The following is a 72,089-nucleotide window of genomic DNA, read 5'->3' on the forward strand; positions in this document are numbered from 1 at the left end:
CCCCTGTCTTAGTCATCTAGTGGTGCTATAACAGAAATACAAGTGGATGGCTTTAACAAAGAGAAATTTATCTTCTCACAGTCCAGTAGGCTAGAAGTCCAAATTCAGGGTGCCAGCTCCAGAGGAAGGCTTTCTTTCTCTGTTGGCTCAAAAAGAAGGTCCTTGTGATGCATCATTATTCCCTTGGTCTGGGAGCATCTCAGCACAGGAACCTCAGGTCCAAAGGACGCGCTTTGCTCCTGGTGCTGCTTTCTTGGTGGTATGAGGTTCCCAACTCCTTGCTTGCTTCCCTTTCCTTTTTATCTCTTGAGAGATAAAAGGTGGTGCAGGCCACACCCCAGGGAAACTCCCTTTACATTGGATCCAGGATGTGACCTGGGCAAGGGTGGTGTTACAATCCTACCCTAATCCTTTTAAACATAAAATTACAATCACAAAATGGAGGACAACCATATGATGCTGGAAATCATGGCCCAGCCAAATTGATACATACATTTTTGGGGGACATAATTCAATCCAAGACAACCCCTTTATTTTAGATAAAATTGGAAAGGAGAAACTGCTTGAATGTGCAGCCACATTCAGGTTTCCCAATACTGTCTTCCAAATCTAGACCTTGGGAAGACCTACCTGGGGGAGACCTGAGGTATGCAGATCAGACACCCACCACGTGCCTCTGTCCACATTAGTAGGAAACATCAGAACTCCAGCGCAGCCATTAAAAACCAGGCTTAGGCCCAAGGCCATGTATGCTTACCATATGGAAGGAAGACCAAGACAGAAAATGCTACGCTGTAGATGGGAAGATCCAAAAGCAGAAACCAGAAGGGACTTAACCATGAACATTTATAAACTTCTTTCCAAGTTCACAAGTCAGAAAAGTCACTCTTCTCCAAATACAGAGGAGTGGGTGAGTGAGTGGTAGAGAAAGATCAGAAGTATACCTTCTAAAACTTCCCCTCTGGAAAGCGTAGTGGAACCCTACCCTACCACATTCCTCACACAGCTAGTTGTGGAAATTTAAGGAGTGGAAATTGGTGCCCTTCCAATATTTTTCAACTTTGTCAGCCAGAGCATAGCTACATCCTTGGATAGAGCCAGAACAGGAGTTGAAGGTTAGCATTATTTCATTCAGGACAATCTTACTCCCACTTTCATGAGGTGTTTCCCCCATGACCCTGCCCCATTGGAAGACCTGAGGACAATGGAATCTTTCTCCACATCAAGCTCTGAAATAGATTGAAACAATATAATAATTAAACGGCAAGGCCAAGTTCTACCCAGCACTACAAATTCATTTCCCATCCAAAATTTTGCCCAGTAAATTATTCTATGTTGCTGTTGTTGTTAAGTGCTATAGAGTTGGTTCCGACCCATATCGACCCTACATACAACAGAAAAAACACAGCCTAACCCTGTGCCATCCTCACAATCATTGTTATGCTTGAGCCCATTGTTGCAGCCACTGTGCCAATCCATCCTGTTGACAGTCTTCCTCTTTTTCACTGACCCTCTAATCTATGAACATGATGTCCTTCTCCAGGGACTGGTCTGTCCCGGTAGCATTTCCAAAATACATGAGACAAAGTCTCACCATCCTTGCCTCTAAGGAGCATTCTGGCTGTACTTCTTCCAAAATAGATTTGTTCATTCTTCTGGCAGTCCATGTATAGTCAATATTCTTTGCTAACACCATAATTCAAAGGCATCAATTCTTCCTTGGTCTTCCTTATTCATCATCTAGCTTTCAGTGCATGTTGTTGTTCTTCTTAGGTGCCATTGAGTTGGTTCCGACTCATAACAACCCTACGCACAACAGAACAAAACACTGCCCAGTCCTGCGCCATCCTTACAATCGTTGTTATGCTTGAGCTCATTGTTGCAGCCACTGTGTCAATTCACCTCCTTGAGGGTCTTCTTCTTTTCCGCTGACCCTGTACTCTGCCAAGCATGATGTCCTTCTCCAGGGACCGATCCCTCCTGACAACATGTCCAACGTAGGTAAGACGCAGTCTCGCCATCCTTGCTTCTAAGGAGCATTCTGGCTGTACTTCTTCCAAGACAGATTTGTTTGTTTTTTTTTTTTTGGCAGTCCATGGTCTATTCAATATTCTTCACCAACACCACGATTCAAAGGTGTCATTTCTTCTTTGCTCTTCCTTATTCATCATCCAGCTTCCGAGTGCATATGAGGTTATTGAAAACACCATGGCTTGGGTCAGGCACACCTTAGTCTTCAAGATAACATCTTTCCTTTTCAACACTATGATGCAGATTTGCCCAATGCAATGTGTTTTTTGATTTCTTGACTGCTGCTTCCACAGGTGTTGATTGTGAATCTCAGTAAAATGAAATCCAGGCGTATAGTCGCTGTTTATGTTGTTGAAAAAAAAGGATTTGCAGTTAAGAAGCCATTGGTCTTGTGAAATTCTGTCATGGGATCTCTGGTGTCATTTCTGGAACCAAGGTCATATTTTCCAACTACTGATCCTTCTTCTTTGTTTCTAACTTTTGCATTCTGATTGCCAATAATTATCAATGCATCTTGATTGCATGTTTGATCAGTTTCAGACTGCAAAAGTCAGTAAAGATCTTCAGTTTCTTAATCTTTGGCCTTAGTAGTTGGTGAATAAGCTTGAGTAACAGTCGTATTAATTTTTTGTTTTTTGTTAGTGTATGGATATTATCCTATCACTGACAGTGTTGTACTTCAGGGCAGGTCTTGAAATGTTCTTTTTGATGATGATCGTGATGCCATTCCTCTTCAATTTTAATTTCCAGCCTAGTAGACCATATGATTGTCTACTATGTGGCCAATACCAGTCCATTTTAGCTCACTAATGTCTAGGATATCAGTGCTTTTGCTTTCTATTTCATTTTTGACAATTCCCAATTTTCTTAGATTCACATTTTGTACATTCCAAGTTCTGGATTATTAATGGATTTTTGCAGATCTTCTCATTTGGAGTTGTACCAAACAGCAAATGAAGGTCCCGAAAGCTTGACTCCATCCACACCATTAAAGCTGACTCTACTTTGAGGAAGCAGCTCTTCCCCAGTCATATTCTGATTGCCTTCCAACCTGAGGGGCTCCTCTTCCAGCACTATGTCAGATAATGTTCTGCTGCTATTCACAAAGTTTTCACTGGCTAATTTTTTTCTGAAGTAGACCACCAGGTCCTTCTTCCTAATCTGTCTTAGTCTGGAAGTTCATCTGGAACCTGTCCATCATGGGTAACCCTGCTGGTATTTGAATACTGGTGGCAAAGCTTCCATCATCACAGCAACACAAAACTCCCACAGTATAATAAACTGATAGACACTTGTGGGAATTATCCTATAGGACTAACCAAAGTTATAAAAAGTTATCAAATGCCTTCATAAAGATACTAAAAACAATACAACATCAACAGTCTGAAACAGTTCCAGATGTAATCTTAAACTGAAAATTAAATATTTACATCCCTAGAGAAAAACTAAAGTTAGTGTCCAATGATATTACCTCCAAAATTCTAAAATTATGGTCCTAATTTTATTCTTTCCAATTTCTCATTTTGCTGCATCTCCACCAGACATCTCTCTCTCTCTCAATATCTCTCTTTCTCTGCCTTCCTCTGATGTATTCCTCAAAAAGCTGTATGTCCTGAGATGGAGGTGATTCCTTTAGGAACTGCAATACAATTCAACACAAAGAATTAGTTCAATACAAAGTCTCTTCCGTGCACTTTTCTTTCCGATGCCTAAATAGTCAACAGCACAACCAAGACTATCACAGCAATACTCCCATGTCTTAGTAACCTAGTGCCGCTCTAACACAAATACCACAAATGGGTGGCTTTAAATAACAGAAGCTTTTTTTTTCTCATAGTTGAGGAGCCTAGAAGTCCAAATCAGTCTCAGCTATGTCAGTTCCTTCCTCCTAAGTAGCTCTGGGCATCCGTTGGTTCCTTGGCTTCTCGATGATCCTTATATGGTGTCTGTTTTCTCCCTGTGCATGTGTATCTCTGTGCCTAAATTTTTCTTTTTATAACTCAGAAGTGATTAGATTTAGAACTCACCTTACTAGTATATGATCTAATTAATTTATCAAAGAAATCCTATATCCACCTAAGATTAAATCCACAGGTATAAGGATTAGGATTCTAACACATATTTTGGGGAGGCACAATTTAATCCATAACATCCCACATCAACAAAATTTAAGAACAAGCCAATCCTCAGCCCCAAGAACAAAGTTATACAACCCTAATGCAGCACTGGGTAAAATCAAGACTCAACAATATCCAAGTGAAGGAGAAGAGATAGTGGTAAGATAGTAAAATGGCAAGTGGGTAAGTTCTAGTTTTCATGTTAGCCAGCAAATCTACACCTGACATTTGTAGGTCATGGGAAAAAAGTACAAACGGAGGTGGTTATGCCACTATCTGGACAACCAAAAGGTATAAATCAAGCTAAACCAAACCAAACCCATTGCCGTTGAGTTAATTCTGACTCATAGCAACCCTACAGGACAGGGTAGAACTGCCCACAGGGTTTCCAAGGAGCACCTGGTGGATTCGAGCTGCCAGCCTTTTTGGTTAGCAGCCGTAGCTCTTAACCACTATGCTACCAGGGTTTCCAAATCAAGCTAACAAACTGTAATATAATATATGATCTAGCCTCTTATCTAGACAAAAATATAAACGGGAAGTTAAGTTAGAATATAGAATTGTTGGACACTTCGGAGTTATTTTTCTAATGGCATTTTAATTGCAATTAGACCCTGGGGTTGATGACTAAGGTGCACCTGACCTAACCCATGGTTTTTTCCATCACCTCATATGCATGTGAAAGTTAGACAATAAAAAAGGAAGACCAATGAAGAATTTAAGCATTCAAATTATACTGTTGGCAAAAAAATTGAATATGCCATGGACTACCACAAGGACAAACAAATCTGTCCTGAAGGAAGTACAGCAAGAATGCTCCTTTAGAAGGGATGATGCGGAGACTTTGCCTAGCTTACTTTGGACATATCATCTGGAGGGAACAATTCCTGGAGAAGGACATCAAGCTTGGTAGAGTAGAAGGGCAGCGAAAAAGAGGAAAACCCTCAAAGAAGTGGATTGACACAGTGGCTACAACTACCGGCCCTTTCGGCAATGTTTCGTTCTGTCATAGGTAAGGTTGTTATGAGTTGGAGCCGACACCGTGGCACCTAACAACAACAACAACAGGCCCTGGAGTACTCCTTTTTCTCTTGTCCTCCGTAGTCAATGATCACAGAACTTTTTTTTTTTTTTTTTCTCCAGCTTTTGGTTCTGCCTCAGTTATCTCTCTACTATTTCTAGAACTGAAACCATTTTCTGAGCTCTGGCCCTATATTCATTTAAAACATTTTGAATTTTGTTTATCCGTTATTCCAGGTCTTTGCACTCTTTGCATGATCACCTGGTTCCTGAGATGAAGGCATTCCAGTTACAAGCCATCTTTGGTAAATTTATAGCCTTTGGGTTTGTGATAATGTCATGTAACTTTTTCTCTTCCATATAGATCAAGAGCACCATTCATCTCTGTTTATTAATGAAACCCATTACCCCTCCATGGTTGAGGTCAGTGTCCAGGCCTCTGAATTATAAAACTATTGTCAGAACTTCCATAATTGACAAGTATAGAAGGAAAGTGAGTCCTGTGGTGAGGAACGGGGAATTAATTACTCTAGGACTCTGTTAGCAGTCCACAGGGAACCAGCCTTTCAGAGTTCTATTGTTGACTTTCTCTATAGGTCATTCTACTCCCCCCTCCCTCCACCGTCTGCTAATTTGTCATATTGTGGTGATTTGCTTGTTGCTGTGATGCTGGAAGCTATGCCACCAGTATTTCAAATATCAACAGGATGACTCATGGTGAACAGGTTTCAATAGTGCTTCCAGACTAAGACAGACTTAGGAGAAAGGCCTGGCAATCTACTTTGAAAAATTAGCCAATGAAAACTTTACAGACCACAACAGAATGCTGTCTAACTCGCTTACTTTGGACACATCAGGAATGATCAATCTGTAGAAAAGGACATCATTTTTGTTGAAGTAGAGGTCCAACGTGAGCAAGGTAGACTCTCAATGAGATGGACTGGCACAATAGCCACAACAATAGACTCAAACATACCTACTTCTGTTAGGATGTCACAGGACTGAGCAATATTTTTTTCTGTCATAAACGAGGTCACTATGAGTCCGAACAAACTCAACAGTACCTAACAACAGCTGCCATCGAGTCAACTTTGATTTATGGTGACCCCATGCACAAAAGAACAAAAAGTTGCCCAATCTGTGTCATCCTCACAATGTAGATATGTTTGACCCCATTGTTGCAGCCACTGTGTCAATCCATTTTGCTAAAGGTCCTCTCCTTTTTAGCTGACCCTCTACTAAGCATAATGTCCTTCTCCAGGGATTGGTCCCTCCTGATAACATGTCCAAAGTAAGCAAGAAAAAGTCTCAGAATCCTCGCTTCTAAAGAGCATTCTGGCTGTACTTCTTCCAAGACAATTTTTTTTTCACTATTCTATCAATCTATGGTAGTTCACCAAAAAGAAAAAGAGAGAAAGAGTGCAGAGCAGGAAGAGAAACAGAGTTGAGAGCAGCCAATCTATTGTTCTATATACCTGGCAGAAACAATTTAAAGGCTCAACCTAAAATATTAGTTTTTTGTGTGTGTTCCAATAAAACTTACCATCCTTTTGTGTTTTCAAGTACTGTTCTGGAGTTCCAGTTCAATAAAAGCAAGAACAATAATGATACTGTCGCACACATTGATGGGTCAAAGTCAACAAACACAGCTCTTGTCGTTTTGTGGTGAGCTTTAACTGGGGTGTGTGTGAATGGGGGAATCTTCCATATAACCTAATCCCCATCTCAGCTGAGCATCTAAGGTCAAAGTTATATTTAAAAGTCCATTTATTCAATCTCAAATTTACTAGGTTCTGAAGAGTCCAGTTGAGTTTAAACAAAAAGAACAACACAACACACACACAAAAAAAAACACTTTGCATATTGGTCTCCGTGCCCATAATTTTCACCAAGAATGATCAGTTCTTTCCAAAGGGAGTAAGATAGATCAAAGGAACAGTCAGTGTTTTCCACTCACAAGACAGCATCGTTTTCTCCACTTTACAGATGAGAAAAAAGACACGACTTGCATCCACATGGGTAGTGACTGGAAAGTAAAAGTCTATTAGGACTCAGATACCATGATTCCTAATCCATTACTTTCCCACCTTACCTGAATACTACATCATTACATGAATGTAGCTGACTGACTACATGACTGTTTTCTACACATAATCCGCATGCCTTTGCATCATATATTCAACACATACTGATTATATCTCTGAAGGGCAAGGACCCACACACGTATTTTGGGCTATATAGAATGAGAAATTTCCTGTCCTCAAGGGTCTTGTTACCCTGTAGGAGGGAGAATGGTTCGAAATAATGACCCATCGGGTCCTTTTTGATTCTGAGATTAATCTACAAATTCGCGATTTTTATGAACAAAAGCAATTAAAAGTAGGTTACTTAGGAAAATTATCTATGAATAAGGGAAACCATTCAACTGGAGAAATGGGAAAGCTTTCAGGAAGGGAGTGACATTTGAAATAGGGTAAGGATGGGTTGAAGTTTACACACTTTGACTCATGTAACTATTTTTCCATAACTCAACTCAACTTGTTCATGAGCCCTGATTCCTGCCTTTTAGGGCCAACAGATTCAATCATGACATTTCGAAGTTGCTCCATCAATTTCAATTTAAACTTAATCTCTTCCAGTTTAACTCTTTCTTTTGTTTGGAATACATTTTCAGGGTGTTCTATTTTGTTTTGTTATTTGTTGTTTTCTCCTGTTTTCAGGTACTCTGCTCACCCATTTCTTTTCTTTCTTTGCTTAGTCCTGATGTAAATTCCCAGAGGGCCTGTCAGTTTCATAGTATGACTGGGGAAAATGTTTGTCAGGACTGATTTTACCTGCAGACATCACTGGCCTCTACTGTGGTCTAACTGCCCCGCCAGGTCACAGGAGATCCTGCACCAGGAGACACTGGTGTATGGCTGGATCCACCTCAATCCTTTGGGCATGGCACTAACATGCACTTTAGTCCACTGTCCCTTCTGTTGCCTACACTCACCGACTGCCTGCTCTGCAGCTAACTCATCCCCCTCCAAGCCACATCTACTCAACCAGTTTTCTCAGCCTTTCCTTACAACCTGAAGGGGCCAGAGGCTTCTAAACTGTTGTCTCCAGACCGCAATAAAATTTGGGAGACCCTGTGAAGCTTCCTTTGTCCTCACCCCTTCCGCATTTCCCTCAGCTACAACTGCCCCCAAGGGGCAAGTGGGCAAATACATTCTAAACCCATATTTGCATTTTTCTTCTTGTCTCCTCCCCCCACCCCCCTCTGCCCTCTACCCTTCCCTTCTTCTCCTCTCACCTCCTCTCTTCTTCTTCTAGAGTACAGAAGTCCTTTGTTTTCCTTCCTGGGTGACAAAAACTTCCCTTATGGTATAGTCTACCTTCTGTAAACTACAGCTTCTAGTTGATATGATCAAATGCAATGAACTTTGACAAACAGGCTTGCCTCTTTGTAGGTAAAACCCATCTTTGGAAACAGGAAAAAATAATTTTCTCTCAGGACAGCCAGTCTCTGGGACACATCAACCCTCCTTGGTGGCAGTAAGGACAAAGATGACCTCTAAAGCTTTCGTAGTTACGTAGCTGTTTGGGGCTGTGCAGGATGCTTGGAAGTGGGAGGCTTTTGTGGATACGTCTGCACTAATGAGCACAGCTGAGACAGGGATTAGATTACACAAAGAACTTTTCATTCCAGTTAAGGCTCAACCTCAAAATAGGCACAGCTGCAGTATGTTGCTTTTTGAACACTGGTTACTGAAGAAAACAAAATGCATGCCCTTCATTGTGCTTCTTAGACCTTACTTGAGACAACTACTTAAAATGCAAAGAGTAGAAAATTCCACTGGGCTACAGACCACTGGCATTTGAAGTTTAAGCCTTTAAATTGTTTCCCCCATTGCAGTTGAGTCGATTCTGATTCACAGAGACCCCATGTGTTAGAGAGTAGAACTGAGCTCCATAGGGTTTTCTTGGTTACAATCTTTACAGAAGCAGATTGCCAGTCCTTTCTTCCTTGGTGCCACTGGATGGGTTCAAAGCACCAATCTTTTGGTTAGCAGCTAGGTGCAAACTGTTTGCTCCATTTTAAATTGTTAGACTTAAGAATAAAGTATTGATGTTAAATTTGCTGCCTCAAATTCTGCTCTTCCCCATCTCTTTCTCTTTCTCATTGTGGTAAATAGATATGTAACAAAACCTTTGCCATTTCAACATTATTCACACGTGCAATTCAGTGACATTAACTGTGTTCATCATGTTGTACAACCATCGCCATTATCTGGTTCCAGATTGTCCCATCTCCCCTGTCAGAAGCTCAGTGTCCCCTAAGCAATGGGTCCCTCTTTCCCCCTCCCTCCCACCGACTGCTGGTAAAATGCTGGTAACTACTAATAAACTTTGTTTGGTCTCTATACACTTGCCTATTCTAAATGTCTCACATGTTGTTGTTGTTAGGTGCCGTCCAGTGGGTTTCAACTCACAGCAACTCTACGTGCAGCAGAACAAAACATCACCTGGTCTTGCACATTCCTTAAAATCATAGTTATGCTTGAGCCCATTGTTGCAGCCACTGTGTCAATCTACCCCGTCAAGGGTCTTCCTCTTTTCCGCTGACTCTGCTTTACCAAGCATGATGTCCTTCTCCAGGGACTGATCCCTCCTGACAACATGTCCAAAGTATGCAGGACGCTGTCTTGCTCTCCTTGCTTCTAAGGAGCATTCTGGTTGTACTTCTTCCCAGACAGATTTGTTTGTTCTTTTGGTAGTCCATGGTATATTTAATATTCTTCGCCAGCACCACGACGGATATTTCACGTACGTGGTATCATAGAACATTTGTCCTTTTTTGACTGATTTATTTCACTCAGCGTGATGAACTTAGACATCATGCTGAGTGAAATAAGTCAGCTCATCCCTGTCTGAACCACCTGTGCACAGGGTCCATGAGATTACTGGGAAGGGGCTACCTTCTCTTTCCATGTGACTTGTCCAGAGGCTCCAAAAATAATTCACTCCCTTCCTTGTTCCCAACCACCCCATGGCTTCAAGATGGCCCGGGACTGGTCTTTGACAATGTTTTCAAGTCAGACTATTAAAGAGCTTATTCTAGACAGAAAGAACAAGAGTAATAGCAATGAGTATAGAGTATAGCGGGTGAGGAGAAAGACAGCAAGTACTAGGGTTTGACTAAAGTTTACCTTTAGACTACATTATGAAGGACCTTGATTATGGAGTTTATTCAGCAGACAAGGAGGAACCATTACAATGTTTAGGTTCATGAGTAATGTAACTGAACTCAGCCTAGGAAAAACAACGATCTGAAGCAGCCCTCTGTAGGAACTTGGGATAAATGTGACTTTGGGGAACAAAATCATAATTTTTGGGCACAATATACAGACAGAGAGGCACTGCATCCTAGAAAATTCCCTCTTTGTCCCAAAACCAAGGCCAATAACTTTTACCCAAAAGCCCACAGAAATCTCTCCAGTAAAAATGGATATTTATATCATTAGGGCATAGACATCACGATAAGTACAGAGCATATCAAGACAATTTTTTAAAAGAATATTAAATATAGGGCACTCATCAATCCCCCTAGCTGATCACACCAAAATACATTCAAATTATGCTCCGACGACTTACAATGTGCCAGCCTGGCATGACTTCCTAGTGGCAGCTGATGAGATGTGCTTTAAAAATAGGTTTTCTTTAATTGGATTCAAAATCAATTAAAATCCCATTAGAAACATAATTGTAGTGATACAAATCATAAAAGGGTATCTTTTAAAATAAACTAAAGAATGGGGGGTGATTGCATAATTAATACTCTGAACTGCACAGAAGGTATCATACTTTTCAGTCCCCCCTTCCCAGGTGTAGTGTAGATGCTTCAATTACCAAAGAAGGTACAACTGGAAGAGCATATCAGATGCAGACGTGGATACGAATACAGCATAGAAAGCCCGACTGTCATGGATTGAATTATGTCCCCCAGATAAGTGTGTATTAACTTGGTTAGGCCATGATTCTCAGTATTTTGTTGTTGTCCTCCATTTTGTGATTGTAATTTTATGTTAAAGAGGATTAGGATGGGATGTAGCACCCTTGCTCAGGTCACATCCCCAATCCAATGTAAAGGGAGTTTCCCTGGGGTGTGGCCTGCACCACCTTTTCTCTCTCAAGAGAATGAAGGAAAGGGGAGCAAGCAGAGAGTTGGGGTCCTCAGACCACCAAGAAAGCAGCACCAGGAGCAGCGAACGTACTTTGGACCCAGGGTCCCTGCACCCGAAAAGCTCCTCGGCCAGGGGAAGATTGAGGACAAGGACCTTCCTCCAGAGCCAACAAAGAGAGAACGCCTTCCTTTCCCTGGAGCTGACACCTTGAATTTGGACTTGTAACCTACTAGACTGTGAGGGAATAAAATTCTTTTTGTTAAAGCCATCCACTTGTGGTATTTCTGTTATAGCAGCAGTAGATGACTAAGACACGCCCTGATTCTCTTCTGAGAGATCAAAAGCCCTAGAGGCCAAGATGGCAGAGGCCACACTCATTCTTCATTTTTTCTATCAAGTACCTAACCAGTCAGAGTCCCTCTGCAGTACAGTTAACACAACCCCAGAGACGCCTTGGAAGAAAGTCCTGGCAATCTACTTCCAAAAAATCACCCATTGAAAACTCTATGGACCACAGTTCTACTCTGACACACATGGGGTTGCCAAGAATCAGAGTGGACTCGGTGGCAACTGGTGTTAATTAACCAGTAAGAATGTACTAAGCAATCCCTTACTTACTTTTACCCATTATACTTGGCACAACTCGAATATTATCCTTTTCATAAAGGCAAGCCTGGTTTCCTCAGCAGCAACTACTCACCGGTTCCTCAAAACAATTATAATACAGTCGTTTGGCCTTTGGCATCGCTGGATGATGCAAACAATTAAGTGCTTGGCTACTAACTAAAAGGTTGGTGATTCAAACTCACCCAGAGGTTCCTGGGAAGAAAGGCCTGGTGATCTGCTTCCGAAAGGTCAGAGGCATGGAAATCCTATGGAGCACAGATCTACTCTGAAACACACGGGGTCCCATGAGTCGGAACTGACTCCACAGAAACTGGCTTGGTTTTGAATTTTGGGCCTTGACCACTTCAAAATTCCTTTCAGTAGATACGGACTCTGTCCTTGTTCTCCAAGTGTGGACCAGCGGCATCAGCATCGCCCAGGAGCCGGTGAGAAATGCAGACCACCAGGTTCCAGACCAGACCTACTGAACCAGAATCGACACGGTGACAAGATGCTCAGCTGGTTTTCTTATGTATTAAAGTTTGAGGAGCAGTGCGCTTGGTCTCATTCTTCTCAGAGTGCATTGTAAAGAACTAAAATCCTTAAAACATATTTTAAATAAACAAATGCTTTTAAAATTCTGATAGTAACAAAAGCATATAAGGAATTGAGTAAATTTTTCTGTAGTGATACACTCTTTCCTTCTGGGTGGAGAGAACTGATTGAGACAATTACATTTAAAGCAGTTAGAGTGGCTATCACACAGTTGGTTTATTAAATGTTAGTTAATATCATCATTATCTAGATTGTTATGTCAACTGGTTTCTTTCCCCATACAGACATGATCTCCTATTCTGGTCAACATATTCCAGTATAACTTGGTTGAATTTTGCTTCCATTGCAGAACAGGAAAATGAAACAATATTGTAGAGACATTATATTTTTAAAAAGTAGGAAAAGCAATCGAAAAAATGAGCTTTTTATCTTGAAGCACAATGACTGTGAACCTTAATGTGAGGCACACAATTATTCTGGTCATTGTACAGAATGTTTCTTGAGTAGCCGTTGGGTATTTAAGGAAATTCAGAGCTTACTGAAGACATATGGTCTGTTCAGCATAGTGCTACAAGAATGAGTGCTACCAGAATGAAATCGTTTTGTTTCTTGTTATGGGGTATATTTTATATATATATATATATATATAGTATCTTTTTTCAGCCAAAGTAAATCCCAATTTTCAGCCAATTCCTCATCAATCTTGCTTTAAGAAAAAAAAAAAAAAAAAACCTCTTTAAAAGAAGATCCCCCGCAAAAAAGTGTCTTAAAAAGAGTAGGCACTTACAGTTTTTGAACTGATAACTTCAAGTAAGGGCCTGTAAAAAGATGAGGTACGTAATTTAATTGTCTTTTTATCAGATTGGGGGGTGGGGATACATGATAGGATTTCCTTCAGCAGCCTATTGACTCTTTCAACCTTGCCTCTTGAAAACTTCCTGAACACAGGAGCTGATACTGCAGGTTTTATATTTATAATGATTAATTAATTCTGCACTAAGCAATGTTCTTGACTGCAAGAACAAAATCCACTTTTGAAAGCCTAAATGACAGCTTGCCTAAAATAATTAACGCCAATACTGATAGAATTGAAATGTTCTTACTGTACTTTACATGGGCAGACTTGGGCAATTTTAATTACTAATATTCCTCAGTGGTCAAAAATTATAATAAAATATAAGGAGGTTTTGATAAAGCAATGGTGTAGGTGAAAAATTCAAGCAAGGGATATAACATCTAAATAAGCATACACCTAAAATTATTGCATACAACTCAGGCACCAACATGCGTTTTGCTTGGTTGAGCTATGAACATAAAATGAAGCTGATTATGGTCCAGGTTTTGGAAGGAGGCTCTTAAAATACCACTGCTGCTCTCCAGAACTATTCAACATTCCAGCGAAGTGTTATATAACTGTGGCTTCTGAATGTCAGAGGTTTAGCATTTCCTGGAAACTCCTTGGCCCTTACTGTCAACTTGAACTATTATCTAGTCCACGGTGGGGCTTAAAAATCTTTAAATTTAAGAGCTCTAACATCTGGCTCCTGTGACATAAGTAAATAAAAGTTAGAGGTATGTGGTATGGTTTCTTCTTCTTCCCACTTATTTCACACTAGGGCTCATAAACATACCCTACAAGTGGAAGTTCTCAACTAACGCAAACTCAATCTCGTGCCTGTCGGATTACGTCTCTATAAAGTGACAGCTCTGCTGATAAAGGACTTTAATGACGTCTTCACAGTTCTCATTCCCTCATCTCCCTATATTGTAATCCCTAAATATCTAGCAAATGAATTCTAAATAATTTCTCTTCTCCCTTGTGGAATCCAAACTACTATCTTGTTTTTAATAAACATACTTAAGAAAAGGGAAAAGTGGCTGAGTTTCTGTTCTGAGGAAACAGAAATAGAAGAAAATAAGTTAGGCTCTTCTTTTCTCTGTAGATTTTAGTAAGGGTGATCCAAACTTTTCATTGACATAATTCAGAAAGTCTTTGATCACTTTTGTTTTTTTCCTTTTTTTGTTATACAGCAGTTCTTGCTGTGATCAGCTCTGGTTACAAAATTCAATGCATTTCATAGCTTGGAAAATAAACCATATTTGACATAGCAATTGTCTAAAGCTGTTCTGTCCAATATAGTAGCCACTAGTCACATGTGGATTTTGAGTACTTGAAATGTAGTAGTCCCAACTGAGCTGCGCTGGAATGAGTCAGAATCGACTTGGTCGCAATGGGTTTGGTTTTGGTTTTGGTTTGGTAACTGCAAAATATATACCAGATTTGAAAGACAAGGGGAAAAAAAAAGAATGTAAAACACCTTATTAATTATTTTTATATTGATTGTATGTTTAAATAACATTTTGTATATCTTGGTTTAAATAAAATATATTATTAAATATTAATATAATGAGGTTTTTTGTTTCCTTTACTTTTATAAACGTGGCTACTAAAAATTTTAAATCACACATGTGGGTCATATTTTTGGCTTGCATTACATTTTAATTGGGCAGTGGTAGTTTGCCGAGGGTAGAAAGTTGTACATTTCACAGTTTACAAAATGCTTATCAGTATGTTCTTTTTGGGGGTCCCTGGGCAATACAAACAGTAATGTGCTTGGCTGCTAGTCAAAAGGTTGGAGGTTCAAGTCCACCCAGAGGTATCTTGCTTTCAAGAAAGGCCTGGCGATCCACTTCTGAAAAATCAGCCATTGAAAACCCTATAGAGCACGGCTCCACTTGGACACACATGAGGGCCCCAGGAATTTGAGTCAACTCAATGGCCACAGGTTTTCTCTGTGAAAGAGAAAAGGCTTTGGAATCTGAGAGTTACGGGTTCAGAATATTTTCCCGGGACTTTCTGCAAATGAAGAGCAGGATATATACTTCTCAGAGTTATTATAAACATTAAATGAATAAACTATAAAATATTAAAGGGTCGAAGATGAGGCCTGGCAACATTGCAGGAGAAGGAGCACGGCCCTGAAGCCAGGCAGGATAACATATTTGAATGCGCATCTCTTCTGGTAGTGTGGTTGTGGCCCCGCTGCCCTCTAAGCCTCCGGTTTTCACTTCTAAAGTGGCATAATCCAACCTCGCCACGTTGTGGTGGTGACAGAGGTGATACTTAGTGTGCAGAGCTCAACAAGCAGAGCCCATTTCTACTACATTCTCAATGTTCACTGTATCCCTTCTCTACCATTTGTGCTTAACCATGTACCAGGAATCATTTTAAAGAATTTTAGATGCATTTTACTGTTTAATTTTCACAGCAAACATAAAAAAATAAAACAACAACTAAAGCTTGTAGAAATTCGACCAGACCCCGAGCAAAGTGCCTTATCCAAGTCATCTCATATCGCAATGAGGTATGCGCTCTGGTAAGAAATTGAAGCACAGAGTATGATCAGCCACACTTTATGACGAGGAAATCGAGGCTTAGAGATACTAAGTTACTAGTTACTAAGTAACCTTCCTGCAATCACACAATTAGTATGAGACAGAGCTGAGTGTCAACCCACTGATCCCAAAGGCCATGCTCTGTCATCATATTAGTGTCTGTCTGCACCCTCTCCCCCTTCTCTGCTTTGTTCCTTCCCATAATCCTCCTTTTCCTGTCTTTTCCTTCCTTCTACCCATTCTTCCTTTCTTTATGACTTCTCTTTTTTTATTTTCTCTTCTCTCCAATCACTTTTAAGATGTCAGCTTATATATGCTAATGTCTATCTCAGTGTCTATCCCAGCAATGTCCATCTCAATGCATTAAAGAACTGTGCTTTTTTTTTTTTTTTGGTTTGTTTGTTTTAACTTTTCCAGGTTTTGTTTTATTTTATTTTAGTAAGCATCTCAACCATAATTGTCTCTTCCTGTGATTTTTTTGCACTTCCAGCTGTAAGTTAAGGGCTGGTGTTCTCCTTTTGGTTATTGATGCTCTAATATATTGATCAGTGGATTGATGCCACTGGGTAGGTGCTTCTTGTGAATTGCATTTGAGGAGTTTCAGGTTTGTAAGGAAAACACTAAGAGTCAAAGTAGCACTGGGACAGAGATGTTTATGGTGTTACATTAGAAGTCATAATTCATTACTACATATCACCTTAGAGAACTAGTCTAACTTTCTATATTTTACAAATAAGGAAATCCTATCCCATAGAGATTTTGACTTGATTTTGATTTTGACATAGCTATTTAGCCAGCAGGAGTCCCAAGTGGTACAAACGTTTAATGGACTCAACTGCTAACCAAAAGGGTGGAGGTTCAAGTCCACCCGGGGTGCCTCAGAAGAAAAGCCTGGTAATCAACTTCCAAAAAATCAGCCATTGATTTTTTATACTCCATGGGGTCATGGAGTATAGTTCTACTCTGACACACAGAGGGTTGCCATGAGTCGAAGTTGACTCAACAGCAACTAGTTTTTTATTAAGCAAACAAGTTAAATCTAGACTCAATCCAATGTTTGTGATGCTATACTACTCTATACTCCAAACATAATTATTTTTAACAAATAGCTAAAACTCTAGTGTTAAATACAATACCCCTTTTTTGTAAAAGAAGATTCAGGGAAAGCATTAACAACATAAATATTTGTGGCTGAATCTCATTATTGCTTTCATTTCATTGGTTATCTATGTCTCTTGTCCCTATTTGAAAATACAACACTGTGCCCATACTCAAGCTTTACTTGGCTCAAAACATCAATGTAGAAGAGAACAACCTACCTTTTTTTTTCCCCATACTTGATCTTTCAGCACTCCTCAATGCAAGACGGAACACTACATTTCAAAGGTGCAAACCAGCCTGCCCAATACCGTACAACTGAAAACGACAAAGATACCAAGTTACTCAGCTGCTTTCTCAGTTGTGCCTGTCTACCTGGACAGATCTAAGCCCTCTGAATACATGTTAGGTATTTGCACAACATTTAAGGACTAGAGCATTTTTGTTTTAAAAGTAGCTCTGGGAAAACATACAAAACTGAGGGAAACCTCTAACCATTCCCAACCTTTACTAACCCTTTCTCCATGTACATGTAAAAAGGCTTAACAAACTTTGGAGAATCATTTCCTATACATCAGGCCTTGAGAACCGCCACTCATTGTGTAACAAGGAAGAGTGATCCTTGAAAATGTCTTCCACAGGTTGTTCTACCACAAATAAAGCCTTCTCAGTCTGAGAGAATGTTTATAAATTCATTATAGCAGCAAGCATACTTACAGCCTGTTTTATACACCCTCCACCATATTGCTTGTTGTTGTCGTTGTTGGTTGCCATGGAGTCAATTACAACTCATAGCTACCCCCTGTGACAGAGTAGAATTGTCCCATTGGGTTTTGCTGGCTGCAATCTTTATGCAAGTAGATCACCGGGTCTTTCTCCTGGTGGGTTTGAACCACAAACATTCAGGCTAGCAGCCAAGCATTTAACCCTTGTGCCACCAAAAAAATAGAAACCAAACCTGCTGTTGTCCAGTCGATTCTGACTCACAGTGACCCTATAAGACAGAGTAAAACTGCTCCATAGGGTTTCCAAGGAGCAGCTGGTAGATTCATACCACTGACCTTTTGGTTAGCAGCTGAGTTCTTAACCACTGCGCCACCAGGGCTCATTTTATATTACTTGTAGAATTCCAGAATCAGTTATTGTTATTATATATACTAAAGAAGGTGGCAGAAATTATCATTTATTGCTCTACATCTTTAGTACACCAAGGAGAAATTAACTACAAATTTATCAAGCTCGACCAGACTATAATAAATTTGATGGAAATAATGTTAATTTGTAGCAACTACAGCACGTGTTGACATCCCTCTAACCTCTGGGGCTGGTTATGAATCCTTCTGATCCAAATCTGTAACAGAGGAATCTAAATCTTTCATGTATTATGGGGTCATTTGTTCTTAGTAGAGTTACACATATTTTCCAAATGTACTTTCTAGTGAGTGAACAGAAAGAAATCACAGGCATCATTATCTTTAAAGAACATCAACAGAACATCCATCTACGTAGAGCAAGGTTCTGATTAGTTGGGATCAAGTCGATTCTCACTCATGGTGACCCCATATATAACAGAAGGAAACATTGCCTGGTCCTGCGTCCTCTTCATAATCATTAGTATGTCGGGGTTCATTCTTGTGGCTATTTCATCTGTCCATATCATTGAGGGTTTATCTTCTCATCACTGGCCGCACTTTAGCAAACGTGATGTCCTTCTCCAGCAATGAGTCCCACCTGATAACATGTCCATGTAAGCGAGTCGAAACCTTGAACAATATTCTGTGATCCGTAGGGTTTTTATTGGTTAATTTTCCCAGTTAGATTGCCAGGCCTTTTTTTCCTACCCTGTCTTAGTCTGGCAGCCCCACTGAAACTTGTCTACCATGGATGGCCCTGCAGGTATTTGAAATACCTGTGGCATAGCTTCCAGAATCATAGCAACATGCAAGCCACCACAGTAAAAAAGTATTGGGTTTTAATTACTTATTTCTGCAGTCTCTATTCATGTACCAAATCCCATAGAAAGATATTAAATACTCTCCTAAAAGAACATGTTTTGAAAATTTGCATTGACCACCATTTTGTTTCAAGACTAAATTGAACTTGAATTATAACTTGGTGCCTGTCCATAGTTTTTAACTCTCATGTCAATAAATGTTTGGTATAAGAATGTAGATTCCTGAGAGGTATGGGAAGGATACCCCAGGGAATAAATACTATAACAATAGGAATATCGTTTCCTTAATATAGAGAGGATGGTTTAATTAAAATTAAATAGATACATATATCTATTATCCCAGGCCTAACAGACTGAAGTCAAGGTGCTCCCTTTAACAGTAATCACTCTTGGATGTCTGTTGACCTCACCTGAGTGTTAAATACCTCCCAGGTTTCTGCCTCTGAATTCTCCCTTAGTGATTTCTCGGCATGCCTGGGTGTATAACGTGTCTTCATAAAGTGTCTTCTTGTTTACATCACCCCACAGGTTGAAATCCTATCCTTTTAGAAGCCTCTTCACATTGGTGTCTCCCTCCTTCTCACTGCCTCCAGAGACCTTGGTGAGAACAAAGATGTTCTCCTGGAGGGTGAAGACTGGGCTTGTCCATCTTCCCCAAAACTGTGAGCAGAGGAGAGCCCAAACAGATCTGTGATCCTTTTAAGCCTCCTCATGGAGCTAGAGCCACGCTACATTTTACACAGGAATGAAGAGAATGTCCCACTTCCCAGACTGTTCACACAAACAGACTCTGAAAATGCACTGCTTGGAACTGAGACATCACAGAGTACTCTCAAAACCAGTAAAAAGATAGTCCGTGAAGCTGAACCTACCAGACACAGGGTAGTTTTTCTCCTGCTGCCCTTCGCCCCTTCTTACCTCCTCTTACACAAAATAAATGCCTGGCCCTGGATCCAGCACATATAGCTAGGCAGGGGCTTCTGATAAACAGGAGAATAATACCTACATTTTTTGAGTGTTTCATTTAAGCCAAACATTGTTCTATCCACCCCCCCCAACTGCCATGGAGTTAATGCTGACTCATAGCGGCCCTGTAGGACAGAGGAGAACTGCCCCATAGGGTTTCCAAAGTTGTAATCTTTATGGAAGCAGACTGCCACATCTTTCTCCTGTGGAGCACCTGGTGGGTTCAGACCACCAAACTTTGGTTAACAGCTGGGTGCTTTAACCATTGCACTACCAGGGGTCCTTGTTCTAGCTCTCTAGCGGGCTCAAATCTTGACTGTGCCACTTCCAGCTGTATGATTTTAGGCAAATTTCTAAACTCTTCTATGCCTCAGTTTCCTCGGGTATAAAATAGGGTTAATAGCAATACCACCTATCTCATAGGATTATTCAAAGGAGTTAGATGTAAAGCACTTAGAAAACGGTTTGACACATAAAAAGCATGATATAGCCCTCTAAAAGATCAACATTATTCACAATTTACAGATGAGGAAACCAAGGCACAGAGAAGTTATGTAACTTGTCCAAGGTAACCCAACTAGTCAAACTCAGAGACCTAAATCCATGGCCCGCACTTTTATCTACCACCTTCTAGATCTGTTATATACAACAAAATTAAAATCTGTAGACTACCTATCAAAAGCTTTGTAAAACTTCAGTTAGAATCTCCTGCCTCACAGTGGGGGTATTATGGATTGAATGTTGTTGTTGCTGTTATTTACCATTCAGACAGTTCTGACTCACAGCGACCCCGTGTACAACAAAAAGAAACACTGCCAGGTCCTGTACCATCCTCACAATTACTGTGTTTGAGCCCCCTGTTGCAGCCACTGTGTCAATCCATCTCATTGAGGGTCTTCCTCTTTTTTCACTGACACTCTACCAAGCCTGATGTCCTTCTCCAGAGACTGGTCCCTCTGGATAACATCCTCATTTCTAGGGACCATTTTGGCTGTACTTTTTCCAGAAGAGATTTGTTTATTCTTCTGGCAGTCCGCAGTATATTCAATACTTTTTGCCAACACCACAATTCAAAGGCATCAGTTCTTCTTTGGTCTTCCTTACTCATCATCCGCTTTCACATGCACGTGTGGTGACTGAAAACACCGTGGTTTGGGTCAAGCCTTCAAGGTGATATCTTTGCTCTTCAACACTTTAAAGAGGTCTTTTGAAGTAGATTTTCCCAATGCAATATGTTGTTTGATTTCTTGACTGCTGCTTTCACAGACTGAATGGTGTCCCCAGAAAACACATGTTGAAGTCCTAGCCCCTGGTACCTGTGAACTTGACCTTCTTTGGAAATAGAGTCTTCGATGATGTTATCAGTTAACATGATATCATGCTGGAGTAAGGTGGGCCCTAATCCCATCTGAGTGTTATCCTTATAAAAGAGGAGAACAGACACAAAGAGATACATAGAGGGAAGATGGCCATATGAAAATGCATCTACAACCAAAGGAATGTCAAGAAACACCTGGTGCTACCAGAAGCTGAAGAGACAAAGAAGGATTTTCCCTCAAATACTTCAGAGAGAGAGCATAGTCCTGCCAATAATCTCAATTCAAATTCCTAGTTTCCAAATAGAAACCCTGGTGGCGTAGTGGTTAAGTGCTACGGCTGCTAACCAAAGAGTAGGCAGTTCAAATCCACCAGGCACTCCTTGGAAACTCTATGGGGCAGTTCTGCTCTGTCCTATAGGGTCACTATGAGTTGGAATCGACTCAGCAGCACTGGGTTTGGTTTTTCGGGTTTAGCTTTCAAACTGGGAGACAATAAATTTCTATTGTTTAAAGCCACCCATTTTGTGGTATTTTGTTATAGCAGCTCTGGGAAACTAATACAGGGGCAACCAGGCAGAGTAAGCAGAGTCTCCCTCACCAAAACCCCTAGCAGTGCCATCTGTGAGGATACCTTCTGCTCTCAAGAGCCTCTATTATTAACCTTTAAACAACTCATGGTTCATGCCTTTTACACCTACAATCACCCATGACAATTCCTTCCTGTTTTTCGGGTTTATGTTGGGTTTTTTTTTGTTTTTGTTTTCTCTCCAGTACAAATTCTACCTTCACTTCCCACTTCCCTGCAGCTGGGCTTCTGCCCTTAGCTTTCTCGTTTAGACTTCATTCTATCAAACAATCTACAACCAAAGCTCTGAAGCATAAAACTTGGGCAGCCCTCCCCCTAGTGGTGAAGTTGGGAATATCCAAAAATTTCCTGGGTTACAAATGAAAACACTTTCCGTCAAAACCCATCTACTCCTTTGAATGTCATTACAAAAAGAAAAGCATGGAATGCCAAACAACAAGGCTGAAAGATGTTTCCGATGCCCCCTCACAGCTTAGACATTTCAGTCATCTGGGGGATGGGTGGAGTTAGCAAGATGGGGGAGGGGAGGATAAAAAAAACCCAGCTTTCTAGAGAACGCTGTTGTGGTACATTCAAAGTCCCTGGGGCAAAAGGAGCAAGCTGAGTGTAAGAGGGGACAAAGAAGATCAGTGGGACGGGAATGCAGAGAACCAGCCGGCTGTCTCTGAGCTAATTCTGACTCGTAGGGATACGGTGCGTGCAGAGTAGACTTGTGCTCCATATGGTTTTCAGTGGCTGTACTTTAGGAAGTACTGGGCCAGGCTTCTCTTCTGGGGAGCCTCTGAGTGGACTCGAATCTCCAACCTTGTGGTTAGCAACCTTTCCAAGTGTGTTAACCATTTGTACCACACAGGGACTCTAGAGAACAGAGCGAATTAGGCAGGGTGAGCACATGCAAGCTCTTGTAGGCAAAGGTTAGTATACAGGTTTTTACCCTAAAAGCAATGGGCGGTGGTTAAAGGGCTTTAATCAAGGAAGTGACATGATCAGGCTTGAATTTTAGTGGACCCCCAAATCATAGCTAATCATGCCATGTGAGAGGGAGAAGTCCTTCCCAATCCTATGCTTTTGTTCTCTCTCTATCTTCATTTTGTATTCCTGTACACGGAAGGCATTAAACCAACAGCAGCAGAGATCTGCCCTCCTAACAGAGATGGTATGCAAGACGCTTATACTGGGAAGCAGGAATATTTCTAAATCAGTGTTCCCTACTGGGTAGCTGTCAGCTCTGTCTGGAAATGGCTAAAGTTACTGATCAGAATAACGAGGCTAATAATTCCTTGGAGATATTCGCCTCTGTGAAGGGAAAAACAATAAATGCTTCTCTGTGGTTACCATACAATTGCTTATCCCTTTACTTATACAAATGGCATAGGAGTCCCAGATAAGCCTGGAATTTGATGTTACCAAAGTCTACCTACCCTCTAGGCCCTTCTCCACCAAGCCTTAATGGCTGTGATTTACCTCTCCCTTCTCTGCCCTCCTAGGAGCCCTGGTGGCACAGTGGTTAAGCACTAGGCTGCTAACCAAAAGGTCTGCGGTTCGAACCCACCAGCTGTTCCACAGGAGAGAGATGTGGCAGTCTGCTTCCATAAAGATTACAGTCTTGGAAACCCTATGGGGCAGTTCCACTCCATCCTATGGGGTCATTATGACTCAGAATCTACTCGAGGGCCATGGGTTTTTCCTCTGCCCTCATACAGCAACTAACATGGCTTCTCGGAGTCTAAAAGGCAAATCACTTTTAACATGGCCTGTGTTAAAACTATTTAACAGGAGGTTTCCCTCCCTGCTCCCTAGGCTACTCATTCCTCAGTCTTCCACATTTGAGGAAATAGCAACACTGGCCCCAATAAACCCAGGCCAGAAGGCTGAGAGTCGTCCTAGGTTTGCCAACTTCCTTCAACCACCCCCTGCCCTCCCCCCCAACACACACTTCCCATCAGGAAGTCCCACTATTGCCCCATTCCCTCCATCTCCCTAAGTCTCTTTTACTTCCTACCTGGACTATTGTAAAAAGCTGTGTTATTTTCTTGATTTCTTTATTAAAATCCTCCCCACCCCATTTAAAATAAAATCCAAACTTTACCCCATGGCCTCGTAGGTCTTATATGATCTTGCCCCTGCCTATCTCTCAGGCCTCTCACATCCTGCTCCCTATGTCAGCACAATGACCTCTTTTCTGTTGCTAAAAATCACCAAGGCTCTTTCCACCTCAGGGCCCTTGCACTAGCTGTTCAATTCTGTCTAGGTGCTCTTCATCTAGACATTTGCGTGGCTGGCTTCTTATAATTCAGACCTTACCTCAAACATCAAATTCTTCAGCTGGGCTTTCCCTGACTACCTAATCTAAAGTAATTCCTCAGTCCCCTTCTATCACATCATCATTTTATTTTCTACTTGGTACATTCTATTACTTGCTATTTCATTTTTGGTCAATCGAAAATATTGATTGAGCTCCTACTCCATGCTGAGACTGATCCAGGCAACTGGGGAATACAGTGGTGACAAGACAAACAAGGTCTCTATTCTCAAGGACTTTACATTCCAATAGTGAAAGTTAGATAAATCATGTATCCATCTCTCCCTGATATTGTTGTGGTTTATTCATTTTTTAACTTTCTGTTCTTACCTCCTTGCTAGAATACAAACCACAACACATCAGGGCCTCATCTGCCTTGTTCGCCTCTGTTTCTCCAGGGCTTTAAATGAGTCTAATATGGAAGGTGTTCAGTAAATACTTATTGAATTAATGAAAGGAAAACATGAATGAATGACATTGCACTTGCAACTCGGCATTGCAAATTTAAATCTCCACCATGGAGCTCATCCATTTGCATATCTGAACCTAGACTAACTCATCTGTAAGTATGGAAGTTGTAATAACTACCTTCTGGGTTATCATGGGGATAAAAGAAGATTCTGTTTGTAATATTTTGTACAGAGGCGTACACAGGGGATGTACGGTAAACACTTAATGAATTAAAATATATGGAAGTAATTAGAAAGCTTTCTTGGAAACCTAAAAATGATGACTGAGTTCCCAGGCAAATTTTTTAGTTTTTAACTAGTAGCTTAAACCCCTAGACATCTACCCATCCTCTGCACCACTATAGTTTCTTTCTTGCAGCACACGTGATTTTCTAGTTTAAATCTTAGGTATTCCGATGCATGGTTCCTCTGTTAATAAGAAACTCCTTGAGAAAAAAATCCACTTATTTTTACAAAGAATTACATACAGCCTTGTATGAACTATTTCTATTAATTACAGCCCATCTCCTCCAATTCATCGCAGTTTCCTCAAGAACAGGAAATGAACCTAACCTATCTTTTGGTTGCCATAAAGCAACTCATCACTGCTAAACAAAATCTCCTTAGCAGTTCGGAGGTGTACTTGGTCCTCAGTCCACTTGTCCACTGACTTAGACCTTGTGATGTGCAGCTGTTAAGCTAGCTCTCAATGCTCGTCACCTCCTGGAATTCCTGCCCTTGTATAGTCTCTTCCCTTGAGTGTGGGCTGGGCTTAGTGATTCCCTTCTACTGAATAGAATACAGCACAAGTGAGGGGACAGCACCCCCAACGTTAGATTAGGAAAAGTCTATGACTTCTGTCTTGCTGTCTTTCTCAGAGCCCTCACTCTAGGGAGAAGCAAGCTGCCATGTTGAGTAGCCCTATGGTGAGCATATCTCCAGCCATCATCCAACTTAGACTTGAGGCCTTCCCACAGCCCCTTGAGTAAACTTGGAAGCGAATATTCTGAAACCTGCCAGAAGCCATGTGAACGAGCCTTGAAAGAGATCCTTCTCTAGTTGATCCTTGAGAAGACTACAGGCCCAACATAATACTTTGATTACAGTCTTCTGAGAGATCCTGGGTCAGGGCACACAGTTTATTCATTCTCAGATTCCTAACCCACAGAAAACGAGGTATAATGTCTGTTGTGTTAAGCCACTAAGTCTGGAGATAATTTGTTACACAGTGTCATGGATTGAATTGTCTCCTCCAAAAACATGTGTATCAACTTGGTTTGGCCATGATTCCCATTATTGTGTGGCTGTCCTCCATTGTGATTGTGATTTTCCCATCTGTTATAAATTCTAATCTCTACCTGTGGTTAATGAGGCAAGATTAGATTATGTTAATGAGGATTAGGGTGGGATGTAACACCTCACAAGAGATAAAAGGAGAGGAAAGTGAGAAAAGAGTGAGGGGACCTCATACCACCAAGAAAGCAGCACCAGGAGGAGAGCACATCCTTTAGGCCTGGGGTTCCTGCTCAGAGAAGCTCCTAGGCCAGGGGAAGATTGACGACAATGACCTTCCTCCAGAGCCAACAGAGAGAGAAAGCTTTCCCTTGGAGCTCATGCTCTGAATTTGGACTTGTAGCCTACTAGACTGTAAGAGAATTAATTTCTCTTTGTTAAAGTAGTACTTCTGTTATACTAGCACTAGATGACTAAGACACATAGCAATAAATAGTTGGTAGAAACTTAGTAGTTGCTGAATAAATATTCTTTCAGTAACCAAATCAATTTCTTCAATAAGACATATTAATTCAGAGACATATATAAGCAATTTCTTTTACTTTACTCTGCAATCTAAAATAATAGGAACATAAATACAGAAATCAGTGATTCTCTGTGCAATTTATATATATGTATATATGACACTACGTGTCCAAGAATGAATATGCTACGGTTCCTGACTCCAAAATGGAGCTTCCAATCTAGAGGGCCAGTCTTCCCCTCACATGTGGGTGCTTCCAAATCAGTCATGTTGCCTGCATAGTATCTGGGTGACAGAGAACTTAATAAAAATCAGATAATTGTTTAAAAAAAAAAAAAAAAAGAGTACTGAGTTACACAAAACTGTATCTAAGTCTTGGCTTTCCACTGACTGATGAACAAAGAGACCTAGAGGAAGTGAATAAATCTCTCCAAGTTCTCATTTTCTTCAGTGACAAAATGGGCACCAAAATATCTACCCTGTGAGAATCTACGTGGTCCAGTCCCCAGCTTGAGAATCATTAGTCTAAGGAAATTTTAAAATATTTATGGTCTCAGTTGTCATGCCTTCAAAAATAAGATCAACAAACGGGAAAAATCCAGAGGAGGTCAACTATGATGATCCCACAGGAGAGAAAGCGACCACGTTAAACTGAAACCAAACCCATTGCCATAGAGTCAATTCTGACGATAGTGACCCTGTGGGAAAGAGTTAAACTCCCCCACAGGGTTTCTAAGGCTGTAATATTTATGGAACCAGATCGGCACATCTTTTTCCCATGGAGTGGATAGTGAGTTCGAACCACTGCGCCACCAGGGTTCCTTAGTGATAATGTTAGAAGAGTAGAATTCTACAAAGAGGAAATGCCCAACCAAGCTTGAATATATCAAAACTACGAAATCATTGCATAGAGCACAGACTTTTCCTCCAAATCCTTCAAACATGTGATGAAAGCAGGAATCACTTAAAGTTTGAGAAAAGTAAACTTGAAACACTGCCTCATGAGACAAATAATAAACACAAGAAACTTGTAACCCTGAGAAATGGTAAGGGGTGTGAATTAGAAATATGGAAATATAAAACTGCAAGCCACCTATCCAGGGGCTTTATAAATCCAGAGCTTACCTGAAAATCTCAAAAAAAAGGAAAAGGACTAACAAAAAGGTAATCCATGTTACAAAGTTTGTTCATCATAATTTGTGTTTTTTAGTCTTTCGGTCACTATAAGTTGAATCAACTCAACGGTAATGGGTTTGGTTTGGTTTCTGGATTGAACAGTGTTCTCCAAAAACATCTGTCATCTTGGATATGCCATGATTCCCAGATTTGTGTGACTATCATTTTGTGATCTGATGTGATTTTCCTATGTGCCATTGTTTTGTGATCTGATGTGATTTTCCTATGTGTTGTAAATCCTGCCTTTATAATGTTAATGAGGTGGGATTAGCGACAGTTATAATAATGAGGCAGGAATCAAGCCACAAGAATAGGTTTTGTCCAAAGCCAATCTCTTTTGAGATACAAAAGAGAGAATCAAGCAGACAGCAGAGAGAATGGGGACCTCATACCATCAAGAAGCAAGAGCCAGGAGAATAGCCTGTCTTTTGGACCTGGAGTCCCCGTGCTGAGAAGCTCCTAGTCCAGAGAAAGACTGATGACAAAGACCTTCCTCCAGAGCTGACAGAGAGAGAAAGGCTTCCCCTGGAGCTGATGCCCTGAATTTGGACTTCTAGCCTACTAGACTGTGAGAGAATAAACTTCTGTTTGCTGAAGCCATCCATTTGTGGTATTTCTGTTACAGCAGTAGTAGATGACTAAGACATTTGGTTTTTAGTCTTTTGGTGCGTATTTACCTTTAGTTTATCCACAATTCTAACAAATATGGAAATTTAATTTTTCAGTCTTCTCCAGACTTGGCTGAAAGACTCAGACAAGCTGGAAGTATTGAAAGCACTAGTCTGACAAAAACTAGGCAATTGAAAACAAACTAGTCAAAATCTAAAAATAATAATAAGAGTAATCTGAGGTCATTTAATGATAAGGAAGTCCTGTATTTCTTAATAGCATCAACATATGCATCACTATTCTATAAACCAGAAAACCAAACTCACTGCTGTAGAGTCGATTCCGACTCATAGCGACCCTATAGAACAGAGTAGAACTGCCTGATAGTTTCCAAGGAGCGCCTGGCAGATTCGCACTGCTGACCTCTTGGTTAGCAGCTGTAGCACTTAACCACTATGCCACCAGGGTTTCCCACTATTCTATAAAAAAAAAAAAAATTTACTATTCTATAAAAAAAATTCTATAGACAGGTATAAATATTGATTAAATTGGATCTTTCCAGGGGTGCTAAAATTATATTTTGCATTTCAACTTCCTAAGCTTAGAAATGTGCCATAACTTAAAAATGTTTTTATTGTTATTTGACATTGAAAATTACATAAGATGTCACACTTCGGTCATCTAAAGAATTCAAGTATGAATGCCTCTTACTTGGTGACAGCAGGTAAATAAGATATTAAGTAAATGCATGAAGGGATGGCAGACACCTAATGAGCCACTAAGGGCCACTAGGCTGTGTGAAGTAGGCTATAACTTTTGATATTAACATCCTGAAAAATGAGCACGATCATAGTCAACATGCCCCTTGGGACTGTTGAGCAGAGGATTCGGTAGTTAAGCATATAACCACTTGAGAAAGTACATTCAAAGTGCACTATCTGGGTTTTTCTATGTGTTACGTTCTTGTTGTTGCCATCCAGTCAGCTCCAACTTATGGCGACCTTATGTATGATAGAACAAAACATTGCCCAGTCCTATGCTATCTTCATGAGCATTGGTATGTTTGAGTCCATTGTTGTAGTCATTGTATCAATCCATCTCACTGATGGTTTCCCTAGTTTTCACTGACCCTCTATTTTACCAAATACAATGTCCTTTTCTAGTGATTGGTCTTTCCAGGTAACATGTTCAAAGTAAGTCAGCTGAAGTCTCATCACCCCAGCTTCTAAGGAGCATTCTGGTTTTATCTCTCCTAAGCTGATTTGTTCATTCTTTTGGCAGTCCATTGTATATTCAATATTTGTCACCATACCACAGTTTGAACACATCAATTCCTCTTCTGTCTTCCTTCTATTTTGTCCAGCTTTCACATGCACTGAGGCAACTGAAAAAACCATGGCTTGGCTTAGGCACACCTTAGTTATCAGAGTGGCACCTTTGCTTTTTAACACTTTAAAGAGGTCTTTTACAGCAAATATGCCCAATGCAATATGTCATTTGGTTTTTTGACTGCTGCTTCCATGGACGTTGTTTATTGATTCTAGTAGAATGGAACTGTTGACAACTTCAATTTATCATGGTGTTGTTTATCGGTACAGTGGCGAGGATTTTTTTTTTTCTTCACATTCAGGACTAATCCATACTGAAGACTATATATAGTCTTACACCATCATCAGTATGTGCTTCCAGCTCTCTTCATTTTCAGCAAGCACGGCTGTGTCATCTGTATATATCAGATTCTCTGCGGAGGGATAGGAAATACATAGGCTGCACCATGAATGCCTTTCTTATGGTATCACACTGTACTTTCCTTGTGCAAGCAGAGACCCTCAACCAAATTGCCCTGTGTTGTCTACTCTCAGATTTGCAAATCTTTTAACCAAGAAGTATTTTCCTACCCGATGATTTTACCAGTGGTTCTTTACGGAACTCACAGTGTGTGGAAATACTCTGTACTGGAAACACTTCACTTACTCCTCCAGATCCACTCTCTGCTCTGGGCCCCAGAAGGCTGCCCCCTGAAGCCCACCTGAATCAGATCCTCTTGTTCTCTGGCCTCTGACTAGAGGAGGCTACGAAAGACAGCAGCAAGAGATCATACAGTGAGAGGAGAGGAAGATTGGCATTTTATTCCCTGGTTTCCCCTCTGCTGGACCACTCGTTGAACGTGTCTTGTTTCTTTTCTCAATCAACTTTGTTGTTGTTGTTGTTAGCTGCCCTAAGTTGTTACCTAAACCATGGAGACCCATGTACAATGGAACAAAACACTGCCCAGTCCTGCACCATTCCCACAATTGGCTGCAGATTGGACTTTTGTGATCCATAGAATTTTCACTGGCTGATTTTCAGAACTACAGCGCCAGGCCTTTCTTCTTAGCCTGTGTTAGTCTGGAAGCTCTACTAAAGCCTGTTGTGCATCATAGCAACATGCAAGCCTCCAGGCACAGACAGGTGGTGGCTGAGCATGAGGTGCATTGGCTGGGTATCTCCCACATGGAAGGCAAGAATCCTACCACTGAGCTGCCACTGCCCCAATCAACTTTGTTGTTGTTAGGTGACGTGGAGTCAGTTCCAACTCACAGTGACACTATGTACAACAGAATGAAATGCTACCCCATCCTGCACCATTCTAACAATCATTACTATGTTTGAGCCCACTGTTGCAGTCACTGTGTCAATCCATCTCCTTGAAGGTTTTCTTCTTTTTAGCTGACCCTCTACCAATTTGATGACCTTCTCCAGGGTCTGGTCCCTCCGACTAACATCTCCAAAGTGCATGAGACAAGTCTTGCCATCCTTGCTTCTAAGCAGCATTCTGATTGTACCTCCTCCACGATGGATTTTTTCATTCTTCTGGCAGTCCATAGTATATTCAATATTCTTCCCCAACACCATAATTCAAAGGTATCAATTCTTCTTCGATCTCCCTTATTCACTGTCCAGCTTTCACATGCATACACCCAAGCCCATTGCCACTGAGTTGATTCTGACTTACAGCCACCTTATAGGATGCAGTAGACCTGCCCCACAGGGTTCCCAAGGAGCGCCTAGCGGATTTGAACTGCCAACCTTTTGGTTAGCAGCTATAACTCTCAACCACTATGCCACCACGGTTTCCACATGCATATGAGATGACTGAAAATTCCATGATTTGGGTCAGATGCACCTTAGTACTCAAAGTGACATCTTTGCTTTACTTCAACTTTACTGAATTATAATTTATATGGAGTAGTATCTCTTTTATTTGTACTGTTTGATGGGTTTTTATAAATGTATACACCTTGTGTAGCCACCACAACACTTAAAAAGAAAATGGGCAACCACTAGTCTGATTCCTGTTACTATAGATTAGCTTTACACTTATTAGAATTTAATACACATGGACTCATAGAGTATGATCTCTTTCGCTCAACATAATTATTTTGAGATTTATCCATGTTGTTGAATGTTACCAGTGATGTGTACCTTTTTACTGCTTTGTAGTATTCCACTGCATGCCTATCACACCAAAGACCATGTTGTTGTTGTGTGCCATTGCGTGAATTGGCTTATAGTGACCCTATATGACAGAGTAGAGCTGCCCTATAGGGTTCCCTAGGCTGTAATCTTTATGGAAGTAGATCACACCAGTTCTTTAGTCTCATGGAACCACTGATGGCTTCAAACCATCAACTTTTCTGTTAGCAGCCTGGTGCTTAACGATTGTGAAATCAGGGCTTCTCTCGAGTGGCCATAGTGCCTGTCACATAGCCCTCTCCTATAGCTAGAGTTCTCATCAGCTCCTTTATCTGTGTTGGTTTCCCACAAATCTGCCCCTACCTTTGTAAATAGCCTGTCCCTTAAATCCTTTATCATTGTGATTGTGTCCTCTGTCCCCTGCTGGGGTGCTGATTCATCATCACATAGAACACACAATAGTAAGCTTTTTATTCTCCAGAGAGATGAAAGTTTTTATAGGCATCATTCTGTCATCCTTCCTATGATCCTCTGTGGCAAATAAAAGTAGGAACCATCCCCATGGAGAAAAGAGAAACATCGATATCAAACTCTTTGCCTAAGGGAATTCATGAGACAATAAGTAGAAAAAGGGTGGGAGTAGTGGTATCTGGGACCCCTGAATTCTTAAACTGCTAGTGTCTTTTAAATTATTTTAAAATGGCTTATTTCTTCTGATTATAAAAGATTAAATGCTAAATGAATATTAGGAAAATGCAGAAAAGTGTAAAGAAAAAAAAAAAAAAAACTGTCCGTAACCTCATCATTCTGAGATAAACGTATTTCCTTCCAGTCTTTTTTTTTTTTTCCCCTGATAATACAAAATAAGCTGTTTTAAATAGAATTAGATTCCCAGAATAGTTTTGATTTCTGCCTTGTTACACCTGACTATATATTGTGAAGGAGCTCTGGTGGCACGGTTGTTAAGCTCTCAGCTGCTAACCAAAAGGTTGGTTGTTTGAGCCCACCAGCCACTCCATGGGAGAAACATGTGACAGTCTGCTTCCATAAAGATTACAGCCTTGGAAACCCTATGGGGCAGTTCTATTCTGCCCTATAGGGTTGCTATGGGTCAGAATTGACTCAACAGCAACAGGTTTTATATATCGTGAAGGGGCCCGTGTGGTCAGTGATTAAGAGCTTGGCTACTAATCAAAAGGTTGACAGTTCAAACCCACCAGTGGCTCTGTGGGGCAAAGTCCTGCTGATCTGCTCCTGTAAAGATTACAGCCTAGAGAACCCTGTGGGGCTGTTCTACTCTGTCACATGGGATCTCTATTTGTCAATAAACAACTCGATGACATCTAACAATAACAAGATATACTGTGAGAAGCCCCTGCGTGGTGCAAATACTTAACGTTCTCAGCTGCTAATTGAAAGGTTGGAGGTTTGAGTCCACCAAGAGGAGCGAGCCTCAGAAGGAAGAAGGCCTGGTGATCAACTTCCAATAAATTAGCCATTGAAAACCCTGTGGTGCACAGTTCTACTCTGATACACATGGAGTCGCTATGAGTTGGAAATGACCAGCATTTTCATTAAATATCATTTGAAAGCACTGTTCTTAATTGTATAACATATGTATTCAACTACTTCCCTATCATTTGTGATCTTCTGCTTTTAATAGGGATCTAAAGTTTGCAGAAAGCAAACCAAGGCTCAGTTCTCTCATTGGTCATTATGATGGTGTTTTTTGGCATTTAGAGCCAGCCTAGCTTCTAAACAGGTTTTAAAATCAAGGGATTTGACAATTGAGAGAAAGGTGCTTGACAGCTAATCGAGGCAAGGCATCATTTGGGGAATATTCACTGGGCCTAACAAGGAAAATAGCTGGCTTCTCAGTCTCCACCTCCAGGTAACTTCTAAAGCCTGCCCTGATAAGGTTCAATTAAGATGAGAAACATCAGGTAACTTTTCAGGGAGACCATAATTCCTGCAATAGCAAATGTCAAATATTGCCATTTTAGCTGTTCTGAATGACTGCCTTGTTATTTCCAAGGGTTCTAAGGGTAGTATTTGTCAATGGCAGTATCGGTGACTTTTCAAACTAATTAACTTTATATCAAAAAATAAAACAACTTAATTGTTTAACTGGTGGTGTATTAGACACCGTGGGAGGCATGGACCACTTCCTCTGGAAATAAATCTGATTCTTTCAGTCTCCCAATTTATTTCTCCAGGAACCATGTTATTGTCTTGTAAATGGTCCACCTCTCCCATTATTTCCTAAGTAGCAGTTAGACTGGGGAGAAAACAGTTACATTGATATATGAAGTTGGAGGCAGATGCCAAGCCAATTGATCTGGGTAGGTTAAATGGGAGAAAATACTTCTAACAATCAATAGAGGTGCTAATTTGGCTAATTGTTAGATAGTGTTTCTTTTTAAGTGAACGATTTTCTCAATTACTGTTTATCATGTTGATTTTTTTCCCCTGTGTTTATCAGCTTTAACTTTACTAAACCTTGTATGATATTACTTTCCAATGTGTCTTTGTGCCAAGGTTTTTCTTGCCAACCTGGTGACAAGTAGTTTTCCTGGATGTGATCTTATTATACAAAAAGCTCAGTTTGGACTTTTACCAAGATGTCTTCGGCAGAGGCAATTTTCTACCAATGATGTTTAAAACAAAAGCAAGCGTCCTCATCTAACTAGAGCTGATGGGCCAAGAAATAGAAGTTTAAGCATAGTATTTAAAGTTACAAGGGTAACCAACCAACAAACTAAAGATTAATATCTTCCTAATTAAAAAACTGGAAACAGGAAGGCAGAGGTAGTGGATAATGAATTTCTTATCCTTCCATAGGTGCAGGAGTTCAACAGATACTGTACACGACTGATAGATCAAAATATGGGCAACAGTGGATACAAGCAGAGGAAGTGAAGGAGAGCAATCAAGGGACAAGGTGGTAGACTTTTCTCCCCCCCTTTTTTTTTTAAATATATCCTTCTATTTAATAATTTCCATCACCCATCTGTCAATTTGCCATATTGTGGTGGCTTGCATGTTGCTATGATGCTGGAAGCTATGTCACCAGTATTTCAAATACCAGCAGGGTCATCCATGGTGGACAGATTTCAGCCAAGCTTCCAGACTAAGACAGACTAGGAAGGCCACTTGATAGAAAATTAGCCAATGAAAACTCTATGGGTCACAATAGAGTATTGTCTGATATACTGATGACAGATGAGCCCCCTACATTGGATGGCACTCAAAATACACAGTGTCAGCAACAATGGACTCGAGCATACCAACAATTGTGAAGATGGTGTGAGACCAGGCAACTTTTATTTCTTGCACATGGGGTGGCCATTAGTTGGAGCCAACTAAATGACAATTAACAACTTATGATAATTTAAAATACTAGTAATAGTAGTATAAACACAAAGTTTTTAGAAGTGTGGAAAGAATAATGAGAAGATACAAAGGAAAAGGGAATCTTAGAATCCTATAATGTAAGTGCTAAAAGGGACCTAGGAGAACTTAGTTCTACTCTATCCACTTACAAATGGCAAACTAGGAGACAGATGGTTGAATAATGGAGAGTATTGCAAACATTGAAACTCAAAAAGAACAAAGAAGAGTATATTTTATTTATATGCATAATATTTTCTTGTAATAATACTTCGAAAATTCTCCTTGCTACCTCACACCTCTAAGACATTTCACACCTGCTCACTAATGCCTGAAATTATTTTAGAAAGGCATTAAGCCTTTCATTCCAAAACGAAGAATACACCACGGAAAAATTTAGACATAAGCTCCGGGTTCGGATTGAATGATTTGACCTAAATCGGAACAAAGGTTTAAATGTCTGATATTCGAAGAGTACAAAACACTGAATGCTGAGAGAGAGGAAGTTCCATCAATATGAGCTCTAAAAGGGGAAGCCAAAGGCATTGGATACAAATACATTACATCTCAACTGTTTCCTGCTGGGTTCCCTGCTGCCCACTGTCTTTCTCCAGACTCCATGTTTCTTTCTATGCAATGGTCCATGATGTTATTGTTGTTTTTATGGATTAAGTCAGCATGAGGATTGGATTTTCAAACCGTTACTGTCAAATTTTGCCCGGATCTTTGGTGGATGTCACTGCTGGAGTTTTCACTCTCATATCATGGTAGTGAAATGATAAACTGGAACCAAAACATCAGCTGATGGCTAACTTGGAAGAGAATAACTTTTCAAGGATTTTCCCTGGGAAGTTGGACCTCACTGGTTAAGAAGAATTCATGCAAACATAGAGTCAAAAACAAATGCCTCCCTGAAAGCAATGTCTTGTCATTTTCTTCATGGTCTTTAGAGTCATCATCACCACTACCACTATACTTGTGTTGCTGTGTGACCTAGGACAACTTATTTCACTTCTCTGTGATGAGTCTCCTCATCCATAAAATGGGGATATTGAACTTTTCCTTACCCTCCACACAGAATTGTTGTTGTTGTTAGCTGCCATCGAGTCAATTCTGACTCAAAGTGACCCTACAGAACAGAGTAAAGCTGACCTATAGGGTTTCCTAGGCTATAACCTTTACAGGAGCAGATCACCAGGTCCTATCTCCCACAGAGCAACGTGTGGGTTTGAACTGCTCAACTTTCGGTTAGCAGCCGTGTGCTTAACCATTGTGCCACCAGATCTGCTTCCTCATAGTGTATGAGTATGTAAATGTGAAGAAATGAGGCAAAGACGCATGGGAAAGCCATCAGAAATCACTAAACATATACAGACATAATCAGAAATAAGTACAAGGCCATAGTTCCTTAAGCAGGAATCCCACAGAGCATTGCACGGAGTGCTATACCTCGTAGATATCCAACCGTGTTTGATTTTTATGTAGCTGAGAAAATGAGGCATCAGTGGTTCAGTGGGAGAATTCACACCTTCCATGCAGGAGACCTAGGCTTGATTCCTGGCCAATGCATCTCATGTGTTGTCACCACTGAGGAAAAGCATTCCAAAACTGAAGCCCTTGACATGGCTGGTATTTCTGGGTGGGGTCTGTGCCAAATCTCTCCTTGTCCTAAGTGACTCCATCTTGGATTTCTAAATGTAGCTTCTGTCATACAACGTAGCTTGTCACTTCTGTGAAACTTTCCACTGTATCCTGACCTAGATAAATGCAATTTTAGCTACCCTACTCTGTTAAAGGAAGAACTTGCCGTTAGAAATAGCCAAAGTTAGAAAAAGGTAATTCAAGACCTATATAGGTGTTAGACGTAGTGTTAAGTATGTGACTTCGGTGGTCAGCCGATTCTTAGGAAATGCCTCTTTAGCTTCCCATCAAAAAAAAATGTTTATCTAAACTGTGCCTGGGTCCTTACAAAGCCCTGTACTTTTCTATAACCTTGTTCTAACCCCCCTTCTAAGCCCTGTGAATTGTGTGTAAACAATCACAAATGTTTTAGCTGTACCCTTGCATGTGCATTTTTTTTCTTTATAAGCTTCTGTATCACTGCAGGCCCCTGAAGCACCTTGTTCAGACTATTCTGACACTGTGTCTTCCTTTTTAGAAAATGCTTTCTGCCATAATAGAAATCTCTGTTTTTAAACTTAAACAGACTTGTGATTTTTCCACTACAACACTACCCATCTGTCCGTGGAGGCTTGCGTATTGCTATGATGCTGGATAAATTTCAGTGGAGCTTTCAGACTAAGACAGACTAGAAGCAAAGCCTGGCAATCTATGTCCAAAAATCAGTCAATGAAAACTCTGTGGATCGCAACGGTCCACAACTGGTCATGGGGGTGGAGTCGGATTGAGCAGTGTTTCGTTCTCTTGTACATGGAGTCTTCATGAGTTCATGGCTGACTCGATGGCAGCTAACAACAACAGTAACTGAGAAAACAGAATAAAAATAGACAAAAATGTAAATGACAATGTAACTGATTCCATGAGGCAGCCTATGATTCGTGAGGGGTAAGGATAGTCTGTGCTATGATTTCAGAGGACTCTGGATGTTGATAGAGTCTCCGAAATAAACTGAGAAGGAAAAGAGACTTCAGGTGGGTCTTGAAGGACAGGCTGGATTTAGCTAGATACTGAAGAGAAAAGACAATCCAAGATTCAGGCAAAAAATAATTGATAAATTTATCCAGATAAAAAATTCATCAGATCTGGATAAAACATATCCAGATACGATTGTTTGGTAGCCCTTTACATACATTCTTTAATCTTCCTAAAAACTTCCTGAAGGGTAAACATAAACACAAATAAAAAAAAAAAAAAATGAACCTGTTGTTGTCGAGTTGATTCTGACTCATAACAACCCTATAGGACAGAGTAGAACTGCCCCATAAAGTTTCCAAGGAATGGCTGGTGGATTCGAACTGCTGACATTTTGGTTAGTAGCTGACCTCTTAACCACTGTGCCACCAGGTTTCCAAATACATTGGAGATTTATATTAATATTTATATATATTTCATGAACGTACCATGATTCAAAGAGGTTGAGCTGCCTGAGATCACACAACTAATCCTGGGGAGGCCTATGTGACTGACTCTAAAACTCATACTCTCAACTACATTGCAAAGTAGACATGCAGATGGTTTAGAAATTACAGAGCACCATTCACCTGACAGTGAGATGTTACTGAGCCTCAGTCCTGGCATCGTGGTAGAGATGCCACCTTGTGGCCCACACTCTATGAAAATGTATGTTTTTGTTGTTGTTAGTTACAATGAGTAAGCCCCAACTCAAAGCAACCTCATGTTCAAAGGGGTTGGACCATTGTGGTCCATAGAATTTTCTTTGTCTGATTTTTGGAAGTAGATCACCAGGCTTTTCTTCTTAGTTTTAATCTATTCAGCATCATAGCAACATGCAAGCCCCCACCGACAGACGGTTGATAGCTCTGTGTGAGAATCATTGGTCATGGAAATCAAACTTGGATTTCCTGCATGGAAGGCAAGAATCCTACCACTGAACCACCACAGACCTCATGTGAAAATGTGCATAAATTTGCTTAAAGACATAGTACATTACCTGCATTGTCACTCATTCGTTGCATACGCCAGGTTAAATTATTGGCTTTTCTACCTCCCCTTGGGTGCAGAGATGAAGCTAGAGTTGGGGACAAAGATAGAGAATGGGATGGACAGATAGGGTCCTGAACTAGGTAGACAAGCCTATGCGGATTACCCCAAGGGTGAAAAAGCTGTGATTTGCCCACCACAAGCTATGCTTCTTAAACCATTCCATGGAAGCAGTGCCTTTCAAGGCAGAGGAGAATGGACAGGGTGTCCAGGGCCTGGGGCTTCACCTGAAGCTACCCATGATGGGTTCAAAATTTCTTGGAGGATTTTGGTTTCATCACAAAAATTCAAATGAATTTTGCCTTATATTCCATAATATGCCTGTGCTTATGAATCCAACTAAAAATAAAATAATGTAAAATTAACATTTTAAGAACAACATTTAATACATATGGAACATTGATCAAGAACCAGGCACTGTTCTGTGCACTTCATTTTCATTGCCTTTTGTAATTCTCACAGCATGAGGATGAGACATGAGATAGCAAAATTATCGTCACCATCATCCCCATTTTACAGGTGGAGAAACTAAGGCTTAAAGAGGGTATTTACTTTGTCCAAGATCACTCAGATGATAGTGTGGGGGTCAAGGTTCAAACCCAAGCAGGTTGACTCCAGGGCCCACACACCCACTTTTCAGCTGTATATTTTAAGGCCCAATCAATATTTCTCCTCCTTCACAGATTCTCCCCAGGCCCCCTATAATGGGCTCGTGTCCTCTGAAGTCACAGCATTCACCACCCATACCCTCTCATCGATCATGCACTCCTTATAGTATTCAGTATATTATTCAATTTTTTATTGCAGCATGCTTATCTTGGGGCTTCTAGAACCCCCAGTTGGAAGGTCCCAAATTTGAGAAGGATGAATCTACAAGATTAGGACTGCCATGGAAACTTGTGGCACTGTATGATTTCGGCATGTGAACTGTGTGTGTATATATACACAAGTTATACTCTAAATCCCAAGCAATCATGAGACTGCTAGGATGAAGACTCCACTATCTAATTCAATTGGGTTGCACATACAAACAAACTTTACAAAGTTTCAGCAACTAGAAGTTATTATTATTATTTATAGAAGGTAAACTGTAAACAATAGAAACAGATAACTTACAAAAAACAGGAATAACCTGGATCAAAGAAGAATGAAGAACACCAAGGTCACACGATAACTAAGAGCCCAAGAGACAGAAAGGGCCACATGAACCAGAGACCTACATCATCCTGAGACCTGAAGAACTAGTTGGTGCCCGACCACAATCGATGACTGCCCTGATAGGGAGCACAACAGAGAACCCCTGAGGGAGCAGGAGATCAGTGGGATGCAGACCCCAAATTCTCACAAAAAGACCATACTTAATGGTCTGACTGAGACTAGAGGAATCCCGACGGTCATGGTCCCCAAACCTTCTGTTGGCCCAGGACAGGAACCACTCCCAAAGACAACTCATCAGACATGAAAGGGACTGGACAGTGGGTAGGAGAGAGTTGCTGATGAAGAGTGAGCTAATTATATAAGGTGGACACTTGAAAAAAAAAACAGGAATAGATTTGGGGTGAACTGGTCCCCTCCACTCCCACGAGTGCCACACTTAGGACTGTAGGAGAGGAACCTACTTATGTCTAAAAGGGTAGCCACTCCCCTTCCTAATTTACCCATGTCCATTTCTGTGTCCCTGGGCAGATACATCATGGACCAGGTGTCAGCAGGCATCTCTCTCTCTTTCTCAGCAGATGTGTCCCCAGCTCAGGTCTGGTGTGGTGTGGCTGTGTTCATTTTCTTTCTCTCTTTGTCTCTCCATGGCTTTTCTTGGCTGGTTCTGGTCCCTAGTACTTTCTGATCCAGCTCTCAACCATCAGCTTTGGGACAACCTTGGGCCAGTGCCAGAGTTAGGCTAGTATTACAACACCTCTCAAAGCAAAACCATTTTATTGGCAACCTCTGTACAGTGTATGGCCAAGCCTCTGCTCTGTTGGCAACCTTCCACCCAGAGGTACCCAGCTCCATTGTGAACCTCCTGCCAGGAGATGCCCAGCTCCACTCCATGGGTTGAATGCCCACCACCGCTGTCTGTCTTGTGGTTCTCCCTGCTCACTCCACTCTCGAAGTTTCCCTGCCACTAGACTTTGCTGTGCTTGCCATCATTTCTCTCAGTCTTCAGTGTTGCCAGCTCAGTGTTATAGCCCTTGGCCTACATTACAGCTCTTCTAGCAGCGTCCATGGGGCTACCAATGGGTTGGCCTAAGCTCAAGGCTCATAATTACTAAACAAGTGCTCTGACCCTGTGTTCACTACTAATTAGTTAGGAAATCTGGAGCAATTCAGTCAACCTCCAGTCAATTCACCTCACTTAATTTCAATTTTTTCTTCTGCCATATTATCTCTCCCGGTCCCTGCATTTAATGATTAGAAGAAGAAAATGAGTGCATATCACGTGAGAACACTTTGAATAAAAAAACACATTAGGTAGAGGGTTGAATTGCACTTATAAAAAGTACTGAGCCTCAATCAGGCTCCACGTTAGATGTTAGAGATTAGACCTAGAGATATTGAACAAGACCTAGTCTCTAACTTCAAAGAACTCCTAGCGAGCAAAGGAGACAAGGCGTGTTAACAAGTGTATTACAAAACAGTATGCATAATAAGAAGAACACATTCCAAGAGCAGAGAATGACGGGCTCTGCTAGGGGTTATCAAAGAAGACTTCATAGGGAGAAAAGGTGGGTGTCAGGATTTGTTTTATGAGAAAAAAAGAAACCAGAAACAAAAAGGAGGGTGATGAAAGATAAGACAAGAAATTAAATAAAAATGTCCAATTTAAACTTACCTAATTCAGTGTCAAGTTGCAATGTATTTGTTAATATTCAACTTCCTTTCTTTGAAACTTTAATCAAGTCCAAATGGACACTTGTGAGATTAAATCACCACCTACAAGGCCTTGATTTATCCAGAGAAAATGGAATATCTGAGCCTCCATCCCCTGCGAAGAGCAGACAAGCCAATTTTGCTTTTAAACAATCAACAGGTAGAGACATAACAAAGGTCGTATATTATGAGGCTGCAGATGGAAATTCAGCCCCAGCAGTTACATCGACACAGTTATTACTGGTATTACAGCCAAACCTCCTCATTCTGCTGACATTATTAACCAAGACAAACGTGGCCCTGCAGCTTTATTTCATAGGGTAGATCACCTATTAAACCAAGAACAATATCATTGTCTTTTGCAGCACTTCCAAAATTGCCTCCTGCCTCTAAGAGGTTTCCCAGGCTTTTTTTCCCCTTGCCATCAGGATAGACACCATTCATCTGAAGCGTGTTGCTGTCTGGTCAGGTTCTGTTTGGCACAGCTCAGTAGGTCCCTGTGATTCTCACTCAGGTGAAAGGCATGCAATAGTTGTGATCATTTGTGAAATCATCATCATGCTCTCTGGAAATATCACTTAGCTGCTGACAGAGGGAATCGGCCCCTTAAAAAGCCCCAAATTTCTCAGTGCATTTTTTTCTTCCTCTCATCAAAAATGCTTGCATCAGGATACATTGGTGAAATGTATCCCAGAATTTGTGAGCGATGCCTTCATCTGGAGGAAGAAATCAAGACTCAGAGTATGAGTGATCTTACCAAGGTTATACGGCTATATGTGCCTGTACAGAGACTAACACTGAGGCCAAAGAAACCTTTTTTCACCTATTTCTCTAAATAAAATGGCTGCTCTTTTTAAGTAGGAATGCAAGTAAGTGGTTGTTTGCTATATGGGTGAAACGTAAAATTCACACACCTTTATTGGTTTATGGATTGGGCCAGGAGTGGATTAACCAGTAAGCAAGGTACGGACGGATTTACACTAAGCAAGGTACACGAGTTTACTTGTGTTTACTTACGAATCTATAGTGCACAATTTCACATGGGTTTCAAAGATGTGGTGGAAGATAGGTGAATTGTGCACTACCGATTAGTAAGTAAGCACAAGTAAGCCTGTGTGTACCTTGCTTATTGGGTAATCTGTCTGTGGATTGGGCTGATATTTATATGGAGATTTCCTGTATTGAATTAAATCTGTTTTACTTCAATTATTTACTGGGTAAATGCAAATATCATTTCCACTCTCCATGTGCCTTGGATTTATTTCAATCTGATAACGCTGCCTTTTTGTCAAAGGGGGAACAAATCCCCCCTAAGCATCGATGCTCCTGGAATTGGCATCATTGACTGTTTTCATGGAGCCTAGGCGTACCATGTAATGATAAATAAAAATCACACAGAAATAATTATAGGAAGAACTCAACAGCATCCTCTGTTCTCTTATGCATGGTAACCTCAAAAGGCAGAGTCCAGCAAGAAGTTTAGGACAACCTAACCCTTAAGAAAGGGGAAATATCTTTTACATTATGTACATTTCCAAATGATCAAAGTAGTCCAGGGAGGGTTGCCATATGGCTTGGGCTTTTGCATGTCTTTTCTTGAATTTTCTTTTCTAATAAAACATACCAGCACGTCACTGTTGAACAACAAAAATAGCAGGACTTGATGTTCCTATGGAGTCAAGGTCAGGAGCTTGACCTACTGAGGGCCTCCGTGGGCTACCTCTCCCTTGGCCTCCACTCTCACGGCCAAGCTGGCTGACGGCAGACAAGCATGATGAGTAGAGGCAGAGGTCTGTGTCTCTGTGGTTCCTCTGGTCTGTGGGCAGTCGGACTGATCCAGGGCCAGACTTGGCTCCCCAGCTCTTTGCCTTTTGGCGACCGGCCACCTGGAGTCTGTTCAAATGAACAAGCTGCCTTTTCTTCCTACATATTGGTTTCTCCTCCATTTGAAAACAAACTCTTCCCCATCTGCTTGCTTCTAGGATCACCATAATTGCATAGAGGATGACTGGAGGCAACTCAATCTGAGGAAAACCCTGTTGATTCAAAGCATAGTCTCAATAAACATTTGTGTTTCATCGTTTTGCTAAATGGAGCCTGTGCGCAGCCAGCTTTTCTAATACAGGAGTGGAAATTAATAGGAGGCATATGAGGAGGAGGGAATGCATTGAACAACACTCCACCATGACCCCCTTTGCTTCTAAGAATCTTCTGCTGTCCAGTGGATCCATTATTTGATCTGGATCGTGTCCTCCCAACCCACAAAGCACCAAAGTAAATAATGCCAGAATGGGGCCCTAAAATTAATGTGACTGCCAAGAAAAGAGCCATTTTCCTGACTTCAAGTACTAAACGATGGCCCTGGATCTGAGTACTGAACTGGTCAACTCCCATAAAAAAGATCATTGCTTTAATACCAAACATTTACTTTCCGAAATGGTCACTGCCTGCCATGAAAGAAGCCACTCGAGTTTGTGCACAAATCTATGAGCAGAAAGCATCACTACAAGAGGACAAGTTTGTCCTTCACACATACCTTGGTTCAAGCCCCACCTCTAATACCTACTATTGGTGTGACCTTGAGCATGTCCTTTAATATCTCTCAGCCTCAGTATCTCATTTCTAACATGCGGTTTAAGAACAATTTCTAACTCATTGGGTTGCTGTGAATGAAAGCAGTCACATAAGGAATTAGATCAGAGCCTGCTGCATAGTAAGCTCTGTAAAACTTGTCTAGTATTACTTATTAAAGTTGGTGTTCATTCAACAAACCTTTACTAAGCATTCACTTTCTATCAGACACTGCTTTATGGACTGGAAATGTAACATGAAAAAAGATAGACAAGATCTTTTGTCCTCATGGATCTTAGAGACTTGTAACTGACAAGGAAATAAATAAATCATTTGAAATCATAACAATGCCTATGAAGAAAATTAAACAAAGAACGAGCCTGGGGTGTGGACTCCTCCTTTAGGTAGCATATTCAGGGAAGACCTTTCTAAAAAGGAAATATCTGAGTTGAGACCCGAACAATCAGTGCAAAGACCAGTAGTGGGAATGGCCATGACATAGCTAAAGAACTAATAGAAGACTCTGTGGCTGGAATATAGTGAACAAGAGATGAAGTCAGAGACATGAGATGAAGTCAGAGAACTTGGCAGGACCTTGTAGTTCAAGCTAAGTATTCTCTCATGGGCAATGGAGGGCTCTTGACAGTTCTTAATCAAGAAGCTACTGATATGTGATTTATATTTTCAAAGGCTCTCTCTGGCTGCTTTCTGAAGAACAGGCTGTCATGAGCCAGAACAAGAGCAGACCAACAGGAAGCTGGAGCAGTGGCCTTGTTGAGAGATGATGGTGACTTGGACTAGGGTAGTAGCAGCAGAGGTAGAAAGCGGTGGGGGACATCTGAGTCAAATACCAGTCCAGAACCACAAACCAGTTGGGCACATGTGTACTTAGTTTCACTGATCTCATTAATTAAGCGCAACTTGTTGATCTCAGTCCTGAATTCACCTATCTGGCAGTATACCTAGAGGCAATGATAGGTTTGAAATAAGGTGTATTTAAGGGAATTCTCTTCATTATATGACATAAGCAAAGTGGGATAGTAGAAAGTATCCTGGGCTTTTAGTCAAAAGAACTGAGAATGATCTGGGCTCTGCCACCCAGTAGCTATGTCACTTTGCCCAAGTCACTCAAAGTCCAGCAGCCTCAGTTCCCTCATCTGCAAAATGTAGGGTGTCCTACCAAAATCATAAAATTGTGAAGATAATATATGTGGAAATGGTTCTGTGAAGTTTAATGTAAGGAACTATTTCCAAACAGACAGCTGAAACAGATGGTCGCTGCCTTCCTAGATACCTAGCACCCACATACAGGGCCCGCTGGGCCACATCTTTTTTGAGTTTCCGAAAAAGGGGAGAGTCAGGATTGGACTGTCCTGTTGTCTTTTTAGACAGGAGAGTCATGACCAGTTCTGAGTTTGAGGAGGTGTCTTGGCAAAAGGTCAAAGCAAGATCATGGACTCCAGACTTTCTGGAGCCATGGAGCCTGGATGAACCTCTGAAACTAATGTCCTGAAATAATCTTGAAATCTTAAACCAAAAATATCCCCTGAAGTCTTCTAAAAAATCAAACAGTAATCCAGCTTAACTAGTAAAAAAAAATGTCTGCTTTGAGCACTATGTTCTTTTAAGCACTATCTACGTGGGATCAAAGTGACAACAGCAATTCAAAAGATTAGATAGGAACCTGAGGGGGCAGTGAGTTTATGTTAATGTGGGAGGAATAACTCAGAAAAGGAGGGTTAGAATGGTTGCACAACTGGAAGAATGTAATCAATGTCACTATACTCTACATGTAGAAACTGGAATTGGTGTATGTTTTGCTGTGTATATTCTCAAACAAAACACGAAGGGGTAAAATTTAAAATTCTGTTCTACATTTTCCCCCTTTTGATTAGGGTTTGTCTATACAATCTTTGATCAACATGTTCAGTTGTGGTAGCCGGGCACCATACAGCTCTTCTGGTCTCATGGCAAAGGAGGCAGTTTTTCATGGAGGCAATTAGCCACACATTCCATGTTCTCCTTCTTTCCTGACTCTGCTTCTTCCTGTGTTGCTCCAGGAGAACAGAGACCAATTGTCAGGAATTGGATGGCCACTTGCAAGCTTTTAAGACCCCAGGCACTATGCAATGAACTAGGAGGTAGAATGGAAGCACTGAACACATTACTAGGCCAATTAACTGCACTGTCCCACGAAACCATGACTCTAAACCTCCAAATCAAGGAACTAAACCCCGTGAAGTTTCTGGTTATATACAAGCTGCCTCAGCTGCTGCTTTTTGTTGTTCTCGTTGTTATTGTAAATATATTGATCACATGACTTTTTGCCAATTCAACTTTTTAAAGATGAACAACTTATTGACAGTAATTATGATAATTGGCTGTGCAACTTTACCCGTACTCAACACGATTTTTCCATCATTGCTTACCCTTCCCCCCATCCTCCTCCTTCCTGTCCTTGGTAATTACTAATAAACTTTGGTCTCATAAAAAAAAAAAAAAAAGATCAGATTCCAGGGGATAGAACCATAGGTAGGTGGGATAAGACTCAAGGGGTATATCAAACTCAAAGAGCTAATGATAAGAGGAAGTAAAGGATAACACAGCATTATCAGGAAGTAAAGAGTTGGGGGCAGTTATAGAGTTTTTGCCACATACAATGGAAACTGCCTGGGAATTCTGGTTGCCAGATGAAGAGTAAGTTGCCCAACAAGAAACAAAGAAAGTGATTCAATGAATGCAGGTCTCAAGTTCTGCAGTCCACTAACTGAGCATAGTGGAAGCCCTAAATAAATAAGACTGTGACTCTGAATTGTATTTGATAGTGGCTCTCTCTGGCAGGTAGCCACATTCCTAGCCAGACAAGTAGAATTAAAAAAACTAAAATAATAATCTTCCCTCGCTGGTTTCCTTTTTGTTTTGTTGGTTTATTTTAATGAAGCATCAATATAAACCTTTCATGAAAATACACTTAATTTCACTAAACAGAGATAATAAGCAATAATCCCAACTTATTAGCATTTTCCTTCCTTAGCTGGGGAGGCAACTTTAATCTTGGAATTAACTAGGTACATTAAAAACACTTGCAAATGGAGCTTTGTGCCTTGTCTTCTGAAAGAAATTAAGGCATGTCAAATTCTATGTAGAAAGGAAAGAATCCTTTTTTTCCACAAGAAATCATTGTGGCTCTCAGGGATCAAAGCAGTAGGCAAATCATTATGCTACTGCTGGTGAAATAATAACATGGACTTTGAGTCTGAAAAGTGGAACTAACAGTGTTTCTTTCATGGCATCGAGTACTCCCACGTGCCTTTTGCTATATATAATTTCACTCGTATGTCATATCAAACCATAGTAGCAGACTTTTATCAGCAACAACACTGTGCCAACCTCTGAGAGATATATGAATACGTTAGTGAACATGTGTGTCTCTGTATTTGTTTGCTCATCTATCTCCCATACTAAATGGAAAGCCCTTCGAAAGCAGGAGCTGCCTTTCATCCCCACATCCCTGGACCATTGTGCCATCAAAGTCCAATGAATGGAGCTTCCTAAGATACAAATACCTCTCTTCCCCCTAGAACTACGAGAGAATCTTTTCCGGTGGGTAGGCAGCATTTGAACTGAGACTTGAAGGAAGAATGAAAAGACAGGCCCAAGCTGATGAAATGAAATGAGCAAAAGCATAGAAGTAGAAAGTCATTAAGTGAAAACTAGAAGATGGCAACCTTGACGTTAAGACCAAAAAAATAAATAAACTGAAGCTGTGAGGTGGCCCTAAGCATGTGATTCCAACCTGCCTTTCTACACTTCAGGATCAGTTGGGGTTCAGTCAGGAAGCAGAAATCACCCCAGGTGTTTCAATGAGGAAGGAATTTAATACAGGGAATTGGGAGCTTACAGGATTCTTGGAGCAGCTGTAGAAGTAGATTCTAGGCTGGACCTCCAGCAACATCTCCGAAAACAACAAGGAAACTAAGCCACTAGGAGAGCTATTGAATCTGAGAGCACTGGAGCTACGCATGAATCAAGAAGCCACCATGCCTCTGCTGCTTCACCACAGCTGCCCCTCAATATCCAGAAAGCTGAAGGTGGACAACAGAATTCTGCTGCGGGAGCACTTACCTATCCATGGCTTTGCCTAAAAAGGGCAGAAAGATGGCCTTCACTTCACTTTCGTCTTCCAAATGTTGCATAAGATCATTCATTGGTAGAACAAATTTCAAACCTAGAGCCCTAGCTACAAAGGGTTCTGGGAAATGTAGTTTTAATGTAGTTTGCAGTTTTTAGCCTCTCCAACTAGAAGGATAGAGGAGGTTTGAGTGATCCAAACCATAGTGTCCAGAACACCTATTAGAGTATAAAAGTGATGAGCAGGGAAATGTGACCTGGCAGCCATACACAGGATGAATTAAACAGAGTCTGAATACAGACAAATACACATTAAAAATGAAAAGATTTATTTTCAAATGTGAACGAAATATACATCGGATTTTAGTGGTGACAAAATCTTTTTAAAACAATATTTTGCCTTTCTTGGGGTGAGTGTGTGTGTGTTTTAAGAAAACTGCTTTGTTGGAAAAAGTGAGTGACAATGGTTGCACTCCTTGAAGAATGCGATCAATGTCACCGAATTGTACATGTAGAAATTTTTGGATTAGTGTATGTTCTACTGCGTAATTCTCATCAACAATAAGAATAAAATAAATTATTTAAAGAAAGAAAGAAAACTGCTTTATGACTGATAAGGGCATTTAACAGTAGGGAACGATAAAATACTGATAAGGAAAAAGCATTCCTCAGCTCAGAAGGACTACCTATCTTTGTCATCTTAAACTGTGGCTTGCTGTATACTGGAGCCAGCCACAGGATTTCTTGAATTAATTTGGCATTTCAAATATCAGCTGCAGTTTTAGATCAAGCATTGGTTTAAATTTCTATGGCATTTGTTCAATATGGTGCCTCAGGTTTGGGTATTGGCGAACTGTCATGGTAGTTGTGCATCTAATTTGATGTGACTTCTGTATGCACCTTTCACTAAAATCTCCCAAGCAGCTTTTAGAATCCCTGACTAGTTTAGGAAAGAAGTTTCTCCATTAAAGAAAGAAAGAAAATGACCACATTAGTAGTGAGGCTTTCAAGATTTGTGACTGTGAAAGAACAAAGTCTCAATCACACCCCAGCTATGTTCTATAAAGCACCATCAGGCAGCAAGGAAATATGTATTCCACCTGACCTGAATCCCAGTGTTGCTTCTTACCAGCTGTGTGACCCTGGCCTACTTATTTAACTGTTCTGATTCTCAGTTTGACCTTCTGTAAAATGGGCAAGACATGCATTATATAAGGTGGCCAAAGTCCATATGGTAATATAGTTTTAATAAATGTTAGCACCCTTGCTCTCTCTTCACCTCCCTCTCTCTCTCTCTCTTTTTCTATGTAACTTTGGTACAAACGGTTAACATGCTCAGCTGCTAAACTAAACATTGGAGGTTCAAATTCTCTCAGAGGCGTCTCAGAAGAAAGGCCTGTTGCTCACTTCTGAAAAATCAGTCATTGAAAACCCTATAGAGTATCCCTTGAAGTCTTCTTTAAGCCAGACAATAAAACCAAACCAAACCCATTGCCCTCAACTCGGTTCTGACTCATAGCAACCCTATAGGACAGAGTAGAACTGCCCTATAGGGTTTTCGAGGAACTGCTGTTGGATTTGGACTGTCAACCTTTTGGTTAGCAGCCAAGCTCTTAGCTTAAATAGTAAAGAATGTCTGCCTTGAAGCATGGTGCTCTTTTAAAGCATGGTCTATGTGGGACCAAACTGACAACAGCAACTCCAAAAGTTAGAAAGGAAGCTTAGAGGGCAGTGAGTTTATGTTAACAGGGGAGGAACAATTCAGAAAAGGAGAGTAAGACTGGCTGCATAACTTGAAGAATGTAATCAATGTCACTGAATCGTACATGTAGGAACTGTTGAATTGGTGTATGTTCTGCTGTATATATTTTCAACAACAACAAAATATACAAATTATTCTTAAAAACTCTGTGGAGCACAGATCTACCCTGACACACGTGGGGTCACCATGAGTCGGAGTCAATCTGACAGCAACTGGTTATTAAAGGGCACACTGTGAGTCTCTTGCTCCTAGTGCCTATGTGTACCTGGCACATAATAGGTTCTCAGTAACTGGTGTTTGGGTAATTAATTAATGATAAAGGACCCCTGGTTATGCAATAGTTAAGCACTAGACTGTTAACAGAAAGGTTGGTGGCCAGAACCAACAAGCAGCTCCACAGGAGAAAAGACCTGGCAATCTGCTCCTATAAAGATTACAGCCTAGGAAACCCTATACAGCAGTTCTATTCTGTCCTACAGGGTCTCTATGAGTCAGAATTGACACGACAGCACACAACAATTAATGATAGGATGGATGGATGGATGGATGCATGCATGGATGGATGAATTGTTCACAATAGCCTTAGTACTATGAGCCATTGCTCTCTGGTCTCCTGGGCTGTGCCTACATCTCTGTAATGCTGGGTGGTGAGTGTGTAATGCAGGCACCAGCCCGTAGTAAGCAATAAGGCAACAGTCATTTTCATTCCCGACTTAAACCGAACAGGACCCTCCCTCTTCCTGCCATGGGAGACTTGACTTGCATTTGAGGTCCCAAGAGTAATTCTCCTTTCCAAGGGGCTTATTTCACGGTCGATTATGCTGAGGCAGCCCCAGACATCCCATTTTAAACATGTATAGCATATCCTTGAAGAATCCATTGCTTTGACAAGGTGCAGTCACTCAAAATATTAAATATCACTTAATCTTTAAGGCTACTTATATGAACAAGCCCCTCCTTGACAAGATGTGCCATTGGCAAAAAAACCTGAAACATTAAAAATTAAAAGTAAAAAACTCTGACTTAAATGCTAGGCTTGGGGATGCAACTGGTTACTTACTGAGCCATGGGATTGGCAGTGCTAGACACGATCCCAGGAATATCACCTATGAAAGGCCCAGAAATGGCTGTTTGGCTACTAACATTCAAACAATTACTTTAATCCAAATAAATACAGGGTTCTAATTCCCCACAACCTGCAAGGACTTAAAAGTGCAGCTCCCATTGTTTCAGTGAGAGTCCCATGGCTTGCTCTGGCCTCTAGGTGCCCCCAGGTAGTTATTTATCTTGGCTGCCTAAGCCACCTCTGGTTATCATTAGCAAGGGCAGGAAGAAATGCCAAGTCCTCTCCCCTGCTTCCAACTCACTGCCGATGACAATGGAGACAGGGTGGTTTGGATAACTCGTGGGAAGTAGGCTGCTGGAAGAGGTTTTCTCTCCCTCTGAGAAATGAAATTATACAAGCCTTTGATCTTACTTTTATTTTCCTTCTCTGAAGTGGATTTTATGCCTGTGGAAAGTGCCTGACTAGCAGGCCAGGAATATGAAGGGTTGTACTTGCCAACGAGAAAGGTCAGAGAGCAGGAAGATGCTTGCTGTCAAAGGTCAGTTTTGTCTTCTCGTGGTCTGAGGGGTTTAGGAGAAAGCAGTCCCAGAATCAGATGGTTTTTCATATCTGCTGCAGTCTAATTTGAGAACTTGGCCAGTTTCCTTGCCCTGCCTCTGTTTTTCCTTCTGCTAAGTGGAAACCCTGGTGGTGAAGTGGTTAAGAGCTATGGCTGCTAACCAAAAGGTCGGCAGTTCAAATCCACCAGGTGCTCCTTGGAAACTCTATAGGGCAGTTCTACTCTGTCCTATAGGGTTTCTATAAGTCTTAATCGACTCAACACCAATGGGTTTGGTTTTTGGTTTTTTAAATGGCCAACACCATGTGTGACCTTGTCCTTCCTCAGAAGGATACTTGAGAACAACGGTGTTTTCAGGATGGAGGTGTTTCTGAGCTTACCAGAGGGGAGGCGTGATACCAAAATTTGGTAATCTGAGAACCAGGCTAGCTTATGGGTGATGAAGAATGGAAAAGAGACGGTTAACCACAAGTGTTTGTCAAGTTCCCACTGTGTTCTCCAGACTGTGCCCACCACTGCGTGGAGTAGACAGAAGTAGAAAAGGAATCCTGCCCTCAATCAGGATTGTCCAGTTTCTCTATTCCTCTGTAATTCTGGGCATAAAAACACAGACCTACCCTGAAGAATAAAATCCCAGGGGGAGACAGGGTAGGTAAAACTGAGAAGAAAAAACATTAAACCAAACTGATTATAATCACTACTCTCTTCCAACAAACAGTGGCAGTCAATGGTGGTTCATGGATTCTCACCTTCTGTGGGGGAGACCCAGGTTCTATTCCCAGCCAATGCACCTCATGCACAGCCACCACCCATCTGCTAGTGTAGGCCTGTGTGTTGCTACAATTCTGAACAGGTTTCAGTGGCGTTTCCAGATCAAGATGGACTAGGAGGAAAGGCCTGGAGATCAGCCAGCAAAAATTCTACAGATCACAATGATCCAAGTGGGCAGCTTTTTGTTCTCTTGTGCATGGAGCCACCAGAGTCAGAGGAAGTTAACAACAATATCCTCTAATAGCATTGAGAGTAGTTAGGGGTTTATGATTATTTAGCAATTCTAAGATATGGAGAGAGCAACTGCACCAAGCCGCTACCGCCCATAGGGCTGAAAGAACGAAGGGAAAAGGTCGTCATCCTTAAAACAGAACAAAGAAAGGTGGTGAGGGTGGGAAGCTCAGACTTCTGGGGAGGGAGGCTGCTAGAGGGGGGGATTAGGTTGGTCCTGCAAGTGTTGGAGAAACTCCAACCTGGATTCAGTTGCTGTTCCAAGAAGGAACTGCTGCTGCTGGGGTTAAGAAACGTCCCCAGAGTATTACTCACAGCAACAGGAAATTGACGAAGAAAAACAAAACAGGAAATAAACAGAAAAAAAGAAGGTCCCTTCTCCACCTCCAGCCTCGTTCACAGTCTCCCTCTGGTGCCTCCTCTTGGTAGGACCGAACAGAAAGCATTAGGTAAATAGAAAGGTGGCTGCAGGGTCCCAGCCCCAGCATCACAAAGAGGAATCCAGAAGGGTAGGTTTGGAGTTGGGAGACAACTCCTTAATTGTTGGCACAGGGGTATAATCATGAGACAAAGTGGTGGGTGCAATTTTAGGGTTGATGAAATAAGATCCAGAGTAGGTAACAAGACTCAGGAGAAGCAGAAAACTGGAACAGAGGTAACCAGTAAAAACACGACATTGTTGTTGTTGTTGTTAGGTGCCTGCAACTGAGTCCATTCCAACTCATAGTGACCCCATGTGACAGAGCAGAATGGCCTCATAGGGTTTTCTAGGAGTACATCGCCAGGTCTTTATCCTGTAGAGTCGCTGGGTAGATTCGGACCACCACTCTTTGGGATAACAGCTGAGTGCTTAACCATTGCACCACTAGGACTCCTTAGTAGAAACTTACACCCTCCACCTTCTATTAATTTTCACGTGGTCAGGTTAGTGTCAAAATTCTTCTCTAAATGTGCTCTTTTATACCCTGATTTCTTGCTGAGCTGTTCCCTTATATTGCAGGAGAAGTAGAGTTAATTAGCGTATAGAAAAAATTAAATAATAACTACTGTTTAATCCAATTCTAGTATTTGTCAGGTTCTGTGTTAAGTGTTTGGTACACATTAAATCATTTAATAAAGCATGGTTTCTGAAACTTGCTGGTTGTCTGCTTGTTACTTTCCGAAGCACTACATTTTAGTATGAATACAAATAAAGCTGGGTGATAGAAGGCACTGTGAATCAATTTTCAATATGCTCAAGAATCAACATTACAGAAAGCAGACATCTTATTATCTTGGCCAAACTACATAAAGTGTTGGATTAACTTTTAACTATGACTTCAAATTGATTCTGATCATAATAAAAGAAACCACAACAGAAAACTAACATATATCTGGCATTTTGCTGTCAAATGAATCTATTTTTCCTTGGAAACGAACCATTGGTCAAGAATTTAGATTAATTCACCAGGACCATTACAGGGTTTTTCTTAAAATCCTTCTAATTTACTTAAATATCTTTTGTGGAAATTGTGCATTGTGTTAGTTATTTGTGACAGATAAATTGCTACACATTCTACTTTGACAATAGGTTTGCCTTTAAATCTGCGGAGTTTAAAGAATTAATGTTTAGAATCCTTACCCAAACTGTCACCATCACATACCATCACCAACAAGCAAATGATCAGACTTTAGATATGGCAGACACTAAAAATCCCTGGGCAGTGCAAACGGTTTACAGTCAACTATTAATCTAAAGGTTGGTGGTTTGAATCCACCCAGAGGTACCCTGATCTGCTTCCGTAAGGTTTACAACCAAGAAAATGCTATGGAGAAGTTCTACTCTGTCACACATGGGGTCATCATGAGTCAGATTTAACCGGATGGCAATGGGTTTACTATGGATACAACAAAGAAAGTTATGGGGAAAACTGTCCAATGAGAACAGATAGATTCCTTGTTATACAGCATGTCCCAAAGCAGGAGTCAGATCTGTGGTTTAGCCAATCGTACAGGATCTCAAGACTTGGTTACATCTATGCCAGTTGTCTGAGATCAACAAAACATCGCTTAGAGTCATTTGTGCCCAAACTTAGCTAGTTATAAGAATTGCCTACAGAGCATATTAAAAATATTGATTCTTACATCTTATCCCAAGATGTATATTCAGTAGATCTGGGTTAAAGTCAAAGAACCTGCATATTTAGCAAGGCCCTAGGTGGTTTTGATGCAGACAGACCACTGAGCACAATTTGAGAAAAACTTTGTCTTAGGCTGGGTTCTCTAGAGAAGCAAAACCAGTAATGCGTATAAATATATATACCCAAATATACAGAGAGATTCATATTAAGGAAAACAGCTCATGCGATTGTAGGAGTTGGAACGTCCCGAGTCCTTGGATCAAGATAGAGTCCTTTCCCAATTCACGGAGCCACAGAAGCTGGTGAACCCAAGAGGAGCAGCTTGGGAGCAGGGATCACGCTCACAGGTTGTGAGGGTTGAGGAATCCCCAAGGTCGGCAGGCAAGACCTCAAGGTTTCTCCTGAGTCACTTAGCTGCAGGGGCTGGTAAACCCACAATAGGCAGGTCGGGGATCAGGACTCTTGCTCGCAGGCCATGAAAATTGGGGAGTCTCAAGACGGACAGGTAATCTGCTAGCTCAAGTCCCAAGAACCAGAGGTCAGACAAGAGACAGCTGCTGGATCCAGAACAAGCCAACAACCTTTGCAAGGCGAGCAGGAAGGAAGTAGGTGGCAGAAGGTGGAGAGAGGAAGGCTGAGCGGGTAGTGAGCCACCACAGATCCTACCCCTGCCAGTACCACTCAGCAGATTCCATCATGGGGTGATCACATATCAAATTTCAACAGGAAAGTGATCACAACATTACACAACTGCCAAAACACTGAGAATCATGACCTAGCCAAGTTGACACGCAATCTAAACCATCACGGTCCACCCCTTGTCAATCTGGCATCTGTACACATCTCCCCAAACCACACATAATCTCTGAATAAACACAAAGTTGAGCCTAACATGATACAACTAACACACATAAACCAAAAATGCACTAGCCTCATTTACATCTTATATTTTATAAGTAAAGAAAACAAAAATATTTGACGCATACATACAAAGCAGATATATGCATAACAATTACAGTCCTGGTTTCTGCAACTGGTCACACGGCCATAACTGGTATTTAGAACTACCTTCTTCCACCACCCATTCTGTATTCTCTTTGCCCTCAGCAAGCAACTCAGCTGGTTGTGGTTCTTTGCCTGGTGGGGTGACCCAAACCTTCATTCCTGAAGGGTCTGGGCCATTAGTAGTCATGTGGGAATTGGGTTGGCGTAGTTTTCCATTGACTTTAATCACAGGACATGGTAGTACTAAGAGATGCCCTAAAGGATCTCCTGCATTCCAGGCATACTCTTCTTTACCTCTATTATGTAATATCAGTATCAATCCGATTTCCTCTAGGTAGTCTAGATCAATCACACCAGCCAGTATGGTAACTCCCTTCTTTGCCTGTTGATCCAGAGGCATAAGGAGCCCAAAGTGGCCAGGTGGTGTTCTTAGTTTCCAGTTCAATGGAATCAGTGATGTGTCTCCAGGTGGGAGCATTCCTACCTTTGGAACTAAGACCTCTAAGCCTGCAGAACATAAGGTCATAGGGAAAGGAAGAAAAAATCTTGCAAATGGGTCACTAGGGGTGCTCCCATTTACACCCCTTGATTCCTGGACCCATGAATCTTGGCTATGGGAGAAATAGTACCATGTATCTGATGCTTGTTTAGAGCATATACAACCTCCTGGAGAACACTGCCCCAACCCTGCAAGGTATTGCCACCTAGCTGGCGCCGTAATTGTGTCTTTAGGAGACTACTCCATCGTTCTACCAAGCCAGCTGCTTCAGAATGATGGGAAACATGGTAAGACCAGTGAATTCCATGAGCATGGGCCCACTGTCACACTTTGCTGTGAAGTGAGTCCCTTGAACAGAGGCAATGCTGTGTGGGATACCACTACAGTGGGTAAGGCATTCTGTAAGTCCAAGGATGGTAATTTTGGCAGAAGCATGGCCTGCCGGGAAGGCAAATTCATATCCAGAGTAAGTGTCTATTCCAGTAAGGACAAAACACTGCCCTTACCATGATGTAAGTGGTCCAATGTAATCAACTTGCCACCAAGTTGCTGGCTGGTCACCTCGAGGGATGGCACCGTATCAGGGACTCAGTGTTGGTCTCTGCTGCTGGCAGATTGAGCACTCAGCAGTGGCTGTAGCCAGGTCAGTCTTGGTGAGTGGAAGTCCATGTTGCTGGCCCATGTATAACGTCCATCCTTGCCACCACAGCCACTTTGTTCATGAGCCCATTGGGCAATAACGGGAGTAGCTGGGGAAAGAGGATGACTGGTTTCCACAGAACGCATCATCCTATCTACTCGATGGTTAAAATCATCCTCTGCTGAGGTCACCTTTTGGTGAGCATTCACATGAGACACAAATATCTTCATTTCTTTGGCCCATTCGAAGAGGTTGATCCACATACCTCTTCCCCATAAATCCTTGAGCCCAATTTTCCAATCATGCTCCTTCCAAGTCCCTGACCATCCAGCCAAACCATTGGTCACACCCCATGAATCAGTATACAATCACATATCTGGCCATTTCTCCTTCTAAGCAAAATGTACTTAACATTCTGCCCATTGGGAGGATTTCCCCTCACCACTGTCCTTCAGGGAGGTCCCAGAAAGGGGCTGAAGTTCTGCTGCTGTCCACATTCAAGTGGTGCCTGCATATCACACAGAACCATCTGTTAACCAAGCATGAGTTTTCTCTTTTTCAGTCAACTGGTCAAAAGGAACTCCCCATGAGGCCACAGGTACAGTCTGGGAGATGGAAGGTAATGTGACAGGAGTGGAGACCATGGGCATTTGGGCCACTTCCTCATGCAACTTACTTGTGCCTTCAGATCCTGCTCGGGCCCAACCTCATATATACCACTTCCATTTAATGATGGAGTGCTGCTATGCAAGTCCAACTTTATGACTCTGTGGGCTAGACAACACCCAGTTCATGATAGGCAGCTCAGGCCACATGGTGACTTGGTGGCCCATGGTTAAATGTTCAGTCTCTACTAAGACCCTAAAACAAGTTAAAGCTGTTTCTCAAAAAGAGAGTAGTTATCTGCAGAGGGTGGTAGGGCTTTGCTCCAAAATCCTAAGGGCCTACGCTGTGATTCACCAATAGAGGCCTGCCAAAGACTCCGAACAGCATCTCTATCTGCCATGGACACTTCAAGCACTATTGGATCAGCTGAATCATATGGCCCAAGCGGCACAGCAGCTTGCACAGCAGCCTGAACCTGTTGTAGAGCCTTCTCTTGTTCTGGGCCCCACTCAAAACTAGCAACTTTTCTAGTCACTTGATAAATAGGCCGGAAGAACACACCCAAATGCAGAATATGTTGCCTCCAAAACCCAAAGAGGCCCACTACGTGCTGTGCCTCCTTTTCAGTTGTGGGAGCAGCCAGATGCAATAACTTATCCTTCACTTTAGAAGGAATATCTCGACATGCCCCACACCACTGAACCCCTAGAAATTTCACTGAGGTGGAAGGTGCCTGAGTTTTTCTGGGATTAATTTCCCACCCTCTAGCACGCAGATATTTTACCGATAAGTCCAGAATTATTGACACGTCTTCCTTACTAGGTCCAATCAGCATAATGTTGTCATGTAATGGACCAGTGTGACATCCTGTGGAAGGGAAAGGGGATCAAGGTCCCTGCGGACTAAATTATGACATAAGGCTGGAGAATTGATGTAGCCCTGAGGTAGACAAGTGAAGGTGTATTGCTGGGCTTACCAGCTGAAGGCAAACTGCTTCTGGTGGTCCTGTGAAATAGGTATAGAGAAAAAGGTATTCACCAGACCAATAGCTGCATACCAGGTACCAGGAGATGTATTAATTTGCTCAAGCAATGAAACGACATCTTGAACAGCAGCTGCAATTGGAGTTACCACCTGGTTAAGTTTTCGATAATCTACTGTCATTCTCCAAGATCCATCTGTTTTCTGCATAGGCCAAAAAGGAGAGTTGAATGGGGATGTGGTGGGAATCACCACCCTGCATCCTTCAAGTCCTTGATGGTGGCAGTAATCTCTGCAACCCCTACAGGAACTCGGTATTGCTTTTGGTTTACTATTTTCCTATGTAGGGGCAGTTCTAATGGCTTCCACTTGGCTTTTCCTACCATAATAGCCCTTACTCCATTTGTCAGGTATCCAATATGGGGGTTCTGCCAGTTGCTGAGTATACCTATTCCAATTATGCATTCTGGAACTGGGGAAATCACTATAGGATGGGTTTGGGGACCCAGGGCCTACAGTGAGATGGACCTGAGCCAGGACTCCATTAATAACCTCACCTCCACATGCCCCCACTCTGACTGGTGGGCCACAGTGACATTTTGGGCCTCCTGGAATCAATGTCAGTTCAGAGCCAATATCTAGTAATCCCCAAAATGTGTGATTATTTCCCTTTCCTCAATGAACAGTCACTCTTGTAAATGGCCATAGACCCCTTTGGGGAAGGCTGGGAGAGAGATCAACAGTATAAACTTTTGGCAGTGTATTGGAGTCCTTCCTCAAGCCTGGCCTCCCCTTCATTCAAGTGGTTGTGGGTCTTTAAACTCTTTCAAGTCTGGGAATTGATTGAGAAACCGTGACTCTCTATTCTGGTGATTCAAGTTAGACTGCTGTTCACCTGACCTAGAATTCATCCATTTGTACAGATCAAGTAAATATTTAGTAGGTTTCCCATCTATTTCACTCCTAGGGACACCATGACTAAGTAGCTAAAGCCGTAAGTGCATATGAGTCAGACTATTCTAATTACTGCTTTGACTCCGCTGGCCGTTACTATAACCACGCCTACCTTGTCTTTGTTGACTGGGTACATCCACTTGGCCCCTACTACTATGGGGTCCAATCAGGCCCATTGTATTTAGGTGTCTTAATTCAGTTAGGGCAGTTCCCGCTGTCAAATCTGATTTGCATAAAATAGCAATCACAGCACTCTTCGGGGACCCTAGAGCTCCCTTCACAAAGTTGTAACTCACAGTTGTGGTAAAAGGTGTGCCATCTGGGCAGTCCATGTGGTCTGTGGTTCTAATCTGATAAATCCACTCTAGCATGCCAGTTCTCTAAGCCTTTGGATAGCTTCTTCTACAGTACAGCAAGGCAGGTCTGGTACTTCAACTTGGTTTAGTGTAGGCCATCGTGTAATCCATGCTTCAGCAACCCAGCCAAACAAACTATTAGATCCTTTCCTAACTTCTCGAGCTGAAACACTGAATGAAGGATGTGTGCTTAGTGGACCCATATCAATAGACTCAGACTGATACATCTTTATGTTCCTTGTACCATTATCCCACACCCTTAATACCCATTCCCACACATATTCCCCAGGTTTCTGTTTGTACATATTAGAAAAGTCAAGTAGTTCTTTTGGAGTGTAGCGTACCTCCTCCTGGGTCACACTTTGTACTTCACCTTTTGGGGCCTGCTGGGACTTAAGTCTACTTATAGGTCTAGAAGCCAGAATCGGTAGTATGGAATTGTTTGGAGAACATTCAGCGTTCTGTTGTAAAGCATCTACCTCAGGAGATGCCTCCAGCAGTGACTCCAGCAAGGGTTCTTCAGAGGCAGCTGGGCTAGCACTAATCTTATCAGATGGGAGTGGAGGGGCTAATGGTTTTTCTGAGCAGGGTGGTGTAGCAGACAAACATGAAGTAATCTCTTCAGAAGGGAGCTGTTCTGTTGGCAAGAGTGATTCAACTTCAGTGGAATTTAGGGGCTCCCTATCTCCGGCTTCCTGATTATCTACCCATATGTCACCATTCCAAGTTTCAGGATCCCATTTCTTCCCAATCAATGCCCTCGCTTTAACTTCAGACACCTCTCTAGGTTGGCGTTTGAGCTGGAGTTGTAATTCAGCCACTCTTACAATAAGAGTCTGGGTTTGAGTTTCAGCAATATCAGCTCTGTTACTACAAGAAATAAGGCTTTCTTTCAAGGCACAAGTGGAAGCTTTAAGGTCGTTTATGTGGCACGTGAGCTTTAACTCTGAAGCCCTGAGTGCATCTCTTTCTTTCACCACTTTGTCTACTGGCCAGCTTCCTTATACTTCTCACTCTGACAAAACTCTACAAAGATATCACACATCTGTTCACCCAGAGCCTCGCCTTTCACCAATGCCTGATCTACTGGTGATGATATTTTGCTTATTTGTATCACCACCTCAGCCCATGGATAGCAGTGCCCTCTTTACTGTTGGAAGCAGAGTCATCAACATCTTTAAGGCTACCCAGACTTAAGAACCAATTTAGAATATTCATCCTTATCATTCTGCTTCTCTAGAACCACTCTTGGTACCAGTTGTCTTAGGCTGGGCTCTCTAGAGAAGTAAAACCAGTAATGCGTATAAATATACAGAAAGAGATTTATATTAAGGAAACAGCTCATGAGATTGTAGGGGTTGGAACGTCCCAAGTCCTTGGATCAGGATAGAGGCCTTTCGCATCTGGTAAACCCAAGATGAGCACGTTGGAAAGCAGGGATCGTGCTCACAGGTTGTGACGGTTGAGGAATCCCCAGTGTCAGCAGGCAAGACCTCAAGGTTTCTCCTGAGTTGCTTAGCTGCAGGGGCTGGTGAATCCAAGATAGGGAGGTTGGGGAGCAGGACTCTTGTTTGCAGGCTATGAAGATGAGGGAATCCCAAGGTGGACAGGTAATCTGCTAGCTCAAGTCCCAAGAACCACAGGTCAGACAAGAGACAGTTGCTGGATCCAGAACAAGTCAATAACTTTTGCAGGGTGAGAAGGAAGAAAGTAGGAGGCGGAAGGCAGAGAAATGAAGGCTGAGGGGGTGGTGAGCCACCACAGGCCCTACCCCCGCCGGTACCACTCAGCAGATTCCATCATGGGGTGATCACATATCAAATTTCAACAGGAAAGTGATCACATTATACAACTACCAAAACACTGAGAATCATGTCCCAGCCAAGCTGACACACAATCTTAACCATCACACTGTTCTAGGTACTGCTCCATTGGCATCTACTTTTCCAACTTTGCAACTTTTCAGGTTTTTCAACTTTGCAAATAACTATGAAGCTGGCCTAAAGGAGAATTTCCTTAAGACTGAGATCACAGAGACTGAGTTGTACAATGCTTAGAGAACTGATAAATCTAAGTTAGCATTATCATGTTGACCAGCATGATGCACGCACATGCCCACACACGCACATGCACACACACACACATCGCCTGTCCAGTGACTTTCTTAGAGGTAGAGTTATTAGAAGCATCTTATTTTGATTATACAGCAGATAAATTATCAAGTATGCCAGAGACTTAATGTAAAGGAAATGATGACTATTTTGAGACCACCACAACTGCTGTAATTGAGTCACCTGACACTTCTACCTCTACTAGTGTAACAAAGATAAACATAAGGCACCCTCTTCCAGGATAAACCTTTATACTGATGTTAGTGAATAAGGGTAAAATTTTGATAGTCAAGGACTTAAGAATGCTCTTTTTCTCCCCATAGAATTTTCAAGAGAAATACGTGAAGTACAGCAGAGGATGTTTTGAATAAAAGAACCACTAAATTAATAGCAGCATGAGATCCTCCTACCATTTAACTCAGTAAGTGGCTCAAAAGTTTGCTTTTGCCTGAAGACCTAAGCAGGACATTAAACCCTCTCCTTCTTCTTGAAAATCTAAGTTTTGAGACAAAATATATGCAGAATTGTCTATGGGGGTTGGAAGGGGAAAAAAGAGGGAGGATAGAGGGAAGAGAGGCAAAATGAATGATGCGTGTCTTAGTCATCTAGTGCTGCTATAACAGAAATACCACAAGTGGATGGCTTCAACAAACACAATTTTATTCTCTCACAGTCTAGTAGGCTAGAAGTTTGAATTCAGGGAGTCGGCTTCAGGGGAAGGCTTTCTCTCTCTGTTGGCTCTGGAAGAAGGCCCTTATCATCAATCTTCCCCTGGTCTAGGAGCTTCTCTGCACAGGAACCTCAGGTCCAAGGACGTGCTCTGCTCCTGGCACTGATTTCTTAGTGATTTGAGGCTCCCCTGTCTCTCTGCTCACCTCTCTCTTTTATATTTCAAGAGATTGGCTCAAGATACAACCTAATCTTATAGACTGAGTCCTGCCTCATTAACATAACTGCCTCTAACCCTGCCTTATTAATATCATAGAGGTAGGATTTACAGCACATGGAAAAATCATATCAGATCACAAAATGGTGAGCAATCACACAAAACTGGGAATCATGGCCTAGCCAAGTTGGCACCCATTTTGGGAGGACACAATTCAACCCATAACAATGGATAATTATGAAGGGTAGCCCTGGCCTGAGTTACCTACTGTCTTAGTTTCCTAAGGTTGCCCTAACAATATAACCACAAACTGGGTGACTTACAAGAACAGAAATTTTTTGTCTTACAGTTCTGGAGGCTAGAAATCCAAGTGAGAGTATCAGCTGTGTTGACTTCTTCTGAAGACTCTGAGAGAGAAACTGTTCGATGTCTCTCTCCTAGCTTCTGGTGGGTCCAGAAATCCTTGGTGCTCCTCGGCTTGTAGGTTCATCTCACATTATGTCCTCCCCCTGCGTTTAGCTGTGTCTGTTTTCCTGTTTTATAAGGCACCACTCAGATGGGATTAGGGCTCATTAAACTCTGGTAAGACCTCATGTTAACTGATAACATCTCAAAGATCCTATTTCTAAACAACGTTACATTCTCGGGTAACAGGGTTAGGGCTTCAACATATCTTTTTGGGAGACCCAATTCAGTTGATAACACCTACCCAGCCTTATGGTGAGAGGAAATGAAAAACAAAGGAATCATGGTTACTGAGAGTGGTAGGCCCTGCCTAGATGTGCTTGCAATATGAAAAGAGAAATCATAAGTGAGAGGAAAAGACACCATTTCTGCCTTAAAGGACTGTAACCATGCCAATAAGAACAGTATGGCTCCAGTGAGTGCTTTGGGATTCCACCAATCATATTAGCAACTGCTTCCTTGGTGGCAAGTACAAAAGAGATGGGTAGTGGCAATGGAAGGAATTGCAAATTTACTCCCGCTGTGGTTTACTTGGAAACCCGGGTGGTGTAGTGGTTAAGCATTCGGCTGCTAACCAAAAGGTTGTCAGTTTGAATCCACCAGGTGCTCCTTAGAAACCCTATGGGGCAGTTCTGGTCTGTCGTATAGGGTCGCTGTGAGTTGGAGTCGACTCAATGGCAATGGTTTTTTGGTTTGTGGTGCTTTACTTCATAACTGGTTTTGACATTGAAATTAAATACTCACTTTGTTTTCTCACACTATTTACCTATTGGAAACTTACCCATCTTTTAGGGTTCAGTTAAAACCATTCTCCTGCATGGCCTCTATTCCAATAATTCTCCCCTTCTGACAACATGGCACACATCATCTACCACTCATTTGCCTGCTCACCTTTCGACAGCTGTTCAGTGTTTATACTTATTAGAAGATAATATAACCCTTGTATGAATTAACAGAATAATCAAGAGGGACCTTACAAATGTTATTATGCTTTGCCTTCTTAATGGGTATTTTCTATTCCTTGGAGATAGGGACTATGGTTTGAATTTTTTGAAATCATTCATAATGTATAATCCAGAAATCCCTTCACTTAAAAAAAAAAATATGAACATCCAATTTAAAACTTTCATGAATACAAAGGTTTTGACTTAGGCCAAAATGAAGCAATCTGTCAGCCCTCAACAGATGGTTGGGTGCAGTCCCTAGAGATTTGGCCATCAAGTTCTTTACTAATAAATTGCATGTCTGAAGCAGTATCATGCTATCAACTTATTTATGATAAAAAAACCAAATCATAATGCAAACATATTTAAGTGAAAAACATTTAAGAGGGTGTTTTAGTTTCCTGGTGTGCTGCTAAAACAAAAAACCTTTCTGTTGTGACTTTAAAGAACAGAAACTTCTGGAGATTAAAAGTCCCAGCCAGGGTCTCGCACATGTAAATTTCTTCATCGACGGTAGCCCCAGGCCTTCCTTGGTTCTTTGACTTTTAGAAGATTGTCACATGGCATCTTTCTTCCCCCTACCCCCCAACCCCCGTATGTGTCTCTGTGTCTACTCTGTTTTTTTCATAACTCGAAAGTAATTAGATTTAGAACCCATTCCAAAACACTAGTTGCCGTTGAGTCGATTTTCATTCATTGCGACCGAATGGGACAGAGAAGAACTACCCCATAGGATTTCCAAGGAGTGGCTGTTGGATTCAAACTACTGACCTTTTGGTTCGCAGCTGAGCTCTTGATCACTGCACCTCCAGGGCTCTGAGAACCCACTCTCCTGGGATGCACAATATAATCGACATAATGAAGAAAATCCTACTTCCAAACAGGTATATTGTTGTTGTTGTTAGGTCCCGTCAAGTCAGTTCCAACTCATAGTGACCCCATGCACAACAGAACAAAACACTGCCCGGTCCTGAGCCATCCTTAGAATCGTTGTTATGCTTGAGCTTATTGTTGCAGCCGCTTTGTCAATCCACTTCGTTGAGGGTCTTCCTCTTTTCTGCTGACCCTGTACTCTGCCAAGCATGATGTCCTTCTCCAGGGACTGATCCCTCCTGACATGTCCCAAGTATGTAAGATGCAGTCTTGCCATCCTTGCTTCTAAGGCGCATTCTGGTTGTACTTCTTCTAAGACAGATTTGTTTGTTCTTTTGGAAGTCCATGGTATATTCGATATTCTTCGCCAACACCACAATTCAAAGGTGCCAATTCTTCTTCCGTCTTCCTTATTCATTGTCCAGCTTTCACATGCATATGATGCGCTTGAAAATACCATGGCTTTGGTCAAGCATACCTTAGTCTTCACAGTGACATCTTTGCTCTTCAACACTTTGAAGAGGTCCTTTGCAGCAGATTTGCCCAATGCAATGCGTCTTTTGATTTCTTGACTGCTGCTTCCATGCCTGTTGATTGTGGATCCAAGTCAAATGAAATCCTTGACAACTTCAATCTTTTCTCCGTTTATCATGATGTTGCTCACTGGTCCAGTTGTGAGGATTTTTGTTTTCTCTATGTTGAGGTGCAATCCATACTGAAGACTATGGTCTTTGATCTTCATTAGTAAGCGCTTCAAGTCCTCTTCACTTTCAGCAAGCAAGGTTGTGTCATCTGCATAAACCAGGTTGTTAATGAGTCTTCCTCCAAACCTGATGCCCCGTTCTTCTTCATATAGTCCAGCTTCTCGGATTATTTGCTCAGCATACAGCTTGAATAGGTATGGTGAAAGGATACAACCCTGATGCATACCTTTCCTGACTTTTAAACCATGCAATATCCCCTTGCTCTGTCCGAACAACTGCCTCTTGATCTATGTAAGGGGTCCTCATGAACACAATTAAGTGTTCTGGAATTCCCATTCTTTGAAATGTTATCCATAATTTGTTGTGATCCACACAGTCGAATCCCTTTGCATAATCTGCATAATCAACAAAACACAGGTAAACATCCTTCTGGTATTCTCTGCTTTCAGCCAGGATCCATCTGACATCAGCAATGATATCCCTGGCTCCACGTCCTCTTCTGAAACCGGCCTGAATTTCTGGCAGTTCCCTGTCGATATTACTGCTGCAGCCATTTTTGAATGACCTTCAGCAAAATTTTGCTTGCATGTGATATTAATGATATTGTTCTATAATTTCCACATTCGGTTGGATCACCTTTCTTGGGAATAGGCATAAGTATGGATCTCTTCCAGTCAGTTGGCCAGGAAGCTGTCTTCCATATTTCTTGGCATAGACAAGTGAGTACCTCCAGCTTGGCATGTGTTTGTTGAAACATCTCAATTGATATTCCATCAATTCCTGGAGCCTTGTTTTTCGCCAATGCCTTCAGAGCAGCTTGGACTTCTTCCCTCAGTACCATTGGTTCCTGATCATATGCCACCTCTTGAAATGGTTGAATATCGACCAATTCTTTTTGGTATAATGACTCTGTGTATTCCTTCCATCTTCTTTTGATGCTTCCTGTGTTGTTTAATATTTTCCCTATAGAATTCTTCACTATTGCAACTCGAGGAGTTAGGATTCCAACCTTTTGGGGGGTGGGGGGGAGCACAATTGAATCCTTAAAAGAGAGTTAAAAATATGAGAACTGTCAAATAGCTACAGTCCTTTCAGAGAACTTGACTTTAAATAAATATGTTCACAGAGGTTGCTTATACAGTTTCCCAGGACTTCTAAACAAATAAACTAATTAACAGCCTTTTGGATGCTGGACTGATGAGTTAAAGGGGACTTTATACCGTGTGCTACATTCGGCAAGTGTTCAGTAAATTTTGGTCTGCTTTTTATTGCTTTGACTCCACAAAAAATTTTAACCTTTTCAAAGGGAAGATCCACATCACCTACTTCTTTTACATCCCCCTCTAAATTCCTAGCACAGTGCTAAGCAGCATTATCAGCCCTGAACAGAGAACGAGTTAAAGAACCATCATCAAAATAAGTCCATAACACTTCTGTGTGCTAGTGCAGACCTTGCTCTAAGAAAGTGCCCTAGGAAGTGAAGGGAAAGGAAGAGAAGGGAAAGGACATCAGCTGGAGAAGATCCTCAGCACTTAAGTGCATCAGTGCATGTAGGTTCAGGTCAAACAGCCAGGTTTATTCAAATAGAATCACCCATTAAATGTATGGCCTTAGGTAAATCACCTAGCCTGTGCCTCAGTACACTCTTGTATAAAATGAGGATGATATTAATAGCAAGTCCTATCTCTTGCAGAAAATCTAAGGCTTAAAAGAGTTAATGCATCTAAAATGCTTAGAAGTTTGCTTGCCACCAAGGAGATGCTGAGTAAGTGTTGTCATTAGTTGTTAGTAACTGTCATGTCTGCTCCAATTCCCTACGGCGATCCCATGTACAACATAATGAAACGTTGCCAGGTCCTGCACCATCTTCATGATCATTGAGATGTTTGAGTCCATCGATATGTCCGATGTATATTTCGAGTGCCCTCCAACCTAGGAGGCTCATCTTCTAACACTATATCAGACAATATTCTGTAGTGCTACATAGGGTTTTCATTGGCTAATTTTCAGAAATAGGTCACCAGGCCTTTCTTTAGTCTGTCTTAGTCCGAAATCTCCATTGAAACCTGTCCACCATGGGTGACCCTGCTGGTACTTGAAATACTGGTAGCATAGCTTCCAGCATCCCATCAACATGCCCCCACAGTACAACAAACTGACAGACGAGTGATGGAGTGTTAGCTATTATTACCATGGTGTCAGGAAACCTAGACTCTCATCCCAGTTCTGCTGCTACTGAGCTTTGTGACTTTGCCTTTCCCCATCTGAGAAATAAAAATAGTTAAATCGGATGATCTATAGTGCTAATTCTAATTTGGGTCATTCGGTAAAGAGCATACATATGGTATTTGGAAGAAGAATATAGACAAGAAAAAAACCAGAGTGGAGAGAATTGTTTGACAGATAGGATTTCACTTCTCCCCACACACAGACCCAAAATAAAAAGCACCTAAGAGAGGGAACAGGATATAAGAAGCGATGGTGAAAACGTAAAAAGAAAGAAGAAGGAATATTTCACTGGGAGCTCTATTACTTTTATTAACTGGGAGACAAATTCACTCAGAAATTTTCATTCTTCAAATAGCAGGCGCCATAAACACCATTATCTGTTTGCTTGCGCCTGTAGCATTTACGGTAATTCCTCAGATGAAAACCACAGCCTCTAATATTACAGGACAAAGATGGAGTGAGAAGGGCTTAATGCAATTCAAGATATTCAAAGGTAAAAAGCTGCAAATGAAAATGATCACAATGAGCAAGAATAAAATTATTATAAAACCATCACATTTCTAATATTTCATATCACTTCTGACCATAAGCTCCATAGCTATAAAAGCACTATCTTTTACTCCCCCGTGTGCAGCAGTGATGGTTTGCATTCTTTAGGGCTTATGATGTTAAAATGCCTTTAATTATGTTGCAGATAGCTATTCATGAGGCATTCTTAAACCTCTCCAAGGTCACGTCTTCCTTCTCACTGATCCTGGGATCATCACTCTCTGATTCCGGCTTCACTGACACAATGTTCATTTTATTTCTGGGAAAGGCCCATCTGCTGAATTGGTCACAGCGGCATGCGGGACTGGAGCAAGTATTGTCCCGGAAGGTTTCTTTGCTGGGCACTTGATGTCCACATCAGTCTCCTCTGCCCTTCTTTAGAGGTCAGCCAAACAGAGAATTCACATTGGTATTTAATGCAATTCAAAAGGCCAAGCACTGCAAACCGTCACCACCTTTTGGGGCCATTTGGAAACCCTGACTATCAAGCAGATGGTAAGCAGCAAAGTCCCTTACAGACTTGTTTTCTGGCGACACCTTGTAATGGGGAACATGAAAGCAACACAGGGTTGCCAATCACAGTGCTAAGTAGGCACCTTGAAAACTGAATACCTAAGTCTATCCACAATATATCCTGTATTTAAACAATCGCTGGCTGTGCTGCTTACGGTATTAGACTTTATTCTCAAACCATTAATTTAAACTCAGACACTCAAACCTAAAAAAGAATCAATTTCAATGATTGCTGGCCTTACCAACATTGGAAATGTCTCTTGGTTTCAGGAATTTTCCATTCATTCACAGACACACTCCCTACACACACACACTCCAACACACACACACACACAAATCCGTACATATACTCCCTCTGAGAAATTTCTGAAAGGTTATGAAAAACAAGTGGGCCAGAAATCCATAGTCCAAAGCCACCCAGAAGGAAGATCACGTACAGAGTTGGATATGAAGTCATTTCCAGGGGCCACACAGGTAATGAGGAATGGCATTGTTTTGTTTTAATAATTGTTAATTTTACTGTGATCTTTTTCTACTTATTAAAAGAAATCTATACCTGTTATTAGAAACCCTAGTGGGGTAGTAGTTAAATGCCATGGTTGACAACCAAAAGGTCGGGAGTTCAAAATTCACCAGGCGGTCCCTGGAAACTCTATGGGGGAGTTCTACTCTGTCCTCTAGGGTCACTATGAGTTGAAATTGACTTGGCAGGCAAAGGATTTGATTTTTTTGTTTGTTTGTTTATAACTGTCATAAGTAATTAAAAAAAATACAGAAATGTCATGGAAAACGTTCTACTACCCAGAGACCGAAATGCTAACATTTGTTTGTTTTTACAGTAGGCAAAGATTCCTGGAAATCCCTATCTCCTCCGGGAAGCCCTCAAGGAGTGACTACAATGATTCCAGCTCTCCTTGGCTTTGCCCATTCTGAAATGAATGAGTACTCATCCATGAGGTAGGAAACTTCCTTCCTATTTTCCAATTAGGAGTTCCTGTGTGGGGCAAGTGGTAAATGCAGTTGGCTGCTAACCAAAAGTTTGGTGGCTGTTCGAGTCCAGCCAGTGGCACCTTGGAAGGACAACCTGGTGATTTACAGCTGAAAAATCAGCCATTAAAAGCCCTACGGAGCTCAGTTCTTCTCTGATACAAATGGGGTCACTGTGAGTGGGAATCAACTCCATGGCAATGTCTTTTATTTTACTTTGTTTTTGTTGTTGAGAATATGCACAGCAAAGCATACTCCAATTCTTCAGTCTCTACATGTACAATTCAGTGACACTGATTGCATACTTTGAGTTGTGCAATCATTCTCATCCTCCTTTTCTCCTACCTCACTAACATAAAATCACTGCCCCAAGGTTCCTATCTAATCTTCTGTGTTGCTGATGTCACTTTGATCCCATATAGTTAGTTCTTAAAAGAACATATAATGTTGAAGGCAGTCTTTACTATTTAAGCTAAACTATTGTTTATTTTTATTTATTTTTTTTTATTGTTTGGTTTTAAGAAGACTTCAGGAGGTATTCTTGGTTTAAGGTTTAAAGATTACCTCAGGGCAATAATTTCAGGAGTTTATCTAGCCCCCAGGCTTCAGAACGTCTGGAGTCCAGGAGAATTTGAAATCTTATTCTGCATTTCCCCGCTTTTGATCAGGGTTTTTCTATACAATCTTTGATCAGAATGTTCAGTAATGGTAGCCAGGTACCATGCAGTTCTTCTCATAGCAAAGATGCCAGTTGTTCATGGAGGCAATTAGCTACACATTCCCTATCCTCTTCCTATTCCTGATTCTCCTTCCTCTGTTGCTCCAGGCAAATAGAGACCAACTGTTGGGCCTTGGATGACCACTTGCAACCTTTTAAGACCCCAGACACTCCACATAAACAAGGAGGTAGAACAGAAGCACTAAACACATTTTTAAGCCAATTAACTGCAATGTCCAATGAAAGCATGACCCTAAACCTCCAAACAAAGGAACCAAATTCCATGAGGTTTTTTGGTTGTACATAAGCAGCCTCAGCAGGTACTCTTTTTTTTTTTTTGTCATTGCTGTCAATATAGCTTTCATACAACTTTTACATTCCTTTTTTAACTGACTATTGAATGGAAACCCTGGTGGCATAGTGGTTAAGAGCTACTGCTGCTAACCAAAAGGTCAGCAGTTCAAATCCACCAGGCAATCCTTGGAAACCCTATGGGGCAGTTCTACTCTGTCCTATAGGATCGCTATGAGTCGGCATTGACTCAACGGCAATGGGTTTCGTTGGTTTTTTATTGAACGCAATAGTTAATTGAGATTATATTGACCTTGGATCTTATCTTTCCCTCAAAGCACTCTAAACAGTGTAATGAACACATCTTATGAATCACTACAAATCCCCTCAGCCCGACCACATGTGCGTTGTGTTGGGCTTCCTGCAGGTTCAGTGGGAAAGTCTCACATGAACTCTTGCTTCCAGCCTGAAGGCTTTTCTAATTCCACAGACAAGAACACTCATGGGAACCCAGTGGAGCTGAGGTCCATGGGGCTACTCTTGACCAATAAGAGACAGGATCTAGTAGATAAATACTTTCCTGTTTCATCACTTAGGAAAATGATTCTGAGATGCATTCTATACTGTATCCTTATTTTGCCTCTCCCTGTTTTACTCCCATGTGTTCTGTATGCCTGCTCTGTGAAATCTCAGTCATAAAGAAGCTTCCTGCACACAAAGTTTTGTCTCAGGCTCTGATTCTGTGGGAAACTAGCCTAAGAAAAATAACATATTTGTACATTATTATAAATTATCTTAAAGATAATATTAATGGCTGTATAATATTCTGCTAATATGAAATACTGTAGTTTATGCAATAATTTTAATATCACTGGATGTTTAGGCGGTATATAATTTTTGATCTTTCAAGTAAAGCTATGAAAGCATCTTTTTTACTCATTAAATAAGTGGAATTAATGAGTCAAAGGTAAGATATTTTTAAGTTTTTTATCATATTGACAAGTTATTTTTCAGACGGGCTATACAGTTTTAAAGTCCCCGTAGCAATATATGCTCTTGTTC

The 72,089-nt window shown here is 41.4% G+C and overlaps 1 long non-coding RNA gene across 2 annotated transcripts; it reads right to left on the minus strand.

Annotated features, from left to right (window-relative positions):
- Positions 1-12,077: 12,077 nt before the first annotated feature.
- Positions 12,078-43,534, minus strand: LOC126077271 (uncharacterized). 2 transcript variants are annotated; one of them, XR_007517696.1, is made up of 5 exons: positions 43,130-43,534; positions 41,468-41,620; positions 36,406-37,440; positions 17,215-17,311; positions 12,078-12,425 (listed from the first exon to the last, which is right to left on the minus strand). It is a non-coding gene; the product is annotated as an uncharacterized LOC126077271 (long non-coding RNA). The 2 variants fall into 2 exon arrangements; XR_007517695.1 differs by lacking the exon at positions 43,130-43,534 and having other exon boundaries at positions 41,468-41,742.
- Between the last annotated feature and the right edge of the window lie 28,555 nt (positions 43,535-72,089).

Source organism: Elephas maximus, chromosome 5 (assembly GCF_024166365.1).
Source record: "Elephas maximus indicus isolate mEleMax1 chromosome 5, mEleMax1 primary haplotype, whole genome shotgun sequence".
Lineage (NCBI taxonomy): Eukaryota > Metazoa > Chordata > Mammalia > Proboscidea > Elephantidae > Elephas > Elephas maximus.